This window comes from Trifolium pratense, linkage group LG5, assembly GCF_020283565.1.
Source record: "Trifolium pratense cultivar HEN17-A07 linkage group LG5, ARS_RC_1.1, whole genome shotgun sequence".
Taxonomy (NCBI): Eukaryota; Viridiplantae; Streptophyta; class Magnoliopsida; order Fabales; family Fabaceae; genus Trifolium; species Trifolium pratense.
Genome location: NC_060063.1, coordinates 39,902,270 through 39,974,358, shown reverse-complemented (window position 1 = coordinate 39,974,358; position 72,089 = coordinate 39,902,270). Strand labels below are relative to the sequence as shown.

At 33.1% G+C, this 72,089-nt stretch overlaps 3 protein-coding genes, 2 long non-coding RNA genes and 1 pseudogene across 8 annotated transcripts in view; 4 read left to right on the top strand and 2 right to left on the bottom strand.

Annotated features, from left to right (window-relative positions):
• Positions 1 to 17,886: 17,886 nt before the first annotated feature.
• LOC123883187 lies at positions 17,887 to 19,153 on the top strand (annotated as a pseudogene).
• A 3,254-nt stretch (positions 19,154 to 22,407) lies between these two features.
• Positions 22,408 to 30,182, top strand: LOC123885055 (probable acyl-CoA dehydrogenase IBR3). The gene is made up of 17 exons (XM_045934276.1): positions 22,408 to 22,641; positions 22,756 to 22,893; positions 23,920 to 24,060; positions 24,289 to 24,420; positions 24,689 to 24,874; positions 25,154 to 25,231; positions 25,471 to 25,584; positions 25,667 to 25,765; positions 26,075 to 26,192; positions 26,329 to 26,579; positions 27,594 to 27,788; positions 27,894 to 28,036; positions 28,479 to 28,563; positions 28,648 to 28,857; positions 29,267 to 29,419; positions 29,503 to 29,607; positions 29,700 to 30,182. The coding sequence occupies exons 1-17, from the start codon at positions 22,540 to 22,542 to the stop codon at positions 29,895 to 29,897; spliced, it is 2,448 nt and encodes an 815-aa protein (XP_045790232.1). The 5' UTR covers positions 22,408 to 22,539; the 3' UTR covers positions 29,898 to 30,182.
• A 1,100-nt stretch (positions 30,183 to 31,282) lies between these two features.
• On the top strand, positions 31,283 to 34,323 carry LOC123884091 (pectinesterase/pectinesterase inhibitor-like). The gene is made up of 4 exons (XM_045933101.1): positions 31,283 to 32,305; positions 32,742 to 33,095; positions 33,188 to 33,631; positions 33,996 to 34,323. Exons 1-4 carry the CDS (start codon positions 31,360 to 31,362, stop codon positions 34,073 to 34,075), a joined length of 1,824 nt encoding a protein of 607 aa, XP_045789057.1. The 5' UTR covers positions 31,283 to 31,359; the 3' UTR covers positions 34,076 to 34,323.
• Positions 34,324 to 37,184: 2,861 nt separating this feature from the next.
• On the bottom strand, positions 37,185 to 44,391 carry LOC123885136. 2 transcript variants are annotated; one of them, XR_006801086.1, is made up of 6 exons: positions 44,108 to 44,391; positions 43,729 to 43,841; positions 42,403 to 42,600; positions 42,278 to 42,321; positions 41,849 to 41,913; positions 37,185 to 37,542 (listed from the first exon to the last, which is right to left on the bottom strand). It is a non-coding gene; the product is annotated as an uncharacterized LOC123885136 (long non-coding RNA). The 2 variants fall into 2 exon arrangements; XR_006801085.1 differs by lacking the exon at positions 37,185 to 37,542 and adding an exon at positions 40,290 to 41,392 and having other exon boundaries at positions 44,108 to 44,376.
• Positions 44,392 to 56,378: 11,987 nt separating this feature from the next.
• Positions 56,379 to 58,239, top strand: LOC123887211. Its single transcript, XM_045936494.1, has 2 exons — positions 56,379 to 58,017; positions 58,220 to 58,239. The coding sequence occupies exon 1, from the start codon at positions 56,406 to 56,408 to the stop codon at positions 57,990 to 57,992; it is 1,587 nt and encodes a 528-aa protein (XP_045792450.1). The 5' UTR covers positions 56,379 to 56,405; the 3' UTR covers positions 57,993 to 58,017; positions 58,220 to 58,239.
• A 6,947-nt stretch (positions 58,240 to 65,186) lies between these two features.
• Positions 65,187 to 72,089, bottom strand: part of LOC123887064 — a 7,367-nt gene continuing 464 nt past the window's right edge. Inside the window, exons 2-4 of one of the 3 annotated variants that reach the window (XR_006801334.1) lie at positions 67,813 to 68,339; positions 66,817 to 67,089; positions 65,187 to 65,459 (exon numbers count right to left, since the gene is read on the bottom strand). This is a non-coding gene — a long non-coding RNA (uncharacterized LOC123887064). Of the gene's footprint in view, positions 65,460 to 66,495; positions 67,090 to 67,812; positions 68,340 to 72,089 lie in introns of those variants that run through there. The other 2 variants (XR_006801335.1, XR_006801333.1) reach the window with 2 other exon arrangements.

Sequence of the window (72,089 nt, the reverse complement as noted above, 5' to 3'; positions counted from 1 at the left end):
ATATTAGCCTGATTCTTAGATGTTTTCTCTCCCGACTCCCCGCCTTTCTTTTATACCCCCAAAAATCTCATTTTGCCCCTTACGGTTTGAAAAAATTTGGCCAACTTATTTCGGTTTATACAAACCGAAATTTTTAAACATGGAAAAGAAAATCCGGTTTATATAAAACGAAATAACATAAATGTTAAGAAAAGAAGAAAGATGTATGTGAAAATTCGTGTAGATATACATGTGGTAAATTTAGTATATCTCTCTGAATATAAGTCGTATGCTAATGATTTTTAATCTAGTGTACAGAAGACAAAATTTACTACAGGATTGACACCGGAATTGTTAAATTTCATTAAGTATAGTATGAGAAAATCTACCAACAAGTTTGAGAAAAGTTTTTGCTCTGTTTCTATACCGGTACCCATTATTTGGTCAAACTGAACCAATTGGATAATTAAACCTCAAAAAAAAAATTATATTTGTAATCCTGACACCCTAAGCTTTCCAACGAGTGGTCGTTTACTCACATTTGACATCGTTTAGTATTTCAAATAAATTGTGGAAGTTGAGGGTCTCATGCTGAATTTATGCAGGAAATCTGGAAAAAAAATTAGAACACAAAATTTCGGTTTTTATTAACTGAATTTTTTGAGCATGACAAAAAAATTCGGTTCGTACAAGCCGAAGTACCCCAAGGGAAAAAACGGAAATTCAGGGGGTGGAAAAAGAAAGGTGGGGGGTCGGGAGAGAAAACATCTTATTCTTATTGTATGACTTTTTAGCACAATATGAAAAAGTCTGTTTAAAATAAAGGCTACCACGCGTGGTACACGGTTAGCCCATTTAAGTTTATTAGCATATAATTATTTGAGATGATTTATCTCCCGACCCTCCTCCTTTCTTTTATACCCCCAAAAAATCTCATTTTGCCCCTTGCGGTTTGAAAAAATTTTGGCAACCAACTTCGGTTAAAAAAAAATCGGTTTATATAAACCGAAATAACATAAATTTACCCCCCAAAAAGAAGAAAAATTTATGTGAAACTTCGTGTAGAGCTACCTGTGTTAAATTTAGCATATCTCTCTGAATATAAGTCGTATGCTAATGATTTTTAATCTAGAGTAAAGAAGACAAAATTTACTACAAGATTGACACCGGAATTGTTAAATTTCATTAAGTATAGTATGAGAAAATCTACCTACAAGTTTGAGAAACGTTTCTGCAAAGTGTTGTAGAGATATCTCTGGTAAATTTATCATAGCTCTCTGAATATAAGTCGTATGCTAATGATTTTTAATATAGTGTAAATAAGACAAAATTTACTACAAGATTGACACCGTAATTGTTAGATTTCATTAAGTATAGTATGCGAAAATCTACCTACAAGTTTGAGAAAAGTTTTTGCAAAATGTTGTAGAGATACCTGTGGTAAATTTATCATAGCTCTCTGAATATAAGTCGTATGCTAATGATTTTTATCTAGTGTAAAGAAGACAAAATTTACTACAAGATTGACATCGGACTTGTTAAATTTCATTAAGTATAGCATGAGAAAATCTACCTACAAGTTTGAGAAAAGTTTCTGCTCTGTTTATGTACCAGTACCCATTATTTGGTCAAATTGAACCAATTGGATAGTTAACCCTCAAAACAAAAATTATATTTGTATTCTTGACACCCTAAGCTTTCCAACGAGCGGTCGTTTACTCAAATCGAACATCGTTTAGTATTTCAAATAAATTGTGGAAGTTGAGGATCTCGTGCAGAATTTTTGCAGGAAATCTGGAAAAAAAAATTGGAATACAATATTTCGGTTTATGTTAACCGAAATTTTTTAGCATGACAAAAAAATTCGGTTCGTATAAACCGCAGTACCCCAAAGGAAAAAAACGAAAATTCTGGGGGTAGAAAAGAAATGCGGGGGTCGGGAGAGAAATCATCATTATTTAATGATTCAATGAGTGCCAAAATTATGCAATTGGGTCAAAATGAATTATTTTGATGTCCTTTATTTGATAATTTAACAAGGAACACAAGGAAAGGGAGTGAAACAGCAATTACAAATTCTTTGTAGCATTTATGCTTTGACTCATCTTCATATGCATTATGGTGATTTTCTTTCTACTGGTTGCATCACTCCCAAACAGGGTTCACAGGCCAATGACCAGCTCAGATCCTTGTATTCATAGGTTTGTCCTAAATGATAGCAATCCATAGGTCACATCTAGTACGTAGGTTTTTACCTCATGAAATTTACTAATAAAATGTTTGGATAGGTTCGTCATAATGCAATTGCGCTTGTTGATGCGTTTAACTACACTGATCACTACCTCAGTTCAATTCTTGGCTGCTATGATGGAAATGTGTATTTGTTATTTTTTTTTTTTTTTACCACAAATCACAAGAAATGCATAACCATATACGGAGAAAGTATGTTCTTATTTATCTAATGGTAGAAAAAGCAAAATGTTATATAGCCAAATGTACTCAACCAAAAGAAATTATGGCTGAAAAAAAAAAGAGAGGTCGAAAATGCTTAAATATCAAATATACCATAGTCTATTTCTCTGACAGGAAAGAATGCTGCACAATAAGTCAAGCTTGAAGTCCATTTGTTCTTATCTAACTTGATGTTCACTAATATTGTTGCACTAAACACCAACACTGTTGTAGCCATGGAAAAGAACAAGGCAAAACCTGCCATAGTTTCCTTGGTAGAGACCTCCTAAAATAAATTACAAGGCCTGCATAAGGGAGAACCACATGAAATCCTAACATAATGAAACTAATGAAAGGCAAATCCCATAAATAGGAAAAACCAAAGGATGCAAAAAGATCAAAACATAACAGCCTTGGACAAAACAAAAACAAAGATTTGCACTTCATTGACCTCGACCTCGACAGCACCGCCAGCCATTCATCACAGTGCGTAATACCAGAAAAGCAAAACAACCCAAGATCAGCTACAATGTAGAGAAACCAAACATGCAAGCAAAATCATGGCTCACAAAGAACACATCATTCATTCTCCTCAATCTTTACAGCTAAAGTTCAACAATGATTCACACCACACATGAATAGCAAATTCACTTGCATCACAATTACAATCAAATAACAGCACAACCAAAAGCACACGATAATTTTACCGAGAACCAAAGTCAAAACAGATAACTAATCAACAGGAAAAAAAATATACATAAACTTAAAAACAAAATAACGAAGGGGCAAAACCCGCAACCGCAACTATAAAGAATCTATAATTCAACCAGGAACTATGCTTACAGCTAGAGTATAAACTATAAAGGTCTGAAATTTTAATAGAATGTTGAAATTCGGAGGGCTGTGCGATCCTATAGGTGGCTCTGAAATTTTAATAGAATGTTGTATGTAGTACAACAGATGATAAAACAATAGGCATACCCTCTCTTGTTTTATCATGGTTACTACAGAACACATCTGAAAACGCGAACGATAATAAGAGTACCATACCTCCAACTACGAGTAATAATCCTGTGATCCACCAGAAGTTAATAAGGATACCAAAGAGCCCTACAATAAAAATCTCAGGAGTATAGCCCAAGTATTGGACAGCAACCCAAGCAGTTGGGTGGTTTGGCTTCGGATTTGGGTTTTCCCCGATTTTAAAAGATGGGTTTGGATTGGGTAATGGAGTTATTGATACCCACCCAAAATCCGAACCCGCTTTGCTTCTATCGAATTACATTTTATCATTCATAAATTAGAAACTCTTAAACAAACTCTAGATTACATTCATATCTTTTTTCGTAGATTATTACATTCATATTTTTAAGTTGAGTATTAATCAAATTATTTTCTCTATTTATTTTCTATGTATAAATATTGTTGAAAAATAATAATTTTCCACTTTTAACTATTTTTCTAATAAAAAAACAACAAAGTTCAACTCAAATTCATATGGAGGTAGAGCAGAATAAGGATACACGAATCTCACGGGGATACCTGAACCCTATTGGATATGGGTTTGGGGTTTTAGTTTTTATCCCCATTAAGAATCGTGACGGGTTTGAGGATACCCGAACTTTATGAGTTTGGGTTTGTGGAGGGCAAAATTCGTCTCTGCCCTGCCTATTGCCATGCTTGTGTGAGATTCATATCTGGTTCATGATTTTTATTTTTTTTACTTGGAATGAATTTAGTTTTTGAAAGAAAAAAAAATTGTGAGTAAATTAATAAATTTAATTATTTATATTTAACTTAGAAATTGAACTAGTTAATTTAATTAGTATTTTAAATAAATAATTGAAAGAATTATATCTATCACTTTCAATTACTAGTCCCACACCCGTGCGATGCACAGGTGTTATGTGGTATTTTATATTATAATGTTAAAAAATTATTCGTATAAATTGTAACAATAAGTATTATAAAATGAAAATAATAATAATAATAATATAAAAGTGATGTACTTATCACTTCCTCCAACCAATATATATACCTATATGTATAGAGAATGAGTACGGACCATCAAAATTGAATGAATTTTTTTTTTGTGGGGTGCGCCAGCCAATGCAATAGTGCAACGCATAGGCGACGCACTAAAATTGAATGAAATATGATAATGATAATGGTTATTATATATTTCAATCCCATAACCTAACTTTTTGCATAACCTTCACTCTTCTCTAAAATTATAATGTAATTAAGTCAATAATGTATACACTCTTCGTATTTTTTTGTGTGACTAAATTATAAACTTTTTGTTGTTTCTATGAAAACGGTTGACATTTAAATGGGATAAATGTTGAAAGAGAATCCAACTATGTTCATCTTCATTGTCACTAAGAAATGTTATAATAATGTAGAAAAGTGTAACATCTTGTGACATCAATTTTTGGATAATTGGAGAGGTATAATTCAATAATAATGTAGAAAATTGTAACATCTTGTGACATCAATTTTTGGATAATTAGAGAAACATGATTCTTTATTATTTATTATGAGATTGATATAATATAAAAAAAAAATAGAGATGAGAATGATATAATATAAGGAAGTGATGTGGAAACAAAAAAAAAATAGAGATCAAAATGATATAATATAAGGAAGTGATGTGGCATTATTGTGTGATTTAATTGGATGTAAGTGGGTGATGTGGATTAGGGTTAAGATGGATAGTAGGAGAACTATCTAGGAATTATATATATAGATTAAGTCAATAATGTATACACTCTTCGTATTTTTTTGTGTGACTAAATTATAAACTCTTTGTTGTTTCTATGAAAACGGTTGACATTTAAATGGGATAAATGTTGAAAGAGAATCCAACTATGTTCATCTTCATTGTCACTAAGAAATGTTATAATAATGTAGAAAAGTGTAACATCTTGTGACATCAATTTTTGGATAATTGGAGAAGTATAATTCAATAATAATGTAGAAAATTGTAACATCTTGTGACATCAATTTTTGGATAATTAGAGAAACATGATTCTTTATTATTTATTATGAGATTGATATAATATAAAACAAAAATAGAGATGAGAATGATATAATATAAGGAAGTGATGTGGAAACAAAAAAAAAATAGAGATCAAAATGATATAATATAAGGAAGTGATGTGGCATTATTGTGTGATTTAATTGGATGTAAGTGGGTGATGTGGATTAGGGTTAAGATGGATAGTAGGAGAACTATCTAGGAATTATATATATAGATATCCTTAAACCTTCAATTATTTCCTCAGTGGGTCGTGTTTACTAAAAACAGGGTCCCATGGCTGCCTCGTGGTCTTGTCATTCGAACCATTTTTCTTTTACACGTTGCTAAGTGTTGAACATATAATACTACGTTATTTTTATAAAAAACACTTTAAAAAACTAAAACATCAACCCGTGTGGTGCACGGGTCTAATTAGCTGTAAGATATGTAATTATAATATGATAATTGCAATAATATAAGGTATACGAAATTTTTTGAGTAACATTAAACGATAGTTCAACAATAATTTTGGATAAATATTCATACAAAGGAAGATATATTACGGAAGACTTTCTCATAGACCACATTTGAAGTCTTAGTCGTATCTTCGCCGTCATCGTCGATGATCAATATTTTTAATTCTTCCCTAGAAGTAACTCTTGAAATCGCAACATACAGCTGACCATGTGAAAACACTGGCGACGAGAGATATATCCCAACATGCTATAAAGATTATTCCTGACTCTTATTAACAGTCATCGCAAAAGAAATCATAAAAGGAAATTGTCTCCGTTGAAATTTAAAAGAAATTCTTACGTTAGATGGTGTCAGAGAAAATCTAGGTATGAAACACCAATACTAATTCCTGAAATATTTTTTCCTTCAAGAGCATGTTTTCCCAATCTTGTAATAATAAGTCTTATTCCATTGCATAATCCTAATTTTTTATTCAAATTCCTTAATAGCATAACATGAACTCCAACTTTAAGTCTCAACTTGTGATTTGGGAGTCCCGACGTAGAAATCGTGTTAAAAAATTCGGGAGTATGAACATCATCCACTGTTTGACCATCTACATTCTGTGCGAGTGAAGTATCATAACTCAAATATGTTTTTTCTTCACCAGGAATTAAATCCAACATATAATCATTTATTGTGTCGACTATTGAATTTTTAGGAGCTAATATAGCTCTATTTTGGAAACACGTTATATCGTTCATGTTTTGCAAAAGTTGAGGATATGTGCTTTCAACGATAGAAGCAGGAGGATCACCTGAATTTGGAATCAATAAATCTGATGGAATGTCAAATTCTAAATCATCTTCGTTGTCATCTTCAATTTCTCCATCGCCAACACCAAAACCCATTCAGAAAACAATCTTCTTTGATCCGGAAAGGTTATGATATATTGTTAGCAAAAGAAACAAATGTGAATCAATGTTTTTTTTGGTAATTAATAATATAGTCACGTTGATATATACTTGGAGTCAACTACTATTTGCATAAATATCACCTTGATATATATTTGCAGTAATACGATCAATCATACTCCTCAACATAAACAAACTTTTAAGTTCAGAAAGACATAAAAAAAGTATATTTTTCTTAGCATGTTTAGTTAAAAAAAGTAACTTTTAAGTTCAATGATTTTTTTCTTTCCGTAAAAAAAACACTAAGAAAATAGTTAATGAGGGCTTTTTCTTCCTACTTTGCTGAACTTTGTGGAGCAATGAGGGCTTTTGAAATTGCTTCTCAAAATAATTGGCACAATATCTGGTTTGAAACTGATTCCACTTTGGTTGTTTCAGCTTTTCAAAATCCTGATAAACCAATTTTTTGGTCTCTAAGAAACAGATGGAAAAATGTTCTTCACTTGGCGAAATCCATGAATTTCATTGTCACTCATATCTTTAGAGAAGGGAATCAAGTGGCTGATCTTATGGCTAATCATGGTCTTACTTTAATTTCGATAGCATATTGGCAAGAAGCTCCTTTGTTTATTAGGGACTGTTTTGATAAAAACAAGTTAGGTATACCTTGTTTTAGATTATGCTCCTTTTAATGGAGTTTTGGTTTAGTCCCCTCCATGTAATTTGTTATTTCCAGTTTGCTTGCTTAATATATTTTCGGGTGGAGTGCTTTTTAACTCCACCTCTTTTGGTTTAAAAAAAAAAAACTAAGAAAATAGTTAACATGTTTAGTTAATCTTTTATATTATAAGTTTGTATACACAAGCAAACCCTAAACCCTAATTTGTTTTCCTCATTTTCCCTTCATTTTATCTTGCAATTTTTATTAAAAAATAATATAATTTTGTCTTGACTAGGATTTGAACCAGCAACCCTTCAATGCAAGGTAATATTTCCAACCACTATGGCAAATATACCAATTCTGATCAAAATTATGTGCAAAAATTGATAATGCTCCTTTTAATGGAGTTTTGGTTTAGTCCCCTCCATGTAATTTGTTATTTCCAGTTTGCTTGCTTAATATATTTTCGGGTGGAGTGCTTTTTAACTCCACCTCTTTTGGTTTAAAAAAAAAAAACTAAGAAAATAGTTAACATGTTTAGTTAATCTTTTATATTATAAGCTTGTATACACAAGCAAACCTTAAACCCTAATTTGTTTTCCTCATTTTCCCTTCATTTTATCTTGCAATTTTTATTAAAAAATAATATAATTTTGTCTTGACTAGGATTTGAACCAGCAACCATTCAATGCAAGGTAATATTTCCAACCACTATGACAAATATACCAATTCTGATCAAAATTATGTGCAAAAATTGATAAGCACCATCAATTTTAAAAGTATATCATATCAAAATTATTGTTGATTATATTATTCATCACGAAATTTTTTTATGTCTTTCCTGATCAATGATTTTTTTTCTACCGGATCATAAATTTAGAGAATAATTATCATGTGAGATTTGGAAAGTTATTATCATGTGTGATTTGGAAAGTTATATTTCTCATACTATAACACCTTTAACAATATTGAAATCTATTAAAAAAAAACATCTTTCACATTTCAATGTCTCATGTAACCTTGCTTATATCACTTTTTAAATTATTTATTATGCAGTTTATTAAATTGTAGTTTTTTAAAATTGGAAAAAGAATTTTGTCAAAAAAAATGGAAAAAAAATTGATATTTTTTGTAAATACCCTTTATTTTTACGTTAATGTATCTGAAATTCTGGTACACAGTAGACAAGTGTTGTCCACAATGTTCAGACACTTGTCGTAACACTTGTCTTAGCAGTAAGAACAATAAAGCAGAGCATTAAAAACAGATACTGAAAAGCATAAACAACACACATAATTGTTAACCCAGTTCAGCCTAACAGCCTAATCTGGGGGATACCAATCCAGGAGGAAATTCACTATCAGCAGTATTAATTCAGAGCTAAACTCCCCCGTTTACAACTCCTCACTTAATCCCTACCCAATGCAACTTCTACCTAGGAACTCCTAGATATGAGACCCCGTCTCACTCCCCTCAACCTTACAACCAGTAAGGATTTCAATAACAACAGAATGGAGACACTCTCCTTGACAAAGATGAAGACACACTTCAATAACATCACCACCTAGCCAACGACTAAGTTCACAATTTGGAGTTGCTTAAAAGCTTCCTCCAATTACAATACTCAACTCATTACCTATAGGTTTCTGAGTGAGGACATAGTGACCATCTCACAACCCGAGTGGTTCACTTTACACCAACTCTCCTAGAGAGTGGCTCAAAGACACGAAACCCTTAAAAACTACATCTTTGATATTCTATTTTAGCTTCAAGTTTCGGTGAATAAAACAGGGTTAGCAGCACCCTTTAAATAGCAGAGCCTCGTGGGCTTTTCATAATGCTTCAGCTCCAATAAATCTTCTAGATGCAAAATATATATTTTTACCAAATCTTTCTTTGCATCAAATATTCCTCCCATATATATATTTGTTGTAAATATATTTTAAAATTAAATCTTCTAATCTTCTTGAAGCACAAAGATTTATTTGAAATAAATCTTTTATATTTTCTGCAGCAATCTTCACAAGATATATTTTTGAAACAAATATTATATTTTCTAAAAGTTATTTTATTCCTTTAGAAAATAGAACTAGGGTTCGGCTGCCTTCAGAAACAATATTGATCACGTGCGCCTTGTTGAGTAAGAAACCACGAAACAATTCTTCAATCAAATCTTCGAAAGATTGAGTAGAAAATAAAAATGCTAGCTGGCGCGAACAATCAGACATACAAGTGTTGTTACATCTGTCTCAACACTTGGTGTACGCACATATGTCTCAACACTTGGCTAAAAGATGTTTTTGCAAAATGTAGCCAACATACAAAAACCCAACAGTCTCCCCCTTTGGCAAATTTTGGCTAAAACAATATTAGACCAGTATTAAGAGAGATACAGTATCACCTTTCCTTCGAGTCAACATGAGCACACAACTAGGAAATAAAGTAACATAGAAAAGCTACTTCCAAGAGAGCTCTTCAGCTACGAATAACTTGTAAGTAGTAACAGAGGCATGCAACAGCAGGAATAAACACATATAGCCTCACAGAGCAGATAAAGAGAAATAAACTCTCACAGTGGATTCAAAGATAGGAGAAATAAACTCTTACAATCAGAGTACATCCATTCAACAAAAGATCACCAGGGAAAAATAAATTCCCACAAACATAGAACTAGGAAAAATAAATTCCCAGCCACCAGAGAATAAAGCCAAGATGTCTCAGCATCTGGCATCACACTTGTCACTTATTCATACTACCACTCCCCCTGAATTTGTGCATGATAGAGCACAAGCATACAATGTAGTCAACCATATGAACTACAACATCCTTGTAATAGCAGAAGCATTCAATCAGAGTGATCAATGTTTAATAGTTGTTGTAGACACACATTTGTGCATTCATAAATAAGCATGTACAAGTTACCCATATTTCTACGACTGTAACTAACTAAGTCACCCATATTGCTATGACTGTGACCCAAATCACCCATATTTCTATGATTGTGATCCTAAGCATAAAAGTCATCCATATTTCTATGATTATGACTAAGCACGATGAATCATCCATATTTCTATGACTATGATTATGATCATGCCCTATGCTACAAGTTTAAATGCTTTTTGGAATTCTTGCATGCACATCACACAGAGTTGAAGGTAACATTTACTCCGCTCAGACATAGGCCTAGCAGATTAACACATCGTAGGGAGAATCGCAACAACAACATACACACCAGATGTCAGCACATCTGTCCACACATCACGCACATAGATCTTACATAGATCACTACTCCCCCTTTTTAGCCACAAATTCTGACAAATAAAGTCAGTGTGCATTAAACAAAAGAACAGAGGCATAGAGGTACCATAGCAGTATCAGAAGTGCAAGTTATATAACAGAGAAAACTAAACTCTCACAAAAGAACCACATAGGGAGAAATAAACTCCCACATACTGAGAAGAATAAATTCTCACACATCAGATCTGGATGTTTAGACATCAGGCATGACATCACACATCAGGAACATAGCACTCCCACAACCATCAAGCACACTATCAGAGCAAAAGCTATCAGAACACATTATCAGGCTAGCAACACACTACTACTCCTCTTGAATACATGCACATATATATAACTCACACTCCCTCTCAATACGAGCATAGAAGCATAAGAACATCAATACGAGCATAGAAGCATAAGAACAGCAACTTCACCAAATGTAAGAACATCGGTCCACACATTTGTCCACACACACACTACTCTTCCTTTTTAGTCATAATTTTGACAAACATCATACATATCAGAACACAGAGTAGCAAAAACAGAAATATCCAGAGTGCAGATATTACAGACCATAGGCACATACAGGTGCTAGAAATCCATGGCCTAGCCCACAAAAGATACGGAGAACAAAAGTAGTGGAAAGAGAACATGCGCGCTTTCATCCACAATACCATGACCAAACTCCAATAGTATAACATGAAGATCATAAGTAACAAGGCATAAACCTATACTATCTTCATCACATCAACCACATAGTGCACAGAGATACTACAACCAAATATAACACCATGGGATACATAGTTCATCATATATAAATCAGAAATGGAGGAACCATATCATATCCACCACATCAAACTCCATAGTAAACACTCATAAAATATACATTTTCCCCTTGTTTCCACAACATGACAAGAGCATGAGAAAACATTGTTCTTGGAAACAACATGTACCAACCGGCAGAGAAAACAATGTTAGGAACATGTGGTCCGACAAAAGAAATCTATAGTCAGAAGTCAAAGACACTCCCTTTTTGGCTTTGGAGTGCTTCTGATCTTTCAATCTCAAAGAGTTGTCTCATAATACTCTTAGAGATTACACCCATAAAGGTTATTGGTAGCTTCACCATAAACGTTGTAGCTTGCTTCATAGTTAAAAACATACTCACAAAAAAAATCCAGCTTCTCATAGCATTATCTCCTTTAAAACACAAATTTCTATTTCTAGACATTTTCTTTAAAATGAATGAAACATTCTAAGAGGACAGAAGAGATGTCAACTTTCTTCCTGTCAAGTGACATGATGCCCAGAACATCATCCTCAATATTTGGCTCATAGTCAACCACATTCTGGCATTTTGGCGACAGCTGTTGTACACACTGTTGGAATACTTGAGATAACATGATGTTGAGACAGATGTTACAACATCTCGTACCAGAACAGACAAGTTATTCAACACAGATGAGTATTATTCAGTTTCAATCTCAAGAGACATATACCAAAAGCATCTTCAACAATAGATATATTGTCATCACACAAGAACATCAAACTAGAGGTTTCAGAAACAGGTCTGAAACAGTCACTTACAATAATAGTAATCACCTTTGATCATCACATATCTGAGCATTATCGCATCTGATCATAACACATCTGAACACATATAATACTTCTCAGCAGAATGCACATCCACACAAACAATCGTACCATGCTAGTTCTCTTTTAGTCACACTTTGAGCAACAACTTTGGTTAAATGGAAGATCATCAAGATCAGTTTCTTCTACCACATTCAAAACCTCAATACTCCAAACCACCATTAGTTGATCCTCATTAGATTGAGGACTCTCAGAACCATATCATCATCAGTTTGGGGAATTGCAGAACAGGTTTCAACAACACTAACGGGTTGGTCCAAGATGTTTCAACATCCGATATGACATTAGACTTATGTGAGGTTCCTTTGGGGGACTCAACCACAACTTTAGTGAGGGATGACAAAATGTCAGAACCAACAACCTTGGAAGATGATACATGCACAATTTCAACAATAGTGTCATCAACAACAGCAACATTCATACCAGATTGAAAGTTTCAGAGGTACATCTGACAGATGTTCCAACACTACCCATAACATTTGAACTGACAAAACCTTTAACATGGGTAACAACATTTGATTCGACATTAGGGGTTTTGATAGGTTCAAGATAGAAACATGTCATAGTATGGGATTTATTGACAACAACAAAAGGATCACCATTCCTACCATAACTTTTGAGATTCATCTTTTCGTCTTTGTTCTCTATTAGCCAAGATGTAGCATTTACTCCCAAAGACATAGAAATAATTAACATTTGGTTTTCTCCCCTTCCAAAGCTCAGAGAGGGTAGATGAGAACTCATGACTAATTCCTTCAGAGGAGCAGAAGTTAGAGAATTTAGAATTTTCAAATTCCTTCCGATGGTCACTTCTGATCCTGACAATTACACCCTCATTCTCTCTTTGGAGGCGTTGACAAAGGTCTTTGAAGACATGAAAAGTATTTGATTTTTCTTTAATAAAATTTACCCAGGTAAATCTGAAGGAATCATCAACAACTAAAAAGACATACTTCTTTCGACCAAGGTTTTCAACTTACATAGGTCTCATCAAATCAGCAATCATCTCTTTTCTGATCATGAAGCCAGAAGTTTTCTTGCCAGATGTTGCAACATTATGTGGAACATTTGTCCCTTCAACTAGTCTATAGTGCAATGTGAGAGGAGATTCCCTCTTACAGACAACATCAAAGCTGATCAAAATATTTGGATGCTGATCAGGAATAATACTACAAAGCACAGTGGGAAATGTTGTTGGCATCTTCACAGCCAAAGACATAGCATGCTCAGCTTCAGGATCTTCACTCCTGGCCAAAAACTTATTAATCACAGCTAGCAGGTGAAAATTCAACACATCAACCCATGTTAAAAAACCTTCATGAATTCCTTGCTCAAAGGATCATCACAGTCTTCAGTTTATTAGCTTCAACAGCTCTACTAGACTCAGTAAAGTCAGTTATCATTTTCTACCTAGTGAGAGCACCAGCCTTTTGCTGGACAGATGTACCTACACCGGCATCTACATGTGTCCCAGACAGTAAATTCTTACTAACGGTCAGCTTACTAGCCCTTCTACAGGGAACATCAGCATCCACAAGAATAGTTGGATATTGGTCAAGTATAATACCACACAGCAGGGTTGTAAATGCTATGGGCAGTTGTAGAGCAAAATAAACAGCATGTTCCAAAGTGGCCTTTACTCAGGGTTTTTTTAGGGTCATCACAATTGTCAGCAACATTCACTACAAATTCCCTTACCAGCTTATCAAAACAGTCACCTAGATCAGACACTTTTCTCATCAAACCTTTCACACTTCTTCAAGATGTGCCACCAGATGTAGCTACACTTGTCTCCCTTTCAAAGTCTGAATCACTAGAAGAAGGTTCTTTTCTCTTTAAGCTCTTCTTCTTGACCTCAGAAGTTGGAATCACCTTGCTCCTGGTTCTGGGGGGACCAGTCACAGTTTTCTTCCCAGCCATTTTAGCAGACTTCTCTACCTCAGACTGATGGACAGGTGTACTAACAGTTGTCACACCTTTACCTGTCCTACTTCTAGTTCTTTTACCAACACTAGTACCAGGCACTTCTGTCACAAGTTTGTCACCTTTAACGTTTTCATGCATGAAGACAACATCAGGATCACTCACTCCCTTACCTTCAGATAGGGTCTTACTGCTTTCATCTGATTCAGAGTAATCCACAAGATTATTACTAGATTTTTCTACCACAAGAGTTCCTTCTTTTTCAGTAGCATCATTATGAACAGTGTCACTTGTGACAATTTCAGGTACCTCAGATGTACCTACACTTGGTACAGCATTTGTCTCCAATGCCATAGATGTGTCAACATCAGAGACAACATTCGTCTCAGGTGCCACAGATGTGTCAATATTTGGCACAACATCAGTCTCAGGGACAGTTCCCTTGAGGGAATCAACAACACATTCACTTGTGGTCTTAGTAGAAGCACCAACATCATAATTAACAACAACATTGGGCCACAAGAGAATCAACCATCAGTAGTTGATCAACTTTCAATACCAAAGAGCAATAATCCTTTGCTCCCAAAAATAATAACTCCTCCTTGCTAGAAACAACTGAAATGCCTATCCTAGGTGATTTGGATGACACTCCAAAGTGCAGATAACAATTCACCCATTGGACATAGGTTGAAGCAGCTCCAATGTTCATAATCCCATGAAGCTCTTTTCACTACAACAGAACAAGAGTTCCATGCTCTCGTAGACTTGACAATATCAAGTTAGAGTAAACAACCTCCATCCTGTTTTAGAGAAATACCACTAGACATATTGAACAAAAATAGGTTCTCAATATAAAGATGTCAAGACATTGAGTCTGACTTGTCTTCAAGATCTCACAGCTTCAGAATAAGGACTCCATAACTTCTCAGAGCACTCTAGAGAATTATACATTCTCCCCTTCAATAGCTGCACATCTAGTGGTTGGTATACGCAAGTTACTCTCCTCCAAACAGAATCTGTTTCATGGCCATAAACAAGATTCCATAAATCCGGTTCCTTTGATCAGAAGGATTCTCTAGATGTCAGAGAAGATGTCCTTGACATTTGAGCTTAACCTCCACGTAAAGAATCTAAATGAGATACCTTTATCAAGCTTCCACAGGAAAATCAAAACACACATCTGCACCACCACTTACTTGGATCAGAAATAAACTCACCCAAGAAGTCAACCATAAGTTTCTAGTGTAAAAATAAATCCAACAAGATTCTGCATACTGCTGGTCAGATGTACCAACATCTGGGAAGACATCAGTCCCCTTCTCAAGGAACACACCAAGAGATCTTTTATCAAAGCCATTGGAGGTTGGCTTTTAGGGTTAGAAGCAAAAATAAATTGCTCATAACTACCTTATGATCTCTCTTCAACAAACTCATGTATGAGTGCCTTTATGAGTGGACTTGAGATCACCCTCAAGTATCGTTGGCATCTCCAACAAGTTAGTTGAACCTCTTCAGAGGAGAACAGAGTGTTGCACACTCAAAACCACCAAGAGTTTTCCATCATATATATATGCAGCGGAATTCAAAGCAGAAAAACTCCTCAACAAACTTCAGGCACACCATAATGACCTTTGCACAAATTCCACACTCCAGATGCAACAGGTTAACAAAGGTTTGAAAATAAATCAAACCATACAGAAGCTCAACATCAAAGCTACACACCGTGCCATGAATAGTCCATCCTCCACTTCTAGGGACCATTCAAACAAATATGAACTTCTTCAAGTCCAAACAACTTTTCAGTATTCCTTACTTGTTCATAACCAGAAAGTATCTTCCCTAGGATCTCACTCAGATACAGAACAGGATGCCTGCTCTGATACCAATTGAAATTCTGGTACACAGTAGACAAGTGTTGTCCACGATATTCAGACACTTGTCGTAACACTTGTCTTAGCAGTAAGAACAATAAAGCAGAGCATTAAAAACAGATACTGAAAAGCATAAACAACACACATAATTGTTAACCCAGTTCAGCCTAACAGCCTAATCTGGGGGATACCAATCCAGGAGGAAATTCACTATCAGCAGTATTAATTCAGAGCTAAACTCCCCCGTTTACAACTCCTCACTTAATCCCTACCCAATGCAACTTCTACCTAGGAACTCCTAGATATGAGACCCCGTCTCACTCCCCTCAACCTTACAACCAGTAAGGATTTCAATAACAACAGAATGGAGACACTCTCCTTGACAAAGATGAAGACACACTTCAGTAACATCACCACCTAGCCAACGACTAAGTTCACAATTTGGAGTTGCTTAAAAGCTTCCTCCAATTACAATACTCAACTCATTACCTATAGGTTTCTGAGTGAGGACATAGTGACCATCTCACAACCCGAGTGGTTCACTTTACACCAACTCTCCTAGAGAGTGGCTCAAAGACACGAAACCCTTAAAAGACTACATCTTTGATATTCTATTTTAGCTTCAAGTTTCGGTGAATAAAACAGGGTTAGCAGCACCCTTTAAATAGCAGAGCCTCGTGGGCTTTTCATAATGCTTCAGCTCCAATAAATCTTCTAGATGCAAAATATATATTTTTACCAAATCTTTCTTTGCATCAAATATTCCTCCCATAAATATATTTGTTGTAAATATATTTTAAAATTAAATCTTCTAATCTTCTTGAAGCACAAAGATTTATTTGAAATAAATCTTTTATATTTTTTGCAGCAATCTTCACAATATATATTTTTGAAACAAATATTATATTTTCTAAAAGTTATTTTATTCCTTTAGAAAATAGAACTAGGGTTCGGCTGCCTTCATAAACAATATTGATCACGTGCGCCTTGTTGAGTAAGAAACCACGAAACAATTCTTCAATCAAATCTTCGAAAGATTGAGTAGAAAATAAAAATGCTAGCTGGCGCGAACAATCAGACATACAAGTGTTGTTACATCTGTCTCAACACTTGGTGTACGCACATATGTCTCAACACTTGGCTAAAAGATGTTTTTGCAAAATGTAGCCAACATACAAAAACCCAACAGTATCCAAACATAAATCAATTCTGTTTAACTCACTTTTGCCCAAAATCGAATCTATCAAACTCAATTCTGCTAAATCATTTTTTTTTTGCAATACAACCAAACACAACCATAGTCATGTCACTAATCACATTCATTATTTTGATTTTAACATTGCAGATTTAATATTAAACGATGATCAATTGATACAATATGCACTAGCAGATATTGAGATGATGTCACGTAGTTGTGGGAATAGTTTAAAAGATTATCCTCCAATGCCTAGAGCAGACACATCATTTGTTCCTGATATACAAAATAGTTTAATACACGAAAAATTGAATTATAACAGACAATCATTAGCTGAGGAACATGTTAGATTAATGTCAACTATGACTTCAGAATAACGTAAAGTATATGACACAATCATGACAAGAGTAAACGAAAACAAACCTGGGGTCTTTTTTCTTTATGGTTATGGCGGTACAGGGAAGACATTTATCTGGAGGGCCATGTCAGTCGCATTACGCTCAAAAGCTGAGATAGTTTTAACATTTTCCACAAGTGGGATCGCTGCATTGCTTATACCTAGCGGTAGAACAGCACATTCAAGGGTTTGTATTCCTCTAAATGTTGACGAGTTTTCAACATGTACCATAGTTCCTAAAAGCCCTTTGGCGCTATTAATAAAAAAGCAAAGCTCATTATATGGGATGAAGCACCAATGATGCACAAACACTGTTTCAAAGCTGTTGATCGAACTTTAAAAAATATTCTCAAGTCTGTTGATGAAAAAATAAACACATTCCCTTTGGTGGAAAAATTGTTGTTTTTGGCGAAGATTTTAGACAAATTCTACCAGTAATACCCAAAGGTACAAGGCCAGAAGTTATTCATGCTACTATTAATTCTTCGGTTCTTTGGAATTTTTGTGAAGTTTTAACTTTGAGTAAAAACACGAGGCTTCTCGGTGGTGCTTCGAGTGCAGACGTTGAACAAAGAAGATTGTTTTCTGAATGGGTTTTGAGTGTTGGCGATGAAGAAATTGGAGATGACAACGACGATGATTTAGAACTTGACATTCCATCAGATTTATTGATTCCAAATTCAGGTGATCCTCTTGCTTCTATCGTTGAAAGCACCCATCCCCAACTTTTACAAAACATGAACGATATAACGTATTTCCAAAATAGAGTTATACTACCTCCTAAAAATTCAATAGTCGACACAATAAAGGATTACATGTTGGATTTAATTTCTGATGAAGAAAAAACATATTTGAGTTATGATACTACACTCACACAAAATATTGTAGACGGTCAAACAGTGGATGATGTTCATACTCCCGAATTTTTGAACACGATTTCTACGTCGGGACTTCCAAATCACAAGTTGAGACTTAAATTTGGAGTTCCAGTTATGCTATTAAGGAATTTGAATAAAAAATTAGGATTATGCAATGGAACAAGACTTATTATTACGAGATTGAGAAAACATGCTCTTGAAGGAAAAATTATTTCAGGAAGTAATATTGGTGATCGGGTTTTCATACCTAGATTTTCTCTAACACCATCTGACGTGAGAATTCCTTTTAAATTTCAACGGAGACAATTTCCTATAATGATTTCTTTTGCGATGACTATTAATAAGAGTCAGAGACAATCTTTAAAGCATGTTGGGATATATCTTTCGTCGTCAGTGTTTTCACATGGTCAGTTGTATGTTGCAATTTCAAGAGTTACTTCTAGAAAAGGATTAAAAATATTGATCATCGATGACGACGGTGAAAATACGACTAAGACTTCGAATGTGGTCTATAAGGAAGTCTTCCGTAATATAACATAATTTCCTTTGTATGAATATTTATCCAAAATTATTGTTGAACTATCGTTTAATGTTACTCAACTTTTTTCATATATCGTACATTATTGGAATTATCATATCTTATTTAATCATTATATATCTTACATCTAATCAGACCCGTGCACCGCACGGGTCGATGTTCTAGTTAGTAAAAAATATTGAATTAGGGTAAAAAATGTAAATTTTTTCGAAAAATAAAACACTAAGAAAATGTATGATTTGATGATTTGCTAGATTTCTAATTATCGGTTTTTAATTGTTTAAACTGTGCAATGTAATTTGATGATGTTTAATTGTTGTATGAAATCTTTCCTATGAAAATCGATAGTGCTTATCAATTATTGCACATAATTTTAATCACAATTGGTATACTTGCCATAATAGTTGAAAATATTGTCTTGCACTGAAGGATCGTGGGTTCGAAATCTAGTCAAGACAAAATTGTATTGCCAGGGGGCAATATGATTGACTTTTTAAAATTTCAGGAGGGGTATTTGCCTATTTCCAAATTTCAGGAGAGTATTTGACGAATTTTATAATTTCAGGTGGGTATTTGACATTGAAGAATTGTAACCAAAAAAAAGGAAAGGTTTAAGGATAACTTTGAAAAACAAAGCAGCATGGCCCAAGCTATGATCTCCCTTTTTCATTGTATTGTTGTCTAAACTTTTAGTTGAATGTTATATATCCATCATTATTGATGTTTTGAATATTTTTTAAATATTATTGATCTATGGTATTTTTTAAGTTTTTTTTTATCCCTTAATATAAGAAAATTTTTCTTTTTAAATTTATTGAAAGATTGATGTATTTTATTATGACTTTGTTTGGTAAAGCTAGATTTTAAGTTTATAAGTTACAGCTTAAATCAAAGACTAAGGGTCTGTTTGATCTAGCTTTTTTTAGGTGTAGAAGATCTTTTAATCATAAAGCTAGAAATAATAGTTTTTTAACTAAAGTTAAAATTGTTTGGTAAATCTTAATTCTTTTATAAAAAAAGTTAAAAGTTGTTGTTTTATAATATAATAGGGTGAAAATATATATTTGATAATATATTATTATTTTTCCTAAAATATAGAAACTGTTTTTTTTCTTCTTACTATAGCTTTTAGAAATTGTTGTTTGGCCTAACTTCTTACTTTTAAGTAAAAAGAAGAGGAAAAAAGCTAGGCCAAACGGACCCTAAATACATTAATATTTCGATGAATTTAAAAAATAATTTTTTTTTTGTATTAATAACTAGAGGGAGTGATGTTTTTTCAAGTAACAATTGCCTATAAAGTGATTCATCTAAGGTAATTAGATTATATATATGTGATGTGATAAACTCACAAGTACAAAATTTGCATTATCTCATAAATTTTTATTATTTTGGAGTTTATAATGAAGGTTGTCTTAATATTTTAAATGTAAAAATAATTTAAAACAAAAAGAATTTTAAAAAGACACTTATTATTAGACAGAGAAAATATTTATTAACTATGTAAAATAAACATATTTCTTAACATAATGTTTAATTAGTTGAAATACATATTAACTATGTAAAAAAATCACATTTCTTAACATAATGTTTAATTAGTTGAAATTCATTTTAATTCTACTAGATATATATAAAACCCATGTAATTTAGAGTGGTTTGTTATAGAGTCTTGTGAGAAAATCGCATTTTTCAAATAACTTAGTCGCTTTTTCTTTTTTTCTTTTTTATCTATTTGTTATTTTTTAAAATTATATATAATGAAAAATATTACTTTTTGATACAAGAATTATTATTTTTTTTTTATCTATTTTTTATAGATTTATTTTAAAATGAGAATTTAAAGAAAAAAAAATTAAAAATTGCTTCAAATGAAAAGTTAACGGCTTCTCTAAACAAAAATTTTGATAAGGAATTATTTTTATATAAAAAGGTGATTTTTATTAGGGTAAATAAACACACAACTAAACATATTGTGCATCATACATAAGATGCCAACTTATGCATGATACAAGATATATCTCATTTGTGCATCATTGATTTGGCCAACATTTTAAATAGGCTTAATTAGTTTATTGGTCCCTTAAACATATTTTAGGTTTCACAATGGTCCCTTAATGAAAAAAATGTCCGGATTGGTCCCTTAAAGACACATCCGTTTCTCACATTGGTCCTTTCCGTCAATTTTTCACAAAAAAACGTTAGTTTTAGTTGACTGAATTGTGGATGTCGTTAAGTCTAAGTGGTCCACCAAAAACCTAATTAATTTTTAAAATTTTAACAATTGGAATTTTTTGTTATATTTGGAGTTAAAATTTAACCGAAATGACCAATATGGCAAACATATATGTCTTTAAGAGACCAATCCGAGTCTTTTTTTCTTTAAGGGACCAATCCAGACCTTTTTTTTTTTAAGGGACCATTGTGAAACCTAAAATATTTTTAAGGGACCAACAGACTAATTAAACCTTTTAAATAAGGTTATGTCAATATGAAACTATTATCCTATTCTCTCAATCTCATTATAAGCGCTTCTTTTATGATATTTATAATTTATAATATCTCAATTTTTTTAGAATATCAATGTAGTATTTATTTTAACTCACTTAACTATTCCACTGATTATTAAAATTAACAAAACTAATTATCATCTTAATATTCAAAACTCGACATCTAAAATGAGACTAGACAACCAAAATATTGTGACACAAGTAATAAATACTTTGACCACTTAACTATTTGATTTTGAGTTTGATCCTCGGTCAATGCATATGAAAAAATATTTGTTCGTTAAACTAATTTAATAAATCTTAGTTAGAGAATTAGTCTCTATTGAGTCAACTTTTTTAATAAATCTTCCCGACGACAGAGGAATCAACCCGCCTATCGTGGCGGAACATTTTTTTTCACAATAAAACAGTTAACTCGAAAGAATTAGTCTAGGCTAAAATCACTCCATTATCAAAATATAGTAATCAAAACAACTTAATGCAAACAAGATAGAGATATCTTTTCCTTTAGTGCTTGAGTTTTATTATTTCCTTATTTTTCAAGATACGTTAAGAATTGCTCTTATTAATACTCTATTATTTATTTAGAATTATTTAATATATTAATGAGTTATAATTTTATGATTAGTTGTGCCTAATAATTAATGCTTAGGTGAGGACTCACCTACCAATTTCTCATCTTTGTAATTATCGAAACAAGATTGAGTTGATCATGTTCAACACGTCACTGCTACTTACACCCCCCAAAACAAAACCGCACACTCCATCTTTCTTCTTCAATCTTTCTCTGTGATTGTTACAGATCAAATTTGGCTATGTCATCTACTCACCATTTCAACCATGATTCACTCCTCCGTTATTGTTCTTCCAACGTTTCTGGCTTCCCTATTTCACCAACTCACTTCAATCTCTCTCAGGTTCAATCTTTTTTCCATTTTTGCATTTTTTATCCATCTGGGTCATGAGGTTTGCATCAAAATTTGTTCTTTTTTGTGTTTTGACTTTTTGTGTTCTGTTGTGAATTGTTATAGTTTGGACATGGACAGTCAAATCCAACATACTTGATGGAAGTTGGTTTGAATGGACCAATTGTGAAGAAATATGTTCTTAGGAAAAAGCCACCTGGGACATTGTTGGCTTCAGCTCATGCTGTTGAAAGAGAGTTTCTGGTTTGTATTTTTGTTTCTAATTTCTTTCATTCATAGATGAATATAATTGAACAATGAGTTGTTTATGATTTGAAAAAGTTGTTGGTGTAGAATGAATCAAGTTGATAGTTTTAGTTTTGAGGTGACAAAAATTGATTTTGAATAAGTTGATTTTAGTTAAAGGTGAGTTAAATGTGTGTATGTTTGGTTTTGCTGTGAGCAAAATTTAGTTTGAGTGAATTGGCTGTGTAATATTGGTTATGGCAAAAATTGAGTTGAAGCTAAGGTGAGTTAAGAGTCTGTTTGGATTGACTTATTTTTTAGCTTATGCAAATAAATTAGCTTTTATGTATTATTATAAGCTTGTCAAGGTAGTTTATGAAAAAACAGCTTATGAAGATACAATTTTCGTTAGTGAGAACTTATGAATTTACATAAAAGTTTTTTTTTTTTGAACAGCTACATAAAAGCTTATTAATTTGCATAAGTTATTTTTCATAAGCTCAAAAATAAGTCAATCCAAACGGGCCCTAAATGTGCGTATGTTTGGTTCTGTTGTGAGCAAAATTGATTTTGAGTGAATTAGTTGTGTAAAATTGATTATGGCAAAAATTGAGTTGAAGGTAAAGTGATTTTAGTTTGGATACATTTGTGTAAAACTTAATTGAACAATAACTTTGAGTGTAAGAATCAATTCTAGAATTAGAATCTACAATTTCTAGGTTCAAGTATACACATCTAGAATAAATGTTGGCTCCTTCAAAAGTGGACCCAACACGCACGTAGTGTTATGTGTTTGAATACATTAACGTATAAGTGAGTTGGACGATAAATTTGAGTTAAAAATAATGTTTGGAGTCAAAAACTGCAAAACTTAGGTTCAAGATAGAATTAGGCAAAATGAATTCAATTGCTATGAACCAAACAAACATGTTAAAATCAGTTTTGTGTATCTGGAATCTATTTTGCTCTCCTTACCATGAAACCAAACTCAAGTGAGAAAGAAATATGATTCTTTCTCTTTTATTATGGTTCTTCAACTTGCAGGTTCTCCAGGCTCTAGGCAATAATACCAATGTTCCAGTCCCTAAAGTTTTCTGTCTGTGCAATGATTCAACTGTTATTGGAACACCATTTTATATCATGGAGTATTTGGAAGGACGGATATTTATTGATCCCAAATTACCAGTATGATCCCTTTACATGTCATCTTTAGTTTTCTGGACTAAAATTACTGATTGCTAGACTGGATTGTCATCATAGTTTTGCAACTTGCGGTTATGCTGCAAACAAAACTGCCGTCGCGGTGACCTTATATTCATTTTGTTTGCAGCTGCAATTATGGCTGCAGACTGCAACTTAAAACCATGATTGTCATTAGTTTTGTTGCTGAATTGTGTTAAATGAATGTGTTAGGGTTTGGCGCCAGAAAGTAGGAGGGCGATTTATCGTGACACTGCTAAAACCTTAGCTTCTTTACATTCTGCTAATGTGGATTCTGTTGGTTTGGGAAATTACGGGCGACGTAATGATTATTGCAAAAGACAGGTAAGTTCTTTCATATATGCCTGCTTGTTTACGATCAAGGTTATGACTTGAAGAACATTTTTTTTACCAAATAAATTTGGTTTATGAATTTAGCGAAGTCTGTCATTTGAGTGGTTGATGAACCTTGTATCTCTGTATGGATTTATAGAAAAGCTTAACTCAAATGCATTGAACTTATATAAGCCGCAAAAGAAGCGTTAGGATCAAATTAATTTTATTTTACCTTATGCCAACTTGATAGCACTAATGGTTAGTTTATTTATTTTAGATTGAGAGATGGGCTAAGCAATATGTCTCCTCAACCAATGAGGGTAAACCTGCAAGCAATCCAAAAATGTTTGCGTTGATTGATTGGCTACGACAACATATTCCTTCTGAAGATTCTTCAGGAGCAACAGCGGGTGTGGTTCATGGAGATTTTCGCATTGACAATCTTGTGTTCCATCCCACAGAGGTAAGCAATGCATTCAGTAAAACTATATACACTTGACCAAAGTTCTGTTGGCTGAAAAACTGAGTCCTTTTTCTTTGTTCTGATATTAATTCATAGAGTATCAATATCATAACTATCATGCTAAAAGAAACAGAAATTTATGTTGTCATGTGTATAATATTCTGGAATTTGGTCAGTGCTAACTGCTAATAAGATTAGCGTTTTGGATTTATAACAATCCATGGCATCTTAGAATTATAACCTAGGTCTTATGCCTGATAAGTTTCCTTTCTGCTGCAGGATCGAGTAATCGGCATACTTGACTGGGAACTGTCTACCCTTGGTAACCAAATGTGTGATGTTTCATATATGTGTATGGTATGTACTACATAGAAACTTTTCTAAATCAAGATTTTGGTGCATAAAGATGGATTTGTTGCATTGCACTTCATAGTTGTTTTGCACCTGCCTTTTGTTTATGTCTTGATAGATATTAATATTATTTTCATATATTTTGCTGCTTGTTAAAGTGATCTTAAAACAGAATCATAGATACCTAAGCTGTTGATTAATTGAAATATCAGTGTAGTTTATGTTTTTTTCTTTTTCTTTGACAGTCTTATATCAAAGATATTGGCGAAAAAGAAGTAAAGGAAGGTATGGAACGTGCTGGATTACCGGCAGGAATTCCTTCCCTACCAGAATTTTTAGCTGACTATTGTTCTCTGGCAGTAAGTGATGTTACTATATATTTTCAATTTGTAAGAAAATTCCGATACTAAAGAATTCTAACGAATGAGTTTTTGATGCCAGGGAAGAAAATGGCCTGTTGCTGAATGGAAGTTCTATGTTGCCTTTTCGTTTTTCCGTGGGGCTTCAATTTATGCAGGAGTGTATAATAGATGGGTTAAGGTATCTAAATTTGTTAGAGATGCTGTTATATTTTGAGTTTATCTCACATGAGTGCTTATGTATAAACGATTTCTATAACAAAAGCTAAAAAAATAATGTCAAACTGTTTTTATATAAGCTGTAAGTTGTTTTCATAAACTATCCTGAACAGGTATTATAAGAGTTTATGGAAATAAGCTTAAAACAGCATATGAACATGTTATTATCTCTTCCAAGCAGTATCACAAATTCTTATGCCCGTGGATAAACTCAAATAAGTCAATCCAAGCAGATCCTTAATTATATTTGGCTTCTTTGTGTTCAATATAGGGTAATGCATCCGGTGGTGAGCGTGCTCGTTACACAGAAGTACTTGCAAATGGACTTATATCAGCTGCTTGGGAATTTATTGAACGCAAAGTTGCGCTTCCTCAGCATCCTCCTTCAGGTAACTACACCTTTAAATCTATTACGGGCTCTCTCTCACATATATTGTGTTCCTTTACTACAGGAAAATCATATTATTAGATTATTAGTACTACACTAATATATTATCTGAGGCACTTTCACTCGTAACAAATCAGGTTCAAATGCAAAAGAATTAGTTAAGGGTAATGCTATTCAGGGCCTCCCGAATGAGGGGAGGTTTGCTCCTAATCAAAAGGTTGTAGTGCTGAGGAATAAAATAATTAAGTTCATGGAGGAACATATATACCCTATGGAAGAAGAATTTTCTAAACTTGCTCAGTCGGAAGCACGTTGGACTATTCACCCAGCAGAGGAAAAATTGAAGGAGTTAGCAAAGAAAGAAGGCTTGTGGAACTTATGGATTCCTGTATGCATCTTAATTCTCCTCTTCTGTAATATATTTTATCTGTATTTTGTGGTTTCAAAAGCTTTTAACATCTTTCCGTCTTGTAAAAAAAAAAACATCTTTCTGTCAAAAAAAAAAAAAACAATAGACACACATTTATTTGTCATAGACCTTAGCAATTTCTATACGTAGGTTTTCACTGTTTTCTTCTCAATGTTCACAGTATGTTTTTGGAAAGGCAGATGTTAGTGGTTAGATTGTTAGCTGCAGGAGTCAAACCCTAAACCTCGTTCTTAATACTCCTCCAGCGTCCCAACCCATACCACCAGGCTACACCTTTGGGGACCAAAGTTCACACTATTTTTCTAGATATTCGATAATCTGAAACGACATAAATATTTATGGCCCACTAAAAGTAAGGTTTCCAATATGAAGTATTCAACCTTACATGGGGTTCATGCCTTTAGGATGTGTTTATACTTTAAAGAGATTATTACATAAACATATCATATTTGCTCAAGCTTTGAATTGTACATTGAGATACTATAATGCTTAAGTAAACGTTTCAAAGTTAGGGAATCATTACAAGTTTGTTTGGATAAACTTCTCAAGAAGTGCATCTGGAAAAAGAAATATTTAAAAGAATCTTGCAATAACTAAGGGTTTTAAAACAACTTTCTGTGTTAGTTGAAATTAGTTATTGCATCTCAAGTTTTCAAAAGCATTTTCATTTAACTCTATGAAAAATTGAACATCTGTAAGTTTGCTAGGACTTTTCAATAACTGAAAAACCACAAACATAAGTTAACTAAGATGTTGCTAATTTGCTAGAAGCTAATCCAAACATGGCATATTGGTTGAAATGATAGAGCTTATTTAGAAAGAAAAAAGAAGTTAGAGAGAGCATGATAAACTATACAAGGAGAATATATCGATACTACTTATAACAATGTGATACAAATACTAACTTAATGTTCTTTGTTTGGTACTATGTATTTAGAGTAAAATATTGTGAATGTGTTTGCTTTTATTCAGGTTGATAGTGCTGCGAGGGCAAGGAAAATTCTGTTTGATGGGAGCGATAATAATCTCTCTACTGATTCAAATGACTTGTTGTTAGGTGCTGGTCTAACAAATCTCGAATATGGATACCTTTGTGAGTTCATGGGTCATTCTGTTTGGGCTCCACAAATATTTAATTGTGGTGCGCCTGACACTGGTAATATGGAGGTAAGATGATCCTTATAGAAATGCAAGGTTAATCAGATTTAATACTTTCTCTATCATCATTGCATTTTTGTTCGATCAGCGTGTAACATTACTCTTGCATTTTAGGTTTTATTGCGCAATGGAAATAAAGAACAAATGCTACAATGGCTTATTCCTTTGCTTGAGGGGAAGATTAGGTCTGGATTTGCAATGACAGAACCAAAAGTTGCATCTTCTGATGCAACCAATATTGAGTGTTCCATCAAAAGGTGATATTATCTATAATCTTAAAACAATACATGCGCACATTCTTTCCATTCAGCTGATTTAATGCATTGCAAAATTAATTAAAAACATGGCTTTGTGTTTAGCTTCTTGATAGAAGACAAGTAGACATTTATTAGGTTATGCGAACTACCTATTTTCTTAGGCCCTATTTGATAAACAATTTAATTAATCACTTATCATATAGGTGCTTATGTATAAGCTATTTCTATAACAAAAGATTAAATAAAGTCAAACTATTTCATAAAATTATAAATTGTTTCATAAGCTATCCTAGAGAGCTTATGGAAATAAGCTGAAAAAGTCTTACGGACATGTCCCAAGTTGTTTCCTTAAACTCTCCCAAACAGTCTCACAAGTGCTTATACTAGTAAATAAGTTCAAATAAGTCATTCCTAATAGTCCCTAATTTTTCTCCTTTCACAGGCAAGGAGATTCATATATTATAAATGGGACAAAATGGTGGACTAGTGGTGCTATGGATCCAAGATGTAAAATTCTTATACTCATGGTGAGTATTTAGTTGAAAGTTATTGCATTAAGAGTCAATACGATATTCATTAAGAGGGTGATTGATAAAAAAACATGGGTACAGGGGAAAACTGACTTCAATGCAGCGAGACATAAACAACAATCGATGATTTTAGTGGATACTCAGACTCCTGGTGTTCACATAAAGAGACCTTTGACGGTGTTTGGCTTTGATGATGCGCCTCATGGACATGCAGAAGTAATATTTGACAATGTTCGTGTGCCTGCCACAAACATCTTAATGGGAGAAGGACGTGGATTTGAGATTGCTCAAGTAAGTTGAAAAACATTTGTTTTACGTTAAATACTAGGTCCTGATGTTGACTCGAATTCAGTTATTCATTGAAGCAAATTTTGTAGCATTAAATTTCAATTGTTGAAGTTGTATTATAGGACTAGTATTTTAGGAATAGCGGAAAAAAAAAAGGCACACTCAAAATAATTAAATAATGAAATTATATTCATATTGATATGGATCAAATTATACTGATGTAACACTTGAGTAATGTTATACCATTCCATAACTTTATATGGATACATAGTTTTAAAATTTCTTGTTGGATTTAAAATTTATACATATACATCATCTCTGTAAAAAATTATATGAATGTCTTTGAAACGCGCAAACTTGCTGAAGTACCAAAAAACATATTTTTCATCTGTTGCTGACTTGCATCTTGCAGGCTAGGTTAGGTCCTGGAAGGTTGCACCATTGTATGAGACTAATAGGCGCTGCTGAGCGAGGCATGCAACTGATGGCTCAAAGAGCTCTTAATAGAAAAGCATTTGGGAAATTGATTGCACAACATGGTTCGTTTATTTCAGATTTGGCCAAGGTATTAATTAGATTAAAAAATAAAAATCTTTTTCAGTTTCACTTTTTACACGAGCTTTGCTTACTCTACTATCGTTTGTTCAGTGCCGAGTAGAGCTAGAGAAGACTAGGTTGCTGGTGTTGGAAGCCGCGGACCAGCTTGATCGGTATGGAAACAAAAAAGCTCGAGGGATAATTGCAATGGCGAAGGTATAGTACTGAGTACTGTCCTTATCTTCTGTTACTATCATTTTGCTCATGATAATGATTTTCTTTCAACACTATGGTTTGTCTTGGAATAGGTAGCTGCGCCAAACATGGCACTACAGGTACTTGACATGGCAATGCAAGTGCATGGAGCAGCTGGTTTATCGTCTGACACGGTCCTTGCACATCTGTGGGCAACTGCAAGGACGTTGAGAATTGCAGATGGTCCGGACGAAGTCCACCTCGGTACCATAGGAAAGTTAGAGTTAGAATTACAAAGAGCTAAGCTTTGAGAACAAAAAGAAAGTCACCAAATAAAAGCTCATGAAAGGGGAATTCATAATCCCTCTAATAAAGTGTTCTGAGGGAAAAACATATATATAAGAGTTCTGAGATGCTTTTTGGAAGCATTATGTAATCTATAGGAGTTTTTTTTTTTTTTTTTTTTTTTTTTTTTTTTTTTATCAAAATAAGCTTTTTCATTGTATATTCCAGGTATATGACTCTTTTAATTTCTTATTAAAGAATTACCTGGTCTCGAGTATAAGCAAGAAAGTACAGATGATGTAATTCCTAAATTCTCCGAATCACTTGTTAAGAAAACAAAAATTCTTAACAAAAATAGAAACATAAGTAAAAAAAATTATGTAATAAAGAACCTCTTTAAAAATTTCAAGTCATGGCATTGAATTTGAATGTACTACAAGATAATATTACTTCTTTAAAAAATGAAATTGAGCTCACCGTAGTTATGTTGTTGACGCATTCATGCAGTCAGAGATATTGATAGTTTATCGATCTTGTTCATATGGTAAAACAAACATACTTTAATTTTTAGTTTATATTTTAAAATACCGAGCTTAACTTAAACCATCAGATCTTGATCAAGCGGCTATAGATGACCAATGTGTGAATGCAGGAAAGTGTTGACTGCAACTTAAAATAATCCAATGTTTATTTTTTGACACTACTGTCTACTAATATGTGTACTAATATTATTTTGTTGATAGATTCCTTATGTCTTATTCATTTTGGTAAATACTTTTTTTTTTTTTTTTTAAACTTTGTATTCGTCTTAAAGATGGACTAATCTGCGAGACCAATTCCACTATCCACTAGTGGGGAGCCAATTGAAGTCAGAGAGAAGTCATGTATGGATCAGTCCAACACAAAAATTGTTCATAATACCAAGAACATTTTGGTAAGTACTAAGCATCCTGATGCTTTGTTCATAATATTTAAGCATAGTTAAGAATAATCCTTAATTTTTCACATGATTGAATGTGGTTTAGTCGCCATCTACATGTAAGGACAGTTTCTAAAGTGGGATGATTCTTAATATAATTAATTATAGAACTTTATAGTTTAAGTTAATAATCAAAACATGGTTCTAACAAAATATTCTAGTAGGTGCTATTTTGGGATACTATAGAAATATACGCATAACACATTGATCATTAAAGAAGTATTTGAATTGTTACATTCAAATACTAAATTCAACCATTGAAGGACATCCTCTAATCTAAACACATTATAATTAGCACTTACTTAAATGCCAAAATTGGTTAATTACTAAATTTATCCAACTATTTTTTCGTTTAACAAGTGAACATAATTTTTCTTCTAAAATTAGTTCAATACATGTGTGTATATATATACACACACACACACAATGCATGTCACAGATTAAGAAAACAGACCTGCCCCTCCCTTTAGGGCATTTGAAAAACACTGCCCAAAAGAAGTGATAGAAATATGGGAGTAATACATAACAATGTTGTTTGTGACCAAAGGAAAAGGTTTGCACTTCTTGGTATATCTTCCATACTTTTTGTCGCTATGATCGGTACGGTCGCTGGACAACAAAATAGCGTAGAAATGCTTTGTCAATCAACACAATACCAAGAAACATGTCACAAGAGTCTCGAAAAAGCACCAAGCGATACAACCGATATGAAAGCGCTTCTTAAAGCTGCATTCAATGCAACCATTGACGAGTTATCGAAACATATCAACAATACATCTCTTTATCAAGAATTGGCAAAAGACAACATGACAAAACAAGCAGTTGAAGTTTGTAATGAAGTGTTGGATTATGCTGTTGATGGAATGCATAAATCTGTCGGTACATTAGATAAATTTGATGTCAATAAGGTTAATGAATATGCTTATGATCTTAAAGTTTGGTTAACTGGTACACTTTCACATCAACAAACATGTTTAGATGGTTTCGAGAATTCGAAAACACAAGCCGGCGAACACATGGCTAAGGTTTTGAACACTTCTATGGCATTAAGTAGTAATGCTATTGACATGCTTAGTGCTGTTTCTGGCTTACTTAATAATTTTAATACAAACACACACAACAGGAAACTTTTGTCACTTGTCGATGGTTATCCTTCGTGGGTTAGCGAAGGACAACGACGTCTTCTTGCCGATGATAATGTTAAACCTAATGCTGTTGTTGCTCAAGATGGTAGTGGACAGTTTAAGACATTAACTGATGCTCTTAAGACTGTTCCTGCTAATAATGCACAACCTTTTGTGATTCATGTTAAGGAAGGTGTTTATACGGAGACTGTTAATGTGGCTAAGGAAATGACTTATGTTACTATCATTGGTGATGGTCCTACAAAGACTAAATTCACTGGTAGCCTTAACTTTGCTGATGGTTTACTACCTTACAACACCGCAACCTTCGGTAAGTACCTAATAGTTCATGTTAAAAGGCTTTTCAGTTTAAATATAATTTTAGTCTCTGCAATTATAGTGGTTTTTGGTTTTAATCCAGGTAAATTCTGTCTTTTGGAGGTATGTTTAATTGATAATCGCTTGATCAATTTTGAGATACATATATCTGTTTATTGTTGATGTTAAACTGACACCGATCAAGTCACTGTCTCAAACTATGAACTTTTACTTTCGAGAGTCAATGTCAAGGTGGTCCACCATAGATTTTTAAATGTCGCAACGACAATCTGGATTGCGACATAAAAAATCTTTATGTTGCCAAAATCATAACACCATTAGGGTCTTATTGCTGCATTTGGCTGCGATTCTCCTCAATATCAAGAATCGTGATAAGAACCATTCGATTACTACCAACCCTAATTAATTAATTTGGATAAAAATTGCAGGTGTTAATGGTGCAAACTTCATTGCAAAGGATGTTGGCTTCGAAAACACAGCAGGAGCAGAAAAACATCAAGCAGTTGCACTCCGAGTAACAGCAGATCAAGCAATCATCTACAACTGTCAAATAGACGGTTACCAAGCCACACTCTTCACCGAATCCCAACGTCAATTCTTCCGTGACTGCAGTATCTCCGGCACAATTGACATGGTCTTCGGTGATGCCTTCGGAATTTTCCAAAACTGCAAACTAATCATAAGAAAACCATTAGACGACCAAAAATGCAACGTAGCCGCCAACGGAAGAACCAAAGCCGATAGCGCAAGTGGTTTTGTTTTCCAAAGTTGTAAATTCACAGGTAAACCAAACTTTTTTTTAACTAAAAAAATCCCTCATACTTCAGTGTCACCGTTATTAATAATAATTTTTTCTTCTCCGATTTTTAACTAGGTGAACCAGATGTAGCCAAGATTGATCCCAAAATATCATACCTAGGAAGACCATGGAAGGCATATTCCAAAGTTGTTATCATGGATTCAGACATTGATGCCATTTTCAACCCTGAAGGTTACTTGCCATGGATGGGAAGTGCTTTTACTGATACATGTACTTTCTATGAGTATAATAACAAAGGTGATGGTGCCGATACATCAAAGAGAGTTAAATGGCCTGGTGTTAAGACTATTACAGCTACTGAAGCAGCTGCTTATTACCCTGGCAAATTCTTTGAGCTTGCTAACTCCTCTGATAAGGATTCTTGGATTGTGAAATCTGAGGTTCCTTATGCACTTGGTCCTTTAGATGCTAAAACTAATCCTCTTGATCCTACTGGTGGTCATGGAACTGGAGCCGGAGCCGGAGCTGGAGCAAAGAGTAGTGGTTTTGTCAACAAAGGTAAAGTTAAGGGCACATAAGAAATTACTAGTATTGTATTTTTTGACGTCAACTGCAGAGACTAATCCTTCGAGCCTTGTCTGATCCAAATGGGCGGAAAAATCTCCCTAAGAGTTTTAACGCGGCTGCATGTCCAAGTCAGGAAATTTCGTTTTCATTAATGAAGTGACAGTTATCACTAGAAACTCACGCACACAATTCTGAGGTTCTGAGTTTGAATCCAGATGAAGGCGTTTAACTTACCAATATTGATATTTGTCAGTTGAAACAGGACTTACGGACAAATTACTTGTGATTGTCTAATATTCGTTTAAGCTCGATGTTTTTATAAATGTTACTAACAAATTGTCTTGTATTGTAACAGGTAATATTTGGCTTCAAGTGATTCTTTTGGTTGGGATATTTTCACTATCATCATCTTCATTCAACTTGTTCTCACAGTAGTAGAACTGTATAGAAAGATTCATTTAGGAGATACCTCATTGTTTGAAACATTGTTATAAATAAGAGGGGCTCATACAATTAATAGTTGAAAGTGGATATGAGGTTGGAATAAAAGAATTCATGTTTCTTGTTCAACTTTGTGTATTTGACAAGCACATGTCTATGCTCATATTTTAAATTTAAATAAAAGTCCGATAAATTTTTATTCAATTTAATTCCATTGTGCATATTTATACTCAAAATTCTCGTATTTTAATGTCTATTTTAAGGGACTAAAATGAATTTTCACTCTAAATTGTTTTTTTTTTAAAACCCTAATAAAAAAGACCAACACATATAAGACCATAATTATGGCACAAATCCTAAGAAAATACTTCTTCCGTCCATCAGATATTCAATAAATTTGAAAAATAATTTGCGGCGTGTATGATTGAACTTGCCGAGTAAGATGAAATAGTTGATTTAGTTCTTCCATAGTCTTCCTTTATGTTTATGTTATTTTACAATGTACTATGTTGTGATTTTTAGTGAAAATTTCATGTTTTCTTTGTTGTTGATTCTAATCTAGGTAGGGTTTGCAAGTTAAATTTTGAACCTAACTTGCGAATGTGTATGGTTTTTTTTAAGCGAATGTGTATGTTATAGATAGCAGAAAAAAACACGAAAGCAACTAGAACGCAAATTGAATAGAAAGATTTTTATAAAAAGATTAGATAGAAAAATTACATCAAAATTAATATAACATTGACATCTTCCTCTAAGAGATAAAAGAAGGGGCAAAACCTCAAACCATCGTGACGGTCTTGGACAACCCCATTTGTGTTGTAGACATCTCGATTAGACACAATGTTCCCAATGTTAATAGTCCCAAAACGTACCTCTTTGATTAGCATAATGCTCTCAAACATCATCATCAAAAAACATCTATGAAATCGTTATGACTAATCAAAATTTGGACTATGCTACTGTTTACAAACAAAAGAAATAACAAATACAGAGAATGAGGGGTGAAAAAAAAAATGTAGAACGATTTTAATTTATAGACTTCCGCAACGCGTCTGATTGGTCGAAACTATGTCGTAGCCCTACAGGTGGTCAATCAAAAGTGGTCACTTATTAAGCCGACAAGTTTGCATTTTAAAATGGGAACCCAGTTTGCAGGATATATTGCAAGTTTGATGAGTATGATATTTGCATAATTATGCAGAAGATATTGTATACTAAAGTAGATAAAATCTCAGAGTTTAGGTCTTGAAATTTTAAGTCATATTGTATCATCATCACCTATGGTTTTTCTAACTAATTACCTATATACTTCTATGATGACCTAAACCACTTATAATTTTTGAATGACTCGTATTTAGACTTATCACAGCATAAACCATCATAATCATATACTATATGCAAAGCATATATCAATCGTGCATATTTATACAAAAATTATTTTTACCAGTATAATCTGCAAGTATTTGTAATAAGGCTCATGTACTTCAATAAAAAGTAACAATATACTCTTTAATATATGAATTATATCACAGGTAAATTATACTAATATGAAGAGCTTTTGTTAATGCAAAATGTTCGGATCGCAACTCATGTAATATTAAGGAATATAAAGGAGCTCGTAGTGATGGTGGAAGAAATGCTCTGTGAGGTTGTGTTTTGCTGGAATCGACATCGGAGATGATACCCGATGGTAGGGTATACTTACAAATACTTTGTGCTCAAGTCAATATACGATTAACTTAGATGAGGGGTTTAAAATGAGACACCTTAATAGATGACGATATGTGAGACTTATATATCATGGGACAGTCTCATTTGAGTGTCATTCATTTCGGTTAGTCATGACGTTTTTTATTTGGCCACAAAAGTCCTTCGTCAATTACTATAACATTCCCAACCATGATCATTAAAGAACACCGGTAAGAAAGTTATGAGTAACCAATGATGGACTATGTGGCCGTTTAAACACAAAATGACAAAAATTAAGAAAAACTAAACTAGCTAAAAATGAGAAGAAGAAAAAAACAGAAGAGGAGTGGAGATGGAGAGTGGAGAGGTGAGTGAGGAAGAGAGGCAATTTATAGAAAAATTTGCTTCGATTGGCCAATTCCATGTCATGGCCACAACAAGTGGCCAATCAAAATTGGCCACTTAACATCCCTTTAACTGATGTAGCAAACTTGACCACTGATTGTGCCACTACTTAAGTAGCTAATGGTATTTTCCAAAAAAATTAATTTTTATAACATCTGATACTTAAGTAGCGGAATGGTAATATTGAAAACGAAAAGGGCACGGGAGAAGCACGGGAGGCGCCAAAAGAAATTCTCATTTTTCTTTGTTTGCAAAAGAGGATTGAGGTGGTTCAGGAAAAGGTGAAATATTGGTGACAAGTCATGGAACTAAAATTGTGTTAAAACCATTACATCAATTCTAATCAAACTGTTGAAGTTGAAAAAGAGACACACACTCATGTTTCAGCTCCCAGATCTGCTTGAATTATCGTATAATAAGAGAAGCCGAGCCGTCTTAGAAAATGACTGAACTTAAAAGACAGATGCCACCTCTGCGTGAGCACAATAGCTATATAGTTCCACAATGCTAGCTATGAATAACAATCTTAACTGGTGTTACCACTTGTAGGCTTAACAAGAACAATTTTTCTAACCATTATTCAAGAAAGATTAAACTTGCTTCAGAATATACATTCAACAATATGAACAATATAATGTGCTACTGTTGAACAAAGCTAGCTTCTCCATATATAAGAATATGCTGATATGCTGATATGTAAGTCTAATTAATGAAAAAAGCTTGAATTGCTGATCACCAGAGAATTCCATCTCATCGAGACTCAGTTTTATTGTTATGGTAATCATATCGCTATTTAATTTATTAGAGAATATTGAACACAGTAGGATATCATACACCTCCTAGTTAAATGTATATCTTAAATTAGCATACACCTCTATATTAAATTTTCATAGTCATGCAGACAATTTAGAATTGTGATTTTTAAAAAAAATTAGCATACACCTCCTAGTTATGCTAATAAAAGAATGTGAATTTTCTTAATAATTATGCAATAAGGAGTGTCTAGCCTGGCCATAAAGTAACGGTACAATTGCAAGAATTGTCATACTAAAAACTTTGACAGATACATTTTCCACCATATCATGTTTTCCAAAAACAACCTCTCTTTGTGATCCTACTGAGAATTTGATACTGCTCAAATACAACCAAGACCATCCAACAATAACAAATTTACAAGTAGATATTTACGGTTCAATTCCCATGCTATATGTGTATAGTGGTAATTGATGGTAGCTAGCATTACCATTAGGCCGAAAAGGAAAGAGCTGAATTCCACTACTGCCAAGGTTAGCAGCAGTAAGCTGAAGATTACCGCAATGACTAGCGACAGCGGACATAAAGTTGTTGATTAAGTAAATGAGGATAGCCTGTCCAATGAGAGGTAAGCAAACAATGAGTTCCATCCATGTACATTACTGCATTTAATTTTTGTTTATCAAACATTTGCATTTAGATTTTGAATTTTGATTCTCTGCATTCACATTTACAAGTATATATTTATTTACAGTTCCATTCCCGTGCTTTATAACTTTGTCATATGAGGTAAGAGCTAGCATTCGTATTATTCAACGATACCCCATAATTCTATTATTTGTCCTATATAACAAATCCAACTTCCTCTCCTCGTAACTAACCAGAAACCTTGGACAGTTGAGTCTACAAGGACATATAAGGTACCTGCCAGAAACCTTATCTGTAAGTTAATCCAACACAAGCACACTCCACTTAGCATTTGCAAAATCATTTCATATTTTACATTGAAAGCACAATAGATACCATTCATGCCTTACAATGAAATAAATACAAAAATTCAACAGTTTTTTTAATGAAGCCTCGAATATGCATATATTAGTTTTAGTTAGTATTATCAGTTTATTTTAGGGTAACTATATATGTAGCACTACGACCTTATTTTCGCAGAAAATGTTTGTATACTGAAAGACACAAAATCTGAAAGTTTAAGTTTTGAAACTCTAAGCCATCTTGCATCATCAATTTAAGTTTAAGTTTTAAAACTATCCATATACTTCGATGATGATCCAAATTGCCTGTCAATCTTGAAATGATTCATTTTTAGTCTTATCAGAGCATGAAGCAATTAAAGTATGAGGTGCTAATCCTTACAACCCCCTTTCAAAATCTAAAATCAACCATACATGTCATACGTCTAAGTTGTTAGAACACAATGCAAGAGAAGCTGTTTCTGCAAAATCAGATACAGCAGCATAGGCTAGGTGCAAGCCTACGGGCGCAGCAGTTGCAAAAATGGAAGAAATTGTGTTCTTGGTTTTGCGAGGAAGGAGAAGATGAAAACTAAGAGAAAACTAAGAGAAAAGCAAACTTTTATTCATCCACTAATGGGCCATATTGAAAATGAATTACAATAGATCCTATTTATACTAGCTAAACACACTTGCTTGTAAAGCAAGTCACACACACACTAACCAACTTACAACCAACTTGGTTGTAACTAACTATCAAGTTGTTTTAACCAACTTTCAATTGATCAAAACTAACTAACCAACAAGTAAAATCAGTTATTGAATTACAATTTCTCAACACTCCTCCTTAATTCAAAACTGATGCACAAGTAACCATGACTAAATTCCTTCTCAAAAACTCAAATCTGTCAAGTTTTACTGCCTTAGTAAAACCATCAGCAAGTTGCACATTAGTTGGACAATATTGTACCTCAATCATTCCATTTGTCACTTGTTCTCTTATGAAATGAAACCTGGTATCAATATATTTACTTATTGCAGACTTGTTATCAATCCTAAGAATTAAAGGCTTCACTGGTTCGCATTTGATCTCCTTCATTACTGAATTCAACCAGATTGCTTGACATGTTGCAAATGTGCCTGCTATATACTCAGCTTCACATGATGAAAGTGCACTTACTGCTTGTTTCTTTGTGCACCATGAGATTGCAGCATTGTTGAACTTGAAAACATAACCTGATGTACTCCTCCTATTAGTTATGTATCCAAACCAACCACTATATGAATATCCTATTAAAGCACTCCCTTCACTGTTTGTACACTCAGTGGGTAAAAGAGAGAGTCAAGTTAATCAAATTGACTTTTGTTGTCACGACTCCGTTGCGACCTTCGTCACCCGAACCAATTACAACAATTCCCGTTGAAGAGGCTAATGAGTTAAAAGCTAATATTGCAGAACATCAAGGAAAAAATGAGGAAATGCAATTAAGGCATCTCCAAGTCGTAGGGAAAGTTGCAAGATTGAAGAGAGATCAAGAAGACAAAGAGGAGTCTCTTCAAGAAAATAGGAAAAGATTGGGGGAATCTGAGGAGAAAAGAAAGAAAATTGGGGAGGACCTAGACAGTGTAGAAGCCAACATCATGGCCAAAAAGGAGGAGTTGAAGAGGGTCGAACACTCCAACAATGAATTGAGAAACTTTGGAAAGCTGGCCTATAAAGATAGAAAGAAATGGAGGGAAAAATATCAAGAGTAGGTCCAGAAAGTCCGGGAACTCGATAAATGGTGCAAAGAGCGCCTGCAGGCGGAGAGTATCCAAAGCCAAGAATTTGAGAACCTGTACTTTCAAGAGAGAGGTCAAAGTGTGAACAACTTAAGGCTAACGTCAAGGCATATGAAGAAAGTTGTCGACAACTTCAAGCTAGTGTCTAGATGTATGAGGAGTACTTCGCCCAACAGGCGAGAAGGCACGAGGATCAAATTGCACAGTTGAAAGATGCGCTCGAGGATACAAAGACTAAATTGGCCCAACGTGAAACAGTACTTGACATTGTGTGGCGTGCTGCTGCCGTATGGAGAAATGGCTTCAAGAAGTTAGCCACCCTTTCAAATCTAGTCATTGATGAGCTCCCGGAGAAACTAAGAAATGTTGATGCGGCCATGCCATATTATAACATTCCTAAAGACGTGGTAGATTTTATAGAGTATTGCAAAGACGTCTTGAAGCAGTATAGAGAGGAAATACGAAACAATAAGAGATGAGTGTCTGTCTAGTTTATATTATCACTAGTTGTATCTTGTACTCTGATTAAATGTTATGAGATCAATAATAATACTCGATTTTGGAGTAAATGTGTGAATCTTCTCGCCATTAGTCCCTTAAAAAAAAAACAATAAAAATAAAATATATTTTTCATCCTCTTTCATTTTAATGCATCCTCATACATCTACACCCTCGTATAATTGCATAAAAAATACTAAAATAAATAAAAAAAAGCAACTCATTTCATTCTCCTCCGACACTCCGGGAAGCTCAAAATAGCCCTGAAACCCGCAAAGCAGCTACCCTCAAGGCCCGCTCTCCGACACTCTCATGGGACTCGCGCTAACTGCTTGAGGATTATGGACCAATTAGAACAAAATCAAGTCGCATTGAGAGAAGATGTGAACTCCATAAAAGCGAAGATGGACAAGCTCCTTAAGCTTTTCCAAACTTTGGCCACCAAGGAAAGTACTCCTCAACCACAAAGGAATACAGAATGGCTTGAATACGACCTTCCTCTAGCGTAATATCGGTCGCAAACGGAGACCCTACTCTCCAAGATGGAAATACCCAACCTTGTCATTCAACCAAAGATATGGGAGGTTATGCGCCAAACCAATCAACAACCGTCGATGCCCGCCCGGATGTCGAACCCGCTCAAATGTACCGGGCTTTTGAAGAAAGACTAAAGGTCGTGGAAGGTTTCAGTGTGTATGGGGTCGATGCCATGAACATGTGTTTAATTCTAGATATGGCCATCCCTCCAAAATTCAACGTGCCAGATTTGAGAAATACAAGGGGATCCACTGTCCAAGGAACCACCTGAGAATGTTCTACAAAAAGATGGCCGGCTACGCCACTAATGAGATGCTTATAATCTATGTCTTTGAGGATAGTCTGAGTGGGGCATCTTGGATTGGTATTTGCAGCTAGAGCGCAGTCAGATACAGACATGGAAAGACCTTGATGCTTTCTTAAAACAATACAAGTACAACCTGGACATGGCTCCCAACCGCATGCAATTACAGAATCTGTCTCAGAAAAGTAGTGAATCATTCAAGGAGTACGCTCAGAGGTGGAGAGAATTGGTCGCTCGTGTGGAACCGTCACTATTGGAAAAAGAACTGGTAGACACGTTTATGAGCACTTTGCAAGGCCCATATTATGAGAAGATGATAGGGAGTATAACCGTCACTCTGTGATTTATGCACTTGTCATCTACATTGCTCAACGCCTGAGAAAGAGCCGACAAGAATGAAGAAACAACAACATCGATCAACAAACAATCACATCAACCAGACTTTTTCACTAAATCACCAAAATGGAGACAGATCCACACAAATGAAAGTAAGACAACAGGCATGATCATTGCAAAATGGATCAACAGGATCCCATTACTTCAGTCAAACTTACGAACGAAACAAATAGACAAAAGGTCTTTAGATATACAAGCTACTACCAAAGGATACATATTAATTAGTGTTATACATATGCACACAAGCAATATATGAAGGCAAAGGATACATGTGCAGACAGTAAATATATTAAGGCAAAGTATAACAAAAGCTGGTAAATAAATTAGAGAAGTGCACAAGACTAATTGAACCCAAAAACTAGTAATTGCAACTGCACTCAAATTTTACTCCAAAATCTTCAAAATTTGGAACAAAGCTAATGCTGTTGGTCTTACCATGTTACTAAATATTTGCGGCACATTTCTTCAAGATCAACTTACGAACCCTCTGTATTATCTTTCTGCATCACAAGCAAGAGCAACAATGTAAAACAGAAGGAAAATCAAGCCAAATTTGTCATTATATTTTTGCATTAATTGTAAAAAATTTAAACAACTTCTTGTATAAGATGAACTTAGCCTCATTACTGCATCTAATTTTTAAGAAACTCTCCTACTTGAATTTAAATTCTGAATCCAATCATTTGCATGAATTTCCAAATAATAAGACTATTTTACAATATTCACATAGATTGTCATTCCACAAATTGACACAGATACATGACATGGACAGGGAGAGAGGGAGAGGAATACACTTCATTGATGTGAATGAAAAAAAAAAATTGAATAGACTTCACATAATCAATTATAAAAGGCTTGACATACCTCAGTTGCAAGAAGATAGTTCAACAATTCAGTTTGTGACGATACTGTTAAATTCAAGGCATAAATAAGTATGACATCTATATCAATAACAAATTATCAAAAGATGAAAAACATAAAACACACACCTTTTATAGGGTTCCCATTCAAAAAAGAACCTACATTACATTAGCTCCAATCACCAACACTGTAAAACCATAGTATCATAGTGACTTAATGTGTATGGAAGTCCACTTTCTAGCAATACTCCTTTAGCCTTCTTTTTTTCCAAATCAGGACTCCCCAAAATAGAGCCATACATTCACATTGAAAACCACAAAAATATACTGCATAGACAATGAAAACCACATTAACAAAAACCACAACAACACAAGCCTACAAATCAAATTGACCAAGCAGATAGCCTCAACTATATGGATGTAAATAAAAACAGAGGAATGTTAGAAAATGGTAGGAAATTCCTGCACTACATTCCTTCAAAAGTATTTACTCTTAATTTAGTCATTATTAATATATCATATAAATCATCTCCACAAATTGTCCCTCATGTGCACACTTGATTTTCCTTCTTTTAGGTTTCATTACTACTTTCCAAACTGAATATTGCTCATTAAGACATGGCTAATAATTATTTCCATCTTCAAAAAGCAAATGCAACATCAATTTCTGATATATGAGAGACAACAGAAGTTTAAGATCACCAAAAGATTGTAGTACTGCACCTTAACACAAACAGCTAGGCAATTATTGCCTTAACACAAACAACTAGGCACTTATTGCATCATCCTTTACTCTAACTTTTTTTCTGATCTAAGCAAGGTCATAAATAGTATTGATATAGGCATCATACACATACCTTAATACAAGCATTAGTATTGAACACCTAGAATCAAAGTTTACGCTGAATGTAAGTAAAATGAATAATACCAAGCTTACTTTCTACTTTGATTTTCAAATAATAAGACTATCGTACAATATTCACATTGGAGAATGAATCAAGCTCACCCTAAATTATCGAAAAGGAGAACAGTGATTCTACACTACCCAATTTGAAGATAACACAAATGATGTATGCATACCTATGCACATTTTCACTTTCATGTCTGCAATTTCTCTGGGAGTACCATCAACTATTCACATAATCGCATCGAATTGAAGCGGTAAAACCTCAAAAATTGTTAAAAAGCGGTAAGACTATTCACATTTAATCATCTTACTTCATAACTCAACGTTTCTATAATTGCAGTAAGAAATCGCACCTAATCACCTAAATGAAATAAAAATATATATAGAAACACCTAAGCAAACTTGATTTCAATTCTCACAGTGGAGATTTTATTACATTCTCTGTTTCTCTGTTTAGGTTTTTCGGTATCATTACCATCTTCCGTATCGTTGTAAAAAATAGTTTTTAGCTTTTCCACAAAATAATTCAAAGAAAACAAACGTCAAACCTTGAGATTGTGTTTTGTCAACATTCTCAGCTACTGGTGTAACTTCAGATTGTGTTCTGTCGACAAGCTTTCCAGAATCGTCTCTATAGGCAAAATTGAAAGCACTAAGAGTCCTGTTCATGACATTGAAGTGTCACAGTCAAAAATTGAATGTTTAAAGCACTAAATTCAACGACTACTGAACCTGTTAATGCTTTAAGGACTATTGTTCAAGTAATAACATGCAAATAATCAATGCTGAACTATGAACCCTAATTTACAAATAAGACCTATCACCTATGTTTCCAACATTCACCTTCAATTATTCAAAAATGCACCAATTTTAACCTAAGAATGGGGAAATTCATAAATTAATTCATAATATTACTCCAAATCGAACCTGGATCTACCAATCTTCTCCTTCAGATCCGCAAATTCAAAATATTTCTTCTTCTCCTCCTTGTGCACGCAAATTCGAACTATTCTTGAGAGCTAAATTCGTGTTCTTCTACAACTGCAACAAGAACACAATGCTCGGATATGGAACACGAAAATAGAGATGAAGAAGATGGAAAATCGATTGAAGAATTAGTGATTTTGATAGGGTTCATCGCAATCACAGTGAGAGAAAGAAGGAGAGAGTTGAGATTTAGGCTTCGTTTTCATCACAAAAGAAACTGAGAGGAAAGAAATTGAAAGGAAAGAAAGAGAATAAAAAGTGAAAGGATTATTTAGTTGTTTGGTATAAAGGAAAGTGAAAGGAAAGAAAGATAAAAAGTAATAAAAAAGAAACATGTATATTTTCACAATGACAAAAGTAACCCTAACAACCTTCTTTAATTACAAGAGATTTAATAATTATTTTTTAACAAAACAAAAATAATTTGGCTTAATTAATTAGATGTCACATTGATCCCTTCTGTTAATTTATTAACACATAAATCTTTTAATCTTGACATTTGATTCTTTTATCAAAATAGTAATCATTGGATTTTGTATGTCTTTCATATCTAGCAATACACCACCAACAACTATTTTTTCTCTCCATTTCTTCATTTTATTCGACGAACACACCATTGAAGCTCCAATGAAGCTTTCACAAAAAAACTCAAATAGGCCTCAAAAATCACAAAAGAATACACAAATTCGCTTGATTTTTCGCACTGGTCATAAATCTATGCTTAGATTTCACAATGGAGCTTATATTTTGAAAACCGGAACAACAACATAAGAACATAAAAATGACCAAAACATGATTCAAGCAAACTCATGCCAAATTAATAGTTGAAAAAGTTTCAGAACGTGATATTGAACATAAATCAACCAATACTTACTTGGTTTAAGCTTCCGAAGGTTCATGTGTGATTTTATTAACGGATCTCAAAATGACTCAAAGGGGAAGCAATAAATTGTGATGAAAGAGAAGAGATTACAAGAGGAGGTTGTTAAGAAGGTTGATGATGCCAAGAGAAAAGAGGTTGCTGCAAAGGGGAAGGAAGAAATGGTTGTGAGTAAATTTTGGGATTTTGGGATTTTGTTTGAATATTTGAATTTTTTTTTCTCTTTTGGTTTTTTTTTTTTTCATGAAGTTTAATTTAAGAAGATAGATGAACAAGAGACTATAATAAAAAAACTCAATAATTATAAAGGCATATTAGTTTTTTTCTTTTTCGTGAAAAAGAAAAAACAATTTAATCCTTTAATTTAAATCAAAATTAATAAAATAAAAGTTTCACATGTTCCATTTTTATTTTTTATGAAAATATTGCTTGAAGTTTAAACCAACTTTCACTATTATTTTAAGGGTCTATACATAATATGAATTTTTTTTTAAATTGTCCACCCCTGAAAGGTGAACCGTGTATTTCATAAGGTATCGAAAAAGTGTATATATAAGTAAAAAAATTTATAAAAAAAATTAACTTTTTAAATTGATTGAAAAAGTAATGTATTTAGTCAATAATGTAGATTATATACATTATTTTCTCAATGAATATTTTTTAAAAAAAAACTTCAAAATTATAAATAAATAGAAAGGTGGAGTAGAAAGAAGGGAACCAAACAAAACTCTCAAAGTTTCTCTTTTTTATTTTTTTTCTTCATGTAATTGACTCTTGTTAGCCTCTATTTTTCGCACACCTTGTGCCAATTTGGGGATTTATTTTTAATATATTTGGTTCTTTGAACGATTAAAACCTTCGAGAGAAAATTAACAAAACCTGTAATAGAAAAGACCATTCTAGTTTCTACCAACAAAAAAAAAAAGACCATTCTAGCTAGATCTTCTCTAGTGCCAACTGCCAACACGTGTGAAATCCCACCAAATGAAAACATTAAGTTTATCGGCATAATGATTGTCTTTTCTAAAAATATGAGAAATAAATAAATTCATAGAACTGATCTTAGAGAGACAAGTTAACCGTTTATTCTTCGGTTGTCGAGGGACAAAATGAGATGACTTGAAGGTCAAGATAACCAACTTTGAGTCACTTTAGATCAGATCTATATTAGATATTCCATATTTTAAAGACCAATAATTTTTTATTCTTTATATTCCATATATATATATATATATGAATTGTTTATATAAAATTTGGTTTAATATATATTTCCCTAATAGTTCAATAAAAGTAAATCTTGGTGCAAAACAAAAGCAAGTAAATATTTTTTTTAGACAAATAAAATAATCTCACTTTGGAAGAAATATTACATGGAAGATGTATAAAATCGATTGATCAAAGATCTTCGTGATCAATTAACACAAGACAACAAATTAAATTTTATTTACATCTCTGTTTTTGACAATAAACTTTATTTATAACTTTTGAATCAAAAAACTTTATTTATAACTTGATAGACAAGTTTTTATAAATAAAAAAGGCTGCCTAAAAAAAGGGTCACAAAAAAAAAATTGACATATATTTTGTTTCCAAATAAGATCTTTTATTGTTTTTTTTTGTGGTTTACAGATCTAAATTAATTATTTGTTATAAAAAAATCTAAATATATGTTTTTTTTAACTAAATCTAAAAGCTTAAGGATATTGATCCCATATTTTATTTTTTGATAGAATATTGATCCCTTATATTATTAAAAAAAATACTATTTATCCCTTATATATTGAAATTTTATATTTGATTTTTTTTTACTAAATCACTTTTATTTATCCTTAATTAATTTTTTTAACATCTCCTTCTATATATACATCTCCTGCAAACTCAAACATCACACTTTTTGTTTTTGAGTATTACAACAGAGTCACATAATTTGAGTCTTGGAGAGATCATTCACTATTAAGGTAAAACACACTGATCTTATAACTTTCGTATTTTATATATTTACACAATGGTTGTTTATTTTTTTTGTCTTTGTCCTTGTTCTTGTGTTTGATTTTGTTTTAGTATGTTCTTGGGGTTTGTTTTTATCATGATGTTAATTTTTCTCTTCTCTCATATGTTGTTGTCTTGTGGAAAGAACCATTCACGGTCACAACCTTTTATGTTTAAATTAAATGTTAACTTTGTCTTCTTTTTTTCTAGAAAATTCTAACATTAAAGGACAAGAAAAATTAAATGTTAGAAAATTCTAACATTCATTGTTTTAGTATGTTCTTGGTTAAGACGATATTTTTTTAAGTTATAGTTTGGTAATTAAAATTGGAAGTAATTTATTTTAAAAATTTAGATGTAGTTAATAAGTATTTAGAATTTTGTTGGAAAGATGCGGACAAATATATTTTTTTGCAAAGTGTTAATTATGAATTTTGATTAGTTTTAAAGGTTAAAATAATTATATGGTGTAAAATTGTGAAAAGACATAAGATTCACTTTGAACATGCCCCTAAAAGACATAAGATTTTAAATAGTTACATGATTTTTGTTAACCAAAAGAACATTGAATAACAAAGTTAGAACTTATCCCGCATAAAATAAATTTTTTAAAATTTTTATAAGTTAGAATTAGTCTCGTATACGACAATTAATTTTAAATTTATGTAAGTTCGAAATTATCATGTATAAAGTAGTTTTTTTTTTAAAAAAAAAAGAAATTTATAATTTATAACTTGTCTGACATTTAATAAATATTTCTCAATTTTTATCAGTTAAAATTTATCTTGTACATATAGTTAATTTGGAATTTATATAAGTTAGAACTTATCCCGTATAAAATAAGTTTTTCGAAATTTTTATAATTTAGAACTTGTCTCACATATGATAATTATTTTGAAATCTTTATAAGTTATAATTTGTCCCGTATCTGATAATTAATTTGAAATTTATATAAGTTAGAACTTATCCCGTATAAAAGTTTTTTTTTTAGTTTTTATAATTTAGAACATGTTTCACTATCTCACGTTTCATAATTATTTTGAAATTTATATAAGTTAGAACTTATTCTATATAAAATAATTTTTTAAAAAAAAATTGTAATTGGTTAGAACTTTCTCACATTTGATAACTATTTTTAAAAAATTATCAATTAGAATTTGTCCCATATATATATATATATATATATATATATATATATATATATATATATATATATATATATATATACACATAAAATAGTTTGTTTGAAATTTAAATAAGTTAGAACTTATCCCGTATAAAATAGTTTTTTTGAAATTTTTATTAGTTATAACTTGTGTCACATGTGATAATTATTTTGATTTTTTGATCAGTGATAATTTATCCCGTATACGATAGTTTTTTTTATAGGATCCGTATACGATAGTTAAAATTTATATATAAATTAAAATTATCCAGTGTATATAGAATTTTGAATAAGTGATGAGGGGGAAAAAATTTGAATTTGAAATTTGGTGAGACATTGGGAGAAGCAAAAAGATGTCACATGTGTTTGTGGCTTAGTTTCATCAAACTGAAAAAGACATAAATGGCTTAGTGGCTTGGTTACAATGTAAAATCTAGTTTGATAAAACATTTTTCCACTCACAAATGCCCTAAATGACTGATATAACTTGGTTCATTTGAAAAGGAGTGATACTTTTAGTTTAATCATCAAATTTTTGGACATTAATTACCCCCACTTAGGATACATGACAGCACCTTAAGTAAGGATAGTTTAAACTTATTCAGAGCAGTTAACTTTCTTATAAGATTATATAGATATATAGTAATAGTTTTGTCTATGTGTTATCGATTTTTTAAAAGTAAAAATAGTTACACTATTAAATTATTTTTGAATTACTTAACATATGTCTTATGAGTGCAAGTTAGCGAGACCTATTCTTTTATCTATTTTCTTTATGCTCTCTATTTTCCTTAATATTTCTTTATTTTTGTTTTACTAAATAATTATTTTTTTAGTTGTCATCGTATGCTTAACTCAATATAATTATTTTGATTTTTTGAACGTAAACCTTTAAATATTTCAGCACGAATGGGAATTATTATTATTTTGGGCATTTAATTTGTTGACTAGTTTTTATTAACTATATTGTATTTTGTTTGAAATTTGAAGAATGGGTCGTGCAAAAATAGCTATGAAATACATCCAAAAGGGGAAACCTCGCAAACTATCTTACAATCAGAGAATAAATGGATTAAAAAGCAAAATTTCTGAATTTTCTAAGTCCGGAGCAAAAGCTTGCTTGATTGTGTACAATGATGATGATAATTTTGGAGCGATGACATGGCCAGAAGATCCAACAACTGTAAACTCCATGCTTCAAGAATATGAGCATCAAAAGATTGAGACACCTCCTAAGATATTTGATGTCAAAGACTACTTTGAAAATAAAAAAGATATAGCTCAAGCTGCAATTATCAAGGTGCGCAAAGATATCCTCAAGAACAAGTATCCAACTTGGCATCCAAATTTCAATCAAATGGAAGAGAAAAATCTCATTTCTTTCATTACTAGCATAGAGGAAAAGATTCAAGTTTGTAATGGAAAAATTAGCATGCTTAAAGATATGCGACAAAATGACACTAATTTCTTGCAAAACACTCCTCACATGCAAATTATGGTACAAGAGAATGTTACCATACCTCAAATGCAACAACAAATTCATGCTCCTATGAAATCAATTGATGATATACAAGCTGAGAATGTTACCATACCTCAAATACAACAACAAATTCATGCTCCTATGAAGTCAATTGATGATATTAGTGAGATGGTGGTACAAGAGAATGTTTTCATACCTCAAATGCATGCCCCTATGAAGTCAATTGATGATATTAGTGAGATGATGGTACAAGAGAATGTTACCATACCTCAAATGCAACAACAAATTCATGCTCCTATGAAGTCAATTGATGATATTAGTGAGATGGTGGTACAAGAGAATGTTTTCATACCTCAAATGCATGCCCCTATGAAGTCAATTGATGATATTAGTGAGATGATGGTACAAGAGAATGTTACCATACATCAAATGCAACAACAAATTCATCCTCTTGTGAAGTCAATTGATTACATTAATGAGATGATGAATTTCACCGATCTTGTTGATTTGCCTCCTATTTCATCAACAAAGCAACTTGGTCAATTTGTGGAGTGTGGTAATCAAGTGTTTAATCATGATACTCAACTTGTTGATCCTATTGATTGGACTAATTATCTTGATCCTAATATTTTCAACTGGGCTAGTAACTCAAATGAGCTTTCTTGCAAAGATATTTCAACTAGGTGACATGAGATGTTTGGTATCGACACATAGAGTTACATTTATAATTTTATATTTTTCAAATTATTATTTATGTCAACATGGTATAATATCAGCATTATCTTAGTTCTTCATAGTTTTAAACATATATGGCTACATTATGTTTTTAGCTTGCTAATCAAAGATGGGACTATGTTTTAGGTTTTCTAGTATTTTCATTTGGTTTCATTTGGTTTTCTAGCTTATCTTTCAAAGGAATCTGAGGAATAGAGAGATTCTTAATACGCAAAGCCAATGTCTGATCAAATGATCGGTGATACACGAAGGAACAACCCAATCACCATTGTTAATGAATGTCACAACTTTAAATTTCAGGCATGCAATAACACTAGGCAGAATATTCAAAAGCTCCCGAAGCGGAGAGCCTAACCAGTTATCAGACCAATAAGAAATGCTATCACCGTCACCAATAAGCCAAATTGAATTAATTCAAACTGTGGTAACATGTTCTCGAATACCAGGACAAATAAAGGAGCATCTATAATAATGAATCGGCAAACCCTGTCTTAAGAAACGGGCTCTACAAAGAACCACCCATTGATCCATGCTATTATAGAATTTCCGGCACAAGTGCAACATCAAAGAGGAATTAATTCCACTAAGGGAGCGCAAGTCCAGCCCACCCTCCTCATATGGTAAGCAAACCTTGCGCCAGGCAACCGTGCAAATTTTGTGGGTATTGACATCACCACTTCAAATAAAATTACGGGTCCAAGAATCCAAAGTTTTCAGCAGGTTCTTCAGCCAAGAATAGACATGAAATGAGTAAATTAGCATACCGTAAATGATGGATCTAACCAGTTGAACACGACCCATAATGGATAATAAAACACCATTCCACGTGGCCAGCTTTGTTTTAATTCTGTCAGCAATAACTTGGAAATAAATCCTCCGAGGCGAGCCAATGAAAATGGGACAGCCGAGGTAAGTAAACGGAATGCTACCAGCTTGAAAACCAAGAAGAGAGGAAATCATAGTCATTCTTGCATTGGAGACAGATCCTGCATAGAACTTACTTTTATTTTGATTAACACGCTGGCCAGAAGCGTCACCATAATCCTGGAAAATTTTAATGAGGCGGCGGATTTTTGGAAGCTTTACAAAAAACCATAACATCATCAGCATAAAGAACATGAGTAGGCAAAGGAACCCCACGAAAAATAGACATTGGAATAAGTTGCTCCGCTTCTACGGCTAGAGAAATACCCCTGCTAAGAACCTATTCAGCAAGACAAAAAAAAAAGCGGAGATAAAGGGTCTCCTTGACGGACACCTCGCGAACATTCAAAAAACCCCACCGAGTGACCATTAATTAGAATTGAGAGCCTAGCTGAGTGGAGTATTTCTTCAATCAATCGACAAAACTGGCTATCAAAGACAAATTGGCGAAGAACACCTCATAAAAAATTTCAATCCAGAGAGTCGAACGTCTTTTTAATGTCCACCTTTAATGCAATATTGCCCCCAAAACTCTTCTTAGAAAGCACATTGACTGCTTCAGATGTTACAAGAATGCATTCCGAATGTTGCCTGTCAGGGATGAAACCCCGCTGGTTGCTAGAAATAATACACGAAGCAATCAAAGACAATCTGTCTGCCAGAATTTTAGTAATGATTTTAAATTAAAAATTGGTGAGCGCAATAGGACGGAAGTTGTCAATAGTGTCATCGCCAACACACTTTGATATAAGAATCAATAAATTAGAGTTAAGATTATGGAGAAGCTTGCCATTCAAAAAGAAGCTCCGAACCGAAGCAATAACATCTATCAAGATGGTATCCCAAAAATACTAAAAATAGCCACTGAATTCAAACGGACCTCGAGCCCCATCTCCATTCATAGCAAAGACCGCAACTTTAACCTCTAGAGCAGATGGTAGACAAACCAATGCCGAATTCTTGTAACAGACCGAATTCTAAAAATAAAGAAATTATTTAGAAAAACTTTATTTACACAATTATAAAAAAAAATGAGTGTCCCAACGGACTATCCATTACATAAAGTTCTCAATTTATAAAAACCCATTTTGCCCCGTACACGCTTCAAGTCAATTCATCAAACAAGCATCTTCTTCGGTACCTAAAATGTTAAATGTAAGGGTCAATTTCCTTATCCAAATTGAATCATACTCACCATAAGAAAAATGTCACAAAACAATAATAAAACACTTCATCAATCAAAAGATTTCTAAAAAATATAATCTTTATTTTTCAAGAAAAAAGAAGTCAGAGACCACCAATTTAATATAATATTCAACACCAGTTATATTCTTCACCGATTAATCTCAACACCAAAACACCAATCTTACTCATACACTTCACTAATTAAACTCAAAATCAAATAATAATAAATTTATACCTCTTTGATCAAAAGACACCAAAACACTGATACTAATGAATACCAACAAGTACACGACCATTATTTTCAACTTCGTTGAACAACACCAATAAGCAACATCATTAAGCAACGTCATTTATACAACTACAATAGGCAACGTCATTGGCACACATGAATGAATTCATGCCATGTTATAATAAGCAACGTCAATAGGCAACATTATTTAACAACTTCATCGTCCTTATAACAACACAAATAATCAACGGCTTAATCGCGAAACAACATCGATAGACAATGGCTTAATCAAGAAACAACATCAATAGTCAACAACTTAAAGACAACATCTTATAAACAACGACATATATCTTAATGTAATTTTTATTTTCAATTACAACAACAAATCATTACACACATAATTAAGCAAACACACAACTGACTAACTTATTACTAACTTTTGTTATATATATCTCTTTACATGAAACAAGTCATGAAATAAAGCAACAACATCAGCACACGCGGAGTCTAAAAAGTATTCATAAACCAAGTGATACTAGCAACCATAACCATATAAATATACTGGTTAATTTATAGCATAATAACTGTGTATGTAAATGGACCGAACCAAGAACATTATTTTCATAAGAATTTCTTCTTTATTTATTTTCTCTTTTTTTTTAAAATTATTTATTACTTTTATAAGTCACCAAATCATCATCAACTCACTTCTCAAACAACAACAAACACACTTCAAACAAGACTAGTTTCTTTCTATTGGTTTATTTTTAATTATTTTCTTTTAAAAGATAAAGACCTCATTACCACTTCACAACACAATTCTTACGTAGTATGAATATATGGGGAAAGAGCCCTTACCTCAAGCGCTTTACTTCCAAGCGATTTTACTCTAAAATTCGCGGCTATAGAGCACACACGATATCTCTCGCTCCAGAGTTCGTTTCGACAATCCAACGGTTGAAAATGAAATCTCGCGTGTCGTGCACATGACAAATTGAACTCGAGAAGAATGAAACTTATAACAAAGCTTGATGATGTGTATCGAATGTCATTCACAAAAGAGATCATTGTCATAAAGATGAATTTAAGAAAACAAGGGAAGTCTCACGTTTTAACTTCTAGGAATACAAGGAGGTTATAAGAGGAATTATTGGGAAATTATTTTAATGTGAGACAATGAAATCATTCTTCATCAAGTGCATTCAAGGGGTTACATGAAGAGAGATTAAATACCATTAAGCCATTAAGGTGGTTTGTCCGGTAACCATGAAAGTAAAACGTGTGGCAAAATGAATTGGCATTAAATCAAGGTAATAAATTAGCATATGACCAAGCCATATGAATCCACCATGGTCAAGGCTTCACGTTTGGTTCACGATAGAAATTAAGAAACAAATGAATTATGGATTGGTCAAATGAAATCAATTATTAACCAATAAAATTTTTAATAAAATATCGGGATTTTACATTCTATCCACTAAAAATTTTCTAACACGTCAAAAACACTTAAAGCGAATAAGTTTTAATAAACTAATTATTTCTAAATTTTGGGGCGTTACAATTCTCATCCGAAGTAACAAGATTCGGAATGCAACGCTGAATAATACAATTATCAATTCCCTGGTTGTTGCCGCAAAAGATATTCCGAAAATAATTAACGATGTGGGACTCCATAGTAGCTACTGAAGTTAATAATTCATCCCCATGACGCAGAGCATGAATCTGCTTGGATGACACCTTAATTTTAGCCAACCGATGAAAATAACAAGTGTTTCAATCCCCCTGCAAAAAGTGAGAAATTCTAGCCTTTTTCTCTCTAAAATTGGTTCTGAAGATACGCTGTCACATATGAATAAAATTTCATATTAAAATTGCACTTTAGGCAAGAACTAGTTTTCGCATTAAGGCATCATCCAACGTTTTCGCATTTAGGGACTAATAGATAGCATCCAAGCCTTAAATTATGAATTAAATTTCATATTAAAATTGCATTTTAGGCAACAACTAGCTTTCGCATTAAGGCATCAACCAACGTTTTTGGGCCATCAAAACAATCCCTACAAAAATCATGGAACAAAAAGTATATTAATCTTATTGTCGAAACAGTGGCCTCATGTATACCACAACCCTTCATAGATAATGAAAAAAACATTTCATTGCAGCAACAGTTTCACAGTTAGGGTCAGGGTCGTAAAAGGACAATAGATACCATCCCTTAACTCATATGATTACAATTACGTATGAAAATTGCATTGAAATCCATCATCCAACAACTTTTGCATCATGAATAAAGAGTTCAAAATGCAAATATGCATATATGTTGGAATTAAAATTCCAAAAAAAATGTCTTTCAAAATATAGAGGGTCGTGGGACACAACATGTTTACTCAATTAAGGTTTTTTATTCATGCAGAAGATTGAATGTTCTTCAATTATCAAAAATGAGAAACATCAGTAACACAACATTTATATCAAAAATTGACTTTCAAAACATTGATGCCGAATAGGGTCTCGGACATAGCACACATTTGCTCAATTTAAGGTTTTTTTTATTTTTATTTCTCGGGCAGAAGATTGAAGGTTCTTGAATATTCAAGAATGAGGAAAATAGTAAAAGATTCTAACTTTTTTCTCAAGCAGAAGATTGAATGTTCAAGAATGAGAAAAATGGGTAAAAGATTGTACCTTTTTTAAGCAAGATAGTGTATACATTTGCAGTAAAATGAGTAAAAGGCATGCAGTCAAAATGTGGACCGATAAACCCTCAGCATGGTTTCCTGCATTGATTATAATGCAAGCATCCAAAGAGTTGATCCGCATAATGAAGTTGTATATACTAGATAGATACTATGAGAAATAGTTCAAACTCTAAAGAGTTAGTTTCTTTGTACTTTGCTTCACTTGACTTGTTCCTTCCTCAAAGAATTCTTTTGCATTTAGGCAAAATTGCATTTAGGGACTAAGGTCATCAAAGCACAATAGATACCATCCAAGCCTTAAATTATGAAGAAAAAAAATCATATTAAAATTGCATTTTATGCAACAACTAGCATTCGCATTAAGGCATCATCCAACGTTTTTGGGCTATCAAGAAAATCCCTAACAAAAATCATGGAACAAAGAGTATATTCATCTTATTGTCGAAATAGTAGGCTCAGCGACAGTTTCACAATTAGAGTCATAAAAAAATTTCATCTTAGAGACAATAGATATCATCCCTTTAATCATATGAAAACAATTTCGTGTGAGAATTGCATTGAAAGCTGATAGAAGATTAATAGTAGTTAATTAAATAATTATTAGGTAATAGTTTATTAAAAAATTTAGATAGTATTTATATTATTAGTTGAACATCTATGTTATTGGGTTTTGTTTGGTTGGACTTTATCCTTTAGGCCCATTAAAAGTCTTATATATATATATGTAGTGTTCTTATCAAAGGGGAATCAATGAAATGAATCAATTTATCTTTTATTTATTTATCTTTATTTATTGTTTTTCTTAGGTTTAGCTTAGTGTAGCTTGATAGAGCTTCAACTCTCTATCAATTGGTGCTTTCATTCCATGAACTTAGTTCCTCTCATGGATGCTATTCCATCCTACTCTCCTCCATTTTACCCATGTTATTCTACTGTAACAACAGTACCAACCATGCCACCTACACATCAACAACACTCTCACCTTGAATTCCCTTCATATCCATATCCAAATTATTCCAACTACTGCAACTATTACCAAAACACAAGTCTACCACCCTCCACCATCACCCACACTACCACTCATACCTTGCAACAACAAGCCGTACAACCTCCCCATTCATATTCACAACCTGCAAGTCCAAATGCAGAAATTGTTCAGAGATCTTGCAATGAGATTTTAGAATTTATTGAAGAATTTCGAAATGAGATGAAAGAATCATTTCAAGATATCCAAGAATCCTTTCAAGAAGTTTCTGAATTGCTAAAATCACGGACAAAGAATATTCAGAATGTTTTCTCCACTTTGAGACGGGATTTACAAGAGAAAATTGAAAAGGAGAAAGAAGAAGAAGATGCAAAAGACCCAACAGAAAGTGAAGAAGTTCTAGAACCACTTGAAGAAGAAAAGCAAGTGAAAGATGAAGAAAAGGTGAAAACAGAAAGTGAAAAAGAAAATAATCTTTCTCCAATACCACCAGAAATTGGGGTTTTTACGGTCTCTGATCTTCCATCGCCAAAATCGCCGGAACCAAATCCGCCGGAGACAAAATCACCGGAGAATAGCTTCTTCATCATGCTTCCTCCACCTCCGAAACCACCAGACCTACAGTTTCCGTCAGAAAGCTTCTCAGCTATGCCTCCGGCGATTCGGCCGCCGTTGAAACCGCCAGATCCATCACCGAGTTTTCTCATATCTCAGTCTCATCTTCGAACACCACTGTGCTTCTCAAAGTCACCGCTCATCAACTCACTACCACGGCCACCGGAAAATGTTTCTTCTCTAACTCTGGCGCCTCCGCCGTCATTGAAGCCACCGTTTACCAACCAAACTCTATCACAACCACCTAATTCGTCACCGTCGTTATTGAGACCGCCAGCAAAGCCACCGGATTTAAAGTCAGGCGTTGAATTGCAACTTATTATGCCAATGGTTAAACACAAATACTGCTTATTGTCCTTTCTCCATCGTGACACCCAGAGAGTTTTTGCACTGTCCGATCAACAGGGAGCTTCAACAAATGAATCTCAGCCGTGCATACAAATCACAATTCGCTTGCAGCCTTCTCCACCAACAGCGAGTTGCCACGTGTCCAATTGTTTGTCTCCCACCTTCACCCAAGCACGTGATGTAGGACTAGTACTGGTGTTTCTGCCTATATCTATTTTCCATGTGCCAGTTGTTGTCCTTTTGCAGGATTTCAAATCCACCCCATCCTTATGTGACACTATTAGTACTAACCCATTCACAACTTCCCACGTGTTTGGATTTCCACCTTTTCACAATCCAATTTGCAAGAACAAAATTCAAGTGATGTGCAAACAATTAGTCTCCACCGAAACAATTTTGGGTCGCCAAACAATGGCCCAATCTTTTTGCTATGCACAAATCTTCATGGACAAAAATCATGTGTTACAAGCCTCACCACAACTCATTTCAGTTGATCTGCTCCACATTCGTCCGGCTCGTAAACCTCCCGACTCATATCCGAACCTTGAGGACAAGGTTCAAGTGAACCCGGCGGCAATGATAGAAGATTAATAGTAGTTAATTAAATAATTATTAGGTAATAGTTTATTAAAAAATTTAGATAGTATTTATATTATTAGTTGAACATCTATGTTATTGGGTTTTGTTTGGTTGGACTTTATCCTTTAGGCCCATTAAGAGTCTTATATATATATATGTAGTGTTCTTATCAAAGGGGAATCAATGAAATGAATCAATTTATCTTTTATTTATTTATCTTTATTTATTGTTTTTCTTAGGTTTAGCTTAGTGTAGCTTGATAGAGCTTCAACTCTCTATCAAAAGCCATCATCCAACTTTTGCATTATGAATAATTACTTCAAAATGCAAATATGCAAATATGTTGGAATTAAAAATCCAAAAATGTCCAAAACTCAATATCACAACATGTTTACTCAATATTGTAACAAACCAAAAAAATTGTCTTTCAAAGTATATAGGGTCTTGGGACGTAACATGTTTACTCAATTAAGGTTTTTTTTTCATGCAAAAGATTGAATGTTCTTCAATTATCAAGAATGAAAAAAAAAATCAGTATCACAACATGTATTTAAAAAAATTGACTTTCAAAATATTGATGCCAAATACGGTCTCAGACATAGCACACATTTGCTCAATTAAGGTTCATTTTTTAAAATTTCTTAAGCAGAAGATTGAAATGTTTTTGAATATTCAAAACTGAGAAAAATGGTAAAAGATTCTAAGTTTTTCCTCAAGCAGAGATTGAATGTTCTTCAATATTCAAGAATGGGAAAATGGGTAAAAGATTTAACCTTTTTGTTCCTTCCTTAGAGAATAGTTCAGACTCCAAAGTGTTGGTTTCTTTGTACTTTGCTTCATTTGACTTGTTCCTTCCTTAGAGTATTCCTTTGAAACCCTTACCAGTATTGAGTTTAGGGTAATCCAACACAAGTCGCAATCCATTTTTCCATTTTGCATTTGCAAAATTGCATTTAGGGGCTAAGGTCATCAGAGCACAATTAGATATCATTCAAGCCTTAAATTATGAATAAAATTTCATATTAAAATTGCATTTTAGGCAACAACAAACTTTCGCATTAAGGCATCATCCAAAGTTTTTGGGATCATGTATACCACACTATTAGGGTCATAAAAATATTACATCTCAGCGACAATTTCACTATTAGGGTCATAAAAATATTCCATCTCGGCGACACAAGATACCATCGCTTAGTCACATGATTTCAAAACATTGATGGCGAATAGAGTCTCAGACATAGCACACATTTGCTCAATTTTAGGTTTTTTATTTTTATTTCTCAGGCAGAAGATTGAATGTTCATGAATATTCAAGAACTAGAAAAATGAGTAAAAGTTCTAACTTTTTTCTCAAGCAGAAGATTGAATGTTCTTGAATATTCAATAAATGAGAAAAATGGGTAAAAGATTGTACTTTTTCTCAAGCAGAAGATTGAATGAATAATGAAGAATTGGAAAAAACATTACCGTTGAAAACGGGGAAGAGTTTATTGAGTTCGTTGATGAAAACGAGAAAGATTGAAATTGATTCATTCTTTCTCTTCCTTTCTCATTTCCTTCCCTCAAACCAAACGCACAGAAAGTTTCATTCTTTTCATGAAGAAAAAAAACCAGACGAACAATGAAACAAATTATGTGTTAACTCTGCGTAACTTAGAAAGAAACGAGTGAGAGTGCTTGATTCTTTTTCTTCAAGTATTTGTTCCAGTGATGTGTTAGACTACTTATGGGCTAAGAGATTCGGCCCAAAACCTAGGTGATCATGCTTTATTTTTTATTTTTTTTATAAGCGCTAATCATGCTTTAGTAATTTTGATAAATAAATAAAATTTTCAAGGATTAAATTAAAAAATAATTATATGTTTTTGGTCCTATAATTTTTCTCTATTTTTTTTCGCACTTTTTAGTCCTTGAAGTTTTTTCCGTCAGTGTTTTTAGTCTCTACTTTTCATTTAACTAGTGCATATTAAAAAAAAAATTAAAATTTTTTTTAATGAAAGATGAATTAAATATGAATTTTTTTAGTTGCACATAAAAATTCATCTTATGATCAAAAATTCTAAATTTTTATCGATGATGTTCTTATAATATTATAAACATGAATACAAAAAAATCATTCAAAAATGTGAAAGTATACAAGAGTTTGATTAAAAGTATGGACTAAAAACACTAACAGAAAAAACTTCAAGGACTAAAAAGTATGAAAAAAATCTTTCAGGGATTAAAAACAAAATTCTGGGAAACTATAGGGACAAAAAACATATTTAACCCTTATTTTTTTATGGGTGAAAAAAATATCTAAAATTTTGTTATAGATTAAAAAAATTAGTTTATATTTCAAAAAAAGATTTTTGTGCAAATTTAGTCAAAACTAGTAGAAATTATTTCAAATTTATTGATACTTCCTCCAGTTCTTTTTATAAGAGAATTTGAGTCAATAAAAATTAATGTATTTGTTCCATAATATGGTACATCAACTTTTACTGTCTCAATTTTTATGTTTTTTCTCCAAAGAAAATTAGCGGCTAATGTGCTGCTACCCAAAACTATATTAAAGATATATCACTTACAAAAAAAAAAAAGGAGACTAAACCAAAACCTTCTCAAAATGATGTGAATCAAAAATTTGGTAAACCAGGCTTATTCCTCTGAGAGCTATCAATAATGCATGAAGGAATATCATTCTGATAACAAAATCTATAATATACAAGCATATATTAGCTAACTTATTTGCACATTGGTTTTCCTCTCATAATATATGAGTAACCGTAAAATTCATGCCTCTAAGTAAAACCTTACAATTCAACCATATGTTACTTAAGTTCCAAGGCACGGTTAGATTTTACTTAAAAGCACTAACAACCAGAAGCTCAACTTGAATGGCAAAATCAGTTCTCAAATTTTCAACAAAACAACCTAAAATATTTAGCCCCACAATGCTAGCTATGAATAACAATCTTAACTGGTGTTACCACTTGTAGGCTTAACAAGAACATTTTTTGCAAGAAAGATTAAACTTGCTTCAGAACATACATTCAACAATATGAACAATATAATGTGCAACTGTTGAACAAAGCTTCTCCATATATAAGAATATGCTGATATGTAAGTCTAATTAATGAAAAAAGCTTGAATTGCTGATCACAAGAGAATTCCATCTAATCAAGCTGAAGTAAACTACATGCAACAGATTACAGATTACGCATCGTACACGGTACATCGAGACTCAGATACAACCAAAGACCATCCAACAATAACAAATTTACAAGTAGATATTTATAGTTCAATTATCATGCTATATGTGTATAGTAGTAATTGATGGTAGCTAGCATTACCATTAAGTCGAAAAGGAAAGAGCTAAATTCCACTACTGACAAGGTAAGCAGCATAGCAACAGCAGACATAAAATTGCTGATTGAGTAAACGAGGATAGCCTGTCCAATGAGAGGTAAGCAAACAATGAGTTCAATCCATGTACATTACTGCATTTAATTTTTGTTTATCAAACATTTGCATTTAAATTTTGGATTTTGAATCTCTACATTCATGTATACAAGCAGATATTTACAGTTCAATTTCCATGCTTTATAACTCTGTCATATGAGGTAAGAGCTAGCATTCGTATTATTCAACGATACCCCATAATTCTATTTTGTTCTCCTTCTCGTAACTAACAAGAAACCTTGGACAGTTGAGTCAACAAGGACATATAAGGTACATACCAGAAACCTTATCAGTAAGTTAATCCAACACAAGCATACTCCACCTTGCATTTGCAAAATCATTTCATATTATTGAAAGCACAATAGATACCATTCATGCCTTACAATGAAATTAAAAAAAAAGGGAGATAGTGCGTATTAGGGAGGGAAGTGGTGAGCCAAGGGGCGGGTGGTTTAGGGAGCATGTTGTGAGGAGGGTGGGGGACGGGGCAGAAACTTTTTTCTGGACCGATCCCTGGGTGGATGGGACTCCTTTGTGTGAGCGGTTTGGGCGGCTGTTTGAGTTGACGGCGACCAAATCACGTACGGTGGCTGAGATGTTTGCTTTAGGGTGGGGTGCAGATGGTGCGGCGTGTGAGTGGCAGAGACAGTTGAGGGCGTGGGAGGAGGAGATGTTAGGAGAGTGTCAGTCTTTACTTCTTACCATTTCCTTGCAGGCTCTATCTTTAGACAGGTGGCAGTGGCGCCTTGATCCTGATGCAGGTTATACGGTTAGGGGAGCATACCAGGTTTTGATATCTCATGCTTTGGTCACTATGGACGCTGCGGATAATCTGGTCTGGCATCCTCAGGTTCCTTTGAGGGTCTCTATTTTCGCTTAGCATTTATTGCGTGACAGGTTGCCCACGAGGGTAAATCTGGTTACTCGACGGGTTTTATCTTCTACAGCATCCACTTGTGTTTTTGGATGTCATGAGGCTGAGTCGGCACATCACTTATTCATCTCCTGTAGGATCGAGAGCTCTCTTTGGGATTTAGTGCGAGCATGGATTGGCATTCCTTTGGTGGACTCTTCTACACTACGGGGTCACTTTACCCAGTTTACATTTTCAGCAGGTGTTTCACGAGCACGTCGATCATTTTTACAGCTCATCTGGCTTGTTTGTGTGTGGGTAGTTTGGACGGAGAGAAATCATCGATTATTTTCAGGCTCAGCAGAGACGCCCCTCATTTTGTTGGACAAGATCAAGCTGTTCTCCTTTAGGTGGTTGAAGTCGACGTGTATTACGTTAGCTTTAAACTACCATAGCTGGTGGTCTAGTCCTATGCTTTGTTTGGGCTTTGTATTATTTGCTTATGTTTTCGTTTTCTCTGACTCTTTGTAAACTTTTGTAGTCTACCTCGGTATGTCTTGTGCTGGGGAGGTTGATTATGTTAATATATCTCATTTTGGCTTGTTCAAAAAAAAAAAAAAATTAACAATTTTTTTAATGAAGCCTCAAACATGCATGTAGCTAACTATATATCGCATGTAGCACTATGACCTTATTTATGCAGAAAATGTTTGTATATTGAAGGACACAAAACCTGCAGAAATTCTAAGCCATCTTGCATCATCACTTATGGTTTTGTTAAAAACTATCCATATACTTCTATGATGATCTAAACCGCGTCATTCTTGAATGATTCACTTTTAGTCTTATCAGGGCATATAGCAATTAAAGTATGAGGTGTTAATCCTTATACAACCCCTTTCAAAATCCAAAATCAACCTTACATATTATAAAGTACCACTTGTCATACGTCTAAGTATCATGTAATTAGTCAATTTACAAGAAAGCATTCAAAGCATATTATAAAAGAAGAGTCTTGTCATACAGCAACCGTCATAATCATATTTATTTATGCACATATATCAATTGTTTGTGGTTACTAATAAGCCATACCAAATCTTTGATGCACAAAATCAAAGCATGTAATCTCAATCATGTTCATCATTCACACATACCTTTTACTCATAAATTCACATGTTGGTCATGATACTTGAATAGAAAGAAAAAGGAAACTAAATTGTTAGAAGATAGACAGTTAGAGTTATCTTTCCCATTCTTCACTAGGTCTCATCTCATTCTACAAGGACATATAATGTACCTACAAGAAACCTAATAAGTAAGTTAATCCAACACAAGTACACTCACTTTAGGCATCATCCAAGAGATTAAAATAGAAGTTATTTTGATGTAAATCATACAGAACTCCAACATCATAACATAGGAAAAAACTGTCTTTCAAAATATTGGTGTCAAAGGTGTTCGGACATAGCATGTTTGCTTAATTAAGGTTTATGTTTTTTCTCAAGCAGAAAGATTGAACGTTTTTGAATGAAAATTCCAAAATTGCCATAGCAAACCAAAACAAATAGTATCTTTCAAAATATCGTTGCTAAATGGGTCTTGAGACAACCATTTTTAACTATAAGGAAATTCAATAATTTGTAAAATCAAAGACCAAAAAAACACATATAAAATGGTTAAACCGCTTGCTGTCAAAACCGCACTTACAGTTATAGAAAAGGTAGCTGAAAAGATGGCAACCTGCTATGAATGCCAATGTTATGTATGTCAGTGTTATCACTTGTATGCCAATCCTCCTCAACAAATAATTCAAGTCAGGACAAAGAAAATAAATTTAGTACTTCTAGTATGAATAACCCATAATTGGTTTTACATAACTGTGCTAAATAATTAAACCATGTTTGAACTCATAAAGCCAAGACAAACAACTAAAATGAAAAAGTTTGGAGAGTTCCTCTCATAAAGTTGAAGTAAACTGCAAGCAACAAATTGCATATCTCGCAAGCTTAGAATGTTGGAACAAAATTGATTTAAAAATGTTTGCCCCCAAATCTATTAAGGTTTTGATGATAACAAAGTATTAATAAACAATTGGAAGGACTAAAAATTTAATTTAAGTGTGCAGAACGTTAAATTAAATTAATTTTTTTTTTTTTTATACCAAAATTCATATCATTAAGTACCGCTTGTCATACGTCTAAGTATCATGTAATTAGTCAATTTACAAGAAAGCATTCAAAGCATATTATAAAAGAAGAGTCTTGTCAAACAGCAACCGTCATAATCATATTTATTTATGCACATATATCAATTGTTTGTGGTTACTAATAAGCCATACCAAATCTTTGATGCACAAAATCAAAGCATGTAATCTCAATCATGTTCATCATTCACACATTAAAAACTGAATTGAACCAGTATTTATGTAAGAATTGCATATAACTCTTCTAAACGGGAATGGATTTTCTCCAGTTTAAATCTCACCCATTAAAAGTTCATCTCACTTTTATTTTATATTTTAAATATTGATCTTAATGGTTGAAATTCCACTGGACTGTAATGTGACTGGAGAGGATCCCAGCCCCTTCCAAATAAGCTCTTATTTCTTCTTGTTCTTTGTACCTTGCTTCAGTTGGCCAGTAAGGGTAATCCAACACGAGTAACATTCCATTTTGCATTTGCAAAATTGTATTTTGGGACTAAGGTCATCAAAGAACAATAGATAACACCCAAGCCTTAAATTATGAATAAAATTTCATATTAAAATTGCATTTTCGACAGCAACTAGCTTTCGCAGAAAGGCATCATCAAACATTTTCGCATTTAGAGACTAATAGATACCAACCAAGCCTGAAATTGTGAATAAAATTGCATATTAAAATTGCATTTTATGCAACAACTAGCTTTCGCAGTAAGGCATCATCCAATGTTTTCGCATTTAGGGACTAATAGATACCATCCAAGCCTTAAATTGTGAATAAATTTTCATATTAATGTTGCATTTTAGGCAACAACTAGCTTTCGCAGTAAGGCATCATCCAACGTTTTCGCATTGAGGGACTAATAGATAACATTCAAGCCTTAAATTATGAATATAATTTCATATTAAAATTGAATTTTAGGCAACAAGTAGCTTTCGCATTAAGGCATCATCCAACGTTTTTGGGCCATCAAGACAATCCCTACAAAAATAATGGAACTTTATTCATCTTATTGTCGAAATAGTGGCCTCATGTATACCACACCACCATTCATAGATAATGAACAAAATATTTCATCGCAGCGACAAATTCACAATTAGGGTCATAAAAGGACAATAGATACCATCCCTTAAATCATATGATTACAATTTCGTATGAAAATTGGATTGAAGGCCATCATCCAACTTTTGCATTATGAATAAATAGTTCAATATGCAAATATGTTGTAATAAAAGCTCCAAAAATGTTCAAAACTCCATTATCATAACAAACACAAAATTTGTCTTTCCAAATATATACGGTATGTTAATTAAGGTTTTTTTCATGCAGAAGATTGAACAAAAAAACTGTCTTTCAAAATAAATCAGCATCACAATGTATCGACCATAAATCAATATGTTAGTGAAAATCCCAAAATTACTAGCAGCAAACTAAAAAAATTGATTTTCAAAACATTGATGCCAAATAGTTTCTCGTACATAGCACACATTTGCTCAATTAATGTGTTTTTTCCTACTAAAAGATTGAATTTGTTGAATATTCAAGAATGAGAAAAAGGGTTAAAAGATTCTAACTTTTTTTTCAAGCAGAAGAATGAATGTTAGCACTGACTACTGAGTACTTAACAAATTTACAAGTAGATACCATTCATGCATGGACCTACCAGAAACCTTATTAGTAAGCTAATCGAACACAAGCACACTCCACTTTGCATTTGCAAAATCATTTCATATTTTACACTGAAAGCACAATAGATACCATTCATGCCTTACATTGAAATAAATAAGAAATATTAAACAGTTTTTTAATGAAGCCTCGAATATGCATATACTAATTTTAGTTAGTATTATCAATTTATTTTAAGGTAACTATATAGGTAGCACTGCGACCTTATTTATGCAGAAAAATTTTGTATACTAAAAGACACAAAATTTGAAAGTCTAAGTTTTGAAACTCTAAGCCATCTTGCATCATTACCTATGGTTTTGCTAATTAACTATCTATCCATATACTTCTATGATGATCTAAACCGCTGTCATTCTTGAAATGATTCATTTTTAGTCTATCAGAGCATGAAGCAATTAAAGTATGAGGTGCTAGTCCTTACAACCCCCTTTCAACCTTGCATGTCATATGTCTAAGTGTCATGTAATAAGTCAATTTACCAAACAAGCATTCAAAGCATATTATAAAAGAGTTTCGTCATACATCAACCGGCATAATCATATTTACTTATGCACATATATCAATTGTTTGTGGTTACTTATAAGGCATAACAAATCTTTGATGAACAAAACCAAAGCATTTAATCTCAATCATGTTCATCATTCACACATACCTCGTGAATTCACCTATTGGCCATGATACTTGAATTTTGTCTTTTCAAATAGAGAATTCAGTCACACACATTCCTCATTATGCAGAGAAAGGGAACAAAAATAGAAGTTTAGAGTTAACTTTCCCTTTCGTCACTAGGTCTCATCTAATTCTACTTTTATAATTTTACCAACAATACCTTTCAGCATCTTCTCTCCAAATACCAGTTATAGCAGTTGTATAATTTCAGAAGGGGTGGCGCAAAAGAGGAGAAATCCGTGAGGCCTTTTCCTCGCTAAAATGGACACAACACAAAATCAATATTTTAAAGGCCTGCACAAAAGTTTGAGGGAACAAAAATTATAAATAAACAACACAGTAGCATATAAATGGCATCTCGGTCTAAATTTGTTTTTACTCTAAGCTAAACCGATATCTCAAGATGGCAACAGATAGAGCCCTTTGCAACTTCTTAAAATCCATATGGCCATAAAAGAATATATCTAGGCTGATATTAATAGGCCAATATTTTAAGTGATCAACTTAATATTCCATTTAGTTAAGCAATTCATAAATACAACAGGAAAATTTATTTAATAAACTAAACCATTGCAACTAGATACTCGATATACATGTGCCTCGACTATGGTAATAAGCTCCATACTCTTGGGGAAAACAACATCCCAAATCCTCATCTTTAGCAAAATTTTGAAGGGTAGGTAGGTTCTAGTAATATTAACAACTGGTGTGCTATTTCAATGTTTTCCAATACCATTTACCTAATCAGGACATATAATAACGGAATACAAGACATGTGATTTTGTACTCTTGACTCTTGTAAAGTTTTTCATTCTGATGTCTGTTTGGTGCCCTATGATTTTGTACTGCCGAATCTTCTAAAGTTCTAATGCCTGGATTTTACATTTCCATTTTCAAGGGAATACTGAATACCAAAACTAAATGCTAGTTGCAACAAATTGTAACAAAAGACATTGTTAAATTCATCAGAGAAGCATACCAAACTAAATGGTAACTGATCAAAAGAATTTGACCCAACCGCAACATCTCAGCATTGGGCTCCCACTGGGACAGCCATAAGAGGTAACCAATTAATCATTGACATTTGTTGTGTAGCTTAGTTTTGCTAGAGAAAGCGGCATTTCAAGTACACCACCACAAATTTCCTTTCTGAGTAGCAACAAACTCTGCAACAATAGCATTCTCATTACCAACGAATTGTGGTTTCAAAAACAAACCTTGAATCAATGCCTGTTTTTATTCCAGTCCTGCTTATGATATCTAAGTTCTGCTGATTAATGTCGCCCATGATCAATAAAGATCCCGTGAAACTTATAATGTACCTTCAAGAGCACACTCCACTTTGCATTTGCAAAATCACTTCATATTGTAGTTGCAAAATTGCATTTGCATTTAGGGTCGTCAAAGCACAATAGATACCATTCATGCCATTTTGTCTTTAAGGCAACAACTAGCTTTCACATTAAGCATCATTTAAAATATTTGGGTCATCAAGACACTCGGGACCTGCTTTGTATAGATTAAAATAGAAGTTATTTTGATGTTAAATCATACGGAACTCCATCCTCATAACAAAGAAAAAACTGTCTTTCAAAATTTTGGTGTCAAAGAGGTTCTTGGGACATAGCAAGATTGCTCAATTAAGGTTGTTTTCTCTCAAGCAAAGAGATTTTATGTTTTCTAATAGTTAGGAAAGATGAAATGAGTATCCCAACATGAATCATTGCAAATATAATGGAATGAAAATTCCAAAATTGCCATAGCAAACCACAACAAATAGTATCTTTCAAAACATCGGTGCTAAATGGGTCTAGAGTCGGAGCACATTTCTAACTATAAGACAACCAGCTATGAAATTCAATCCTATGTATGCCGGTGTTACCACTTGTACGCTATTCCTCAATGTCATCATTGTCCTCAACAAATAATTCATGTCATGACAGAGAAAATAAATCTAGTACCTCTAGTATGAGAAACAAAAACTGTGCAATTTATTGCAGTTGCAAAATTGCATTTAAGGATTAGCGTCATCAAAGCACAATAGATTATAGATACCATACATGCCTTATATTATCAATAAAATTTCATATTAAAATTGCATTTTAGGCAACAACTAGCATTTGTATTAAGGCATTATCCAACATTTTTGGGCAATCAAGACAATACCTAACAAATTTCATGGAACAAAACGTATATCCATCTTATTGTCAAATTTGGAGTTAGTGGGCTCATGTATACTATATCATCGTTCATAGGTAATGAAAAAAATATTTCACCTCACTGACAGTTTCACAGTTAGTTTCATGAATACAATTTTATATGAAAATTGCATTAAGGACATTGAGGCCATCATCCAACTTTTATATTATGAATAAAGAGTTCATAATGCAAATTACTCTAAGGACATTGAGGCAACCATCCCTTAAAAATTTAAGAAACTTAATATATCCAGTGATTCCAACGGTCAGATTGGGTGTTGCTAGGGGTTACTAGGGCCATATACTCTACCCCTTTTTCAGACTTGCATTTATAATTATGAACACAAATCTAGTGTTATCCAATTCTTATACCAGCGCCCACCAAATTTTATCGAATTTTCATAAAAAGTCTGCAGTCAAAATATCGATTGATACAACCTCATTAAGGTTTCTTTCATCCATTGATCACAATGCAAACATCCAAAGAGTTGGTCTGCATAATGCAATACATACCAGATAGATACTATTAGAAATAGTTCAGACTCCAAAGAGTTGGTTTCTTTGTACTTTAGTTCACTTGACTTTTTCCTTCCTTAGAGAGTTCCTTTGAAACCCTTACCACCAATAGGGTAATCCAGCACAAGTCACAATCCATTTTGCATTTGCAAAATTGCATTTAGGGACTAAGGTCATCAAAGCACAATAGATACCATCCAAGCTTTAAATTATGAATAAAATTTCATATTAAAATTGCATTTTAGGCAACAACTAGCTTTTGCATTAAGGCATCATCAAACGTTTTTGGGCTCATGTATATTTATCTTATTCTCGAAAGAGTGGGCTTATGTATACCACACCACCCTTCATAGATAATGGAAAAAAAAATATCTCAATGACAATTTCACTATTCCACTATTAGGGTCATAAGAATATTTCATCTCAGAGACAATTTCACTATAAGGGTCATAAAAATATTCCATCTCAGCGACATTAGATACCATCCCTTAATCATATGATTACAATTTCGTATGAAAATTGCATTGAAGGCCATCATCCAACTTTTGCATTATGAATAAAAAGTTAAAAATGCAAGTATGCAAATATGTCGGAATAAAAATTCCAAAAAGGTGCTAAACTTGCATTATCTTAATAAACAAAAAAATTGTCTTTCAAAATATATAGGATCTTGGGACACAACATGTTTACTCAATTGAGGTTTTTTTTTTCCATGCAGAAGATTGAATGCTATTCAATTCTCAAAAATGAGAAAAATCAGTATTACAACATGTATATTAAAAAATTGACTTTCAAATCATTAAAGCTGAATAGGGTCTCGGGCATAGCACACATTTGCTCAAGCAGAAGATTGAAATGTTCTTGAATAGTCAAGAATGAGAAAAATGGTAAAAGATTCTAACTTTTTACTCAAACAGAAGATTGATTGTTCTTGAATGTTCAAGAATGAGAAAAATGAGTAAAAGATTCTAACTTTTTTCCCTCAAGCAGAAGATTGAATGTTCTTCAATATTTAAGAATGAGAAAAATGGGTAAAAGATTGTGCCTTTTTTAAGCAAGATTGCAGAAAAATGATCATAATGCAAGCAGAAAAATGAGTAAAAGGCTTGCAGTCAAAATATGGACCGATAAACCCTCATTATGGTTTCCTGCATTGATCATAATGCATGCATCCAGAGAGTTGATCTGCATAATGAAATATATACCAGATAGACACTATGAGAAATAGTTCAAACTCCGAAGAGTTGGTTTCTTTGTACTTTGCTTCACTTGACTTGTTCCTTCCTTAAAGAATTCCTTTGCATTTGGGCAAAATTGCATTTAGGGACTAAGGTCATCAAAGCACAATAACATCCAAGCCTTAAATTATGAATAAATTTTCATATTAAAATTGCATTTTCGGCAACAACTAGCTTTCGCAGCAAGGCATCATCCAACATTTTCGCATTTAGGGACTAATAGATACCATCCAAGCCTTAAATTGTGAAATAGTTCAGACTCAAAAGAATTGGTTTCTTAGTACTTTGCCTCAGTTGACTTGTTCATTCCTTAGATAATTCCTTTTTAAACCCTTCCCAGTAGGGTAATCCAACACAAGTCACAATTCATTTTGCATTTGCAAAATTGCATTTAGGGACTAAGGTCATCAAAGCAAAATAGATACCATCCAAGCCTTAAATTATGAATAAAATTTCATATTAAAATTGCATCATAGGCAACAACTAACTTTCGCATTAAGGCATCAGCCAACGTTTTTGGGCTCATGTATACCACAATATTAGGGTAATAAAAATATTCCATCTCAGTGACATTAGATACCATCCCGTAATCATATGATTACAATTTCATCTCAACGACAATTTCACTATTATTAGGGTCATAAAAATATTTCATCTCAACGACAATTTCACTATTAGGGTCATAAAAATATTCCATCTCAGCGACATTAGATTCAATCCCGTAATCATATGATTACAATTTCATCTCAGCGACAATTTCACTATTATTAGGGTCATAAAAATATTTCATCTCAGCGACAATTTCACTATTAGGGTCATAAAAATATTCCATCCCAGTGACATTAGATACCATCCCGTAATCATATGATTACAATTTCATCTCAGCGACAATTTCACTATTATTAGGGTCATAAAAATATTTCATCTCAGCTACAATTTCACTATTAGGGTCATAAAAATAGAGTCTCAGACATAGCACACATTTGCTCAATTTAAGGTTTTTTAATTTTTATTTCTCAGACAGAAGATTGAATGTTCTTGAATATCCAAGAATGAGGAAAATGGTAAAAGATTCTAACATTTTTCTCAAGCAGAAGATTGAATATTCAAGAATGAGAAAATTGATAAAAGATTCTAACTTTTCCCCTCAAGCAGAAGATTGAAATGTTCTTGAATATTCATGATTGAAAAAATTGGGTAAAAGATTCTAAATTTTTTCTCAAGCAGAAGATTGAATATTGAAGAATGACAAAAAAGGGTAAAAACCTTTTTTTTTTCTCAAGCAGAAGATTGAAATGTTCTTG

Excerpts from the sequence above, each read along its gene's own strand:
- LOC123885055 (XM_045934276.1), top strand. The coding sequence starts at position 22,540 with ATGTCATCTACTCACCATTTCAACCATGATTCACTCCTCCGTTATTGT. Across the intron at positions 25,232-25,470 it reads ATGTTTCATATATGTGTATG|TCTTATATCAAAGATATTGG; the intron begins GTATGTACTACA and ends TTTCTTTGACAG. Across the intron at positions 28,037-28,478 it reads ATTGAGTGTTCCATCAAAAG|GCAAGGAGATTCATATATTA; the intron begins GTGATATTATCT and ends CTCCTTTCACAG.
- LOC123884091 (XM_045933101.1), top strand. The coding sequence starts at position 31,360 with ATGGGAGTAATACATAACAATGTTGTTTGTGACCAAAGGAAAAGGTTT. Across the intron at positions 33,096-33,187 it reads CCAAAGTTGTAAATTCACAG|GTGAACCAGATGTAGCCAAG; the intron begins GTAAACCAAACT and ends ATTTTTAACTAG. Across the intron at positions 33,632-33,995 it reads TAGTGGTTTTGTCAACAAAG|GTAATATTTGGCTTCAAGTG; the intron begins GTAAAGTTAAGG and ends GTATTGTAACAG.
- LOC123887211 (XM_045936494.1), top strand. The coding sequence starts at position 56,406 with ATGCCACCTACACATCAACAACACTCTCACCTTGAATTCCCTTCATAT.